The sequence below is a fragment of the Tachypleus tridentatus genome, chromosome 9 (genome assembly GCF_004210375.1).
Source record: "Tachypleus tridentatus isolate NWPU-2018 chromosome 9, ASM421037v1, whole genome shotgun sequence".
NCBI lineage: Eukaryota > Metazoa > Arthropoda > Merostomata > Xiphosura > Limulidae > Tachypleus > Tachypleus tridentatus.
The window spans coordinates 142502418-142557854 of NC_134833.1; the positions used below are offsets into that span (position 1 = coordinate 142502418).

Below are 55437 nucleotides of genomic sequence, written 5' to 3' on the forward strand. Positions count from 1 at the left end.
GATTCAGAAGAGAACGGAAACAAAATAAATAGATAAATTCCAAGCCTGACGTGGCCTAGTGGTTAGGGATCTTGATTCTCTTTAGACATGTCGCTGGTTCGAATCACTGTTACCGAAAATGCTCGGAATGTCATTGCAGCCAGCCATCAGAGTGTAAAATAATATTTGGCTGTACAAAATAACGACAAGTTAATATACAATCAAGTGATAGAGAAAGGCTGCGAAAAAACGTATGATTAAAATGTCATCTCATGGCACTTTTAATCAAATTTCTGATGTTTTCAAACAGTAATTAAAAGCATAAACAAAAACAGTGACGTAATAATTCAATTCCTTCCTGGAGTTAACTCTCGAATTACCCCATAAACTTGCTTTTCTATCGTTCGCTACCAATGGATTCAAGGTATATTTTATTTGCTTAAGTGCAAAGCTGTATGATGAACTATCTACCCTATGCCCACATCAGGGATCAATCCACTAATATTAGCGTTGTGATCCACTGGGAGGAGTCAACATATTACATCATTTTAGGTAATTCGATGTTTAGAGAACCGACAGACAAAATTGAGTGAAATCACTTATGTTTCTATTTTTCATAAGAGACCCCTAGCAGTGATTAATGGAATTGATTACATTAATGATTATGGTGAGGATTAAACGTGTTTAACATTATATGGTACTAGGAACCTTGTAATAAAGTCACGAACCACCAAGTAAGTTGTTGCATAAGTAGTTTAGAAACGGTATTTTTAATAAGTCGTTGAGGAGAAATGTTATCCATGAGTCTTGGGTTAAAACTCTCTCTCCTTTTAGCTCCGGCATGACCAAGATGATTAGGGCGCTCGAGTTTCCAATCTCCATCACTCCAAACATGCCCGTCCCTTTCAGCAGTGGGTACTTTATAATGTGATGGTCAATCCAACTATTTACTGGGAAAAGAGTTGGCGGTGGGTGGTGATGACTGTTTGCCTTTCACCTAGGCTTACACTATTAAATTAGGGATAATTAGCGTAGATAGCCCTCGTGCAGTTTTGCGCGAGAATCACAATAAATAAGCAAACTTTCTTCTTTTGTTTGAAGCTACTTTTCGATACGGTTCTGCATGGCCAGGTGAGTTAAGGCATTCGACTCGTAATCTGAGGTTCGCAGGTTCGAATTCTCGTCGCACCAAACATGCTCGCCCTTTCAGCCGTGGAGGCGTTATAATTTGACGGTCAGTCCCACTATTCGTTAGTAAAAGAGTAGCCCAACAGTTGGCGGTGGGTGGTGATGACCAGCTGCCTTCCCTCTAGTCTTACACTGCTAAATTAGGACGGCTGGCGCAGATAGCCCTCATGTAGCCTTGCGTGAAATTCCAAAACAAACAAACAATTTTTCGATACTAGTATTATACAACAAAGAAACATTGTCATTGAATGTAAGAATGAGCAATTAGTAAATATTTTAGAAAAACAAACGCATACAGGTGATTTTTGTTTTTTATTCAATATGGGGTATTTACTGTTCCATTGTTCCAGTTCTGCAAGTATATCCATCCTCCTTCCCCGTTACAAAAAAAGAGAGATCAAAGACACGTAAAAACTGCACTGAAATTTGAAGTTTAAAACACATATTTATTTCAAAGAAAATGTCTACACAATCCCAAAGGTACCTGTATAAAAGTTACAAATATTTGCAATGGTATATTTATTCGAGCGTTCTCGGCTCTTCAACGGAAGCCATTCAAAACAAACTTAGCATTTATGACTTAAAGTCATACTGGTGTCAGTCTCTAACGACTTGCCAATTTAATTTTAATTATAAGTTAAAATGATAACTAAAACAACAACAACTGAAACTATGTGAAACTGAGAATTGATACCGGTTTTTAATTATGAAGTTAGGCTTAACGAGTATTATACCTTTAGATGAAACAAAGACAATATTTTTAAAAAAAAAGAATATAAAATGCTATAACTGGCGCTTCTAACATTTCTAGGAATCCTGGAAGGTTGCTCTATAACACTAAACCTACATTTAGAAACACTCTTATCACATGTAAAGAAGAATGTTATGGAATGATCTATGCTATTACTACGAGGACTCTAGTTAAAATAATAATTTAGAACTTGAATTTGAAAGACGTGAAGTTTATCGATACGAAGCCCAATGAGTAACTGCAGGAAAACACGACTTGCTGTATGGTAGAAGTGACACCTGGCGGGCTTTATAGCGAGACTGCATAAGTGTCAGAGTTGATCAAAGCGAATTCTGAACTCAACATTAAAATGTTTAGTAAAATTAATATATAATAATCAATAATAAATATGTACTATGTACTAGATATCGAATAAGACTTTCCTTTTTAATGTTTTTATTTAGTATATCACTTCTTAGAATCATGGAAAACGTATTAGTGTGAAAGAATACAATCATCCCGTGATCTGGACGAACTGAGAGAGCATAGTGCGTTCTGACAATTACTTAGAAAGTATTTCTCTAGCTACCACAATTTTTTAGTAAAACTGGGACTGTACAGTAGGACGGACCGCTTAATTGTGTATGTGTGGTATATAACATGTACAAGTTCTAATCTTCTGTCTTAAATGCTCATTAGAGCATAACATCACCATTTTCATGTGAGATTTCGTGTCAAGCTAGAATGGCGACATTACGGTTGCTTGAAAGAGTTAAATATTTATAGGTTTGCTTGATCACGGTGACTTTGATACAAACGGTACGTACATCTAAGTTGAGGTTTCGAATAAACTAACTCAACTTAGTATTCATTAAATCCGTGTCGACAAGTAGAGCTAGAACCATGGAATGAATTTACACATGGCATTCCAAACAATCACATTGCACACTGATTATGAAACGTCTTTAAAATCAGAAAGTAGCTAAGCTAACAGGAGATAAATTCAAAGAAAATCAAACAATAAAGGTAGCATTACAGAAAATCAAACGATACAGACAGCATGACAAAAATATAAACATCATAGAGAGCACGACAGACAAACAAACACTACAGCTAGTGAGTTTAATATTTGTTCATTGCAAAGCTACACAATAAACAGTGTGTACATCTAGCAAGACAGAAGAACAAACAAACAAAAACATGAGATGACATAAGAGCAGACTACACAGATTAAATAATTAAAACTTGTAATAAACTTCAGTTACTTTTGATGAAGAAGCAAATTCCCAACACAAATAACACATTAAATCTCAGCAACCCAAGGTTTTTCACCCATGTTAGGAACAAATACAATATGAAAATAAGTATACTATTTAGAAAGTATAAGACTAAAAGTTATTCAGTTACTATGTTGTATAACAAAAGTTGTACCCCAACATTTTAGAGTAAATTATGTTTATACTAATATCTGTTGTTGACAAAAGTTGAGACACTGGTAGTTTTCTCTACACGCACGAGAGCATATTTCTTAAAATGTGTTGGAAGGCGGTTAAAAAGTGCTGTTTGCTCGCGTAATCACTGATTGGACGAATGATGATGGAATCTGTGATTGGCTTACCTGAACAACTTAATTGTCACATGACACGACTATATGAATAAGAATTAAATGAAACTCAGACACGGCTGGTGAATACGAATAATAACTTAATCGTTTGTCACGTGACTGGTTTATACGAATAATAACTTAATGTTTGTCACGTGACTGATTTATACGAATAATAACTTAATATGTTTGTCACGTGACTGATTTATACAAATAATAACTTAATATGTTAATAATATCACGAGACTGGCTTATGCTCGATAAAGCGTCATCTCTCTGTACGTTAAATACACTGAAAAATACTTAGTGAAATTTACGTTTATAACGAAATCCTTACGATTTTGCATTAGAAAGGAACGATTACTTTGAGAGACGAAGGCACATCATAAGTCACTCATGCACCATTTTACTGCTGAGATACAAAGATATGAGAAACATCACAAATTTGTACTTTTTAAGTTTTCCTTATCAGAGTTAGGGTAGTTTTTTTGAGCAATGACGTCACGTTCACAATTAGAAGTTTTAATATTTCCATTTGGAACCCCAAGAAAGCCTCCGACAAGAAACGGATTATGGTATTCTGAGAATCGTCCATGTTTGGCTAGATGACCGTTTACGTACGATGAAGAATGAAAACCAAGTTGACTTCTATTTATGACAGTCGGACTTTTTGTCTCATCTTGGATATGGATTGAAGAGAGAGCTACTGGCAGACTGTGCCGACGTGATGACATAAGGTCTGAAGACGATGCCAAATCCAAGGCTTCCAGTCGATCGAAGCACTTGCTGTGGCGCTGAGTGCTAGTCTCATGTCTTAGTGCTTCCACAAGCTTTATTAACCGTTGTAGGTGGAGCTCCGTATTCTTGTCCCGAGGACTATCCGTGCCATCACTACCTGTTGGGCTGTCCAAATGATCTGGTTTCCCAAAAGACAGCGAGCCAGTCCTCGAGGGCCGCTTCCTACGGGCCTTTTGCTGTTTTCAGATATTATGTAACATTAAACACGGACGTGAGAACAGCACAGTTCTTTATTTTAAGCACACTTCAAAAACAATAATTTATCATGTTACAAAGAGTACTGGATTATACTAATCGTACTGCTTTTTAAAATTAAAAGAACTCCACTTAACACTATTTTTAAGGGTTTAATATTCGCACAAGGTTATATTTTATGAGACGAACTTTTCTGAACCATACAAAATCAACAGTTGAATATATGGTTAAAGTTCTTGAATAATACAACAGAGTATAAAAGTGTAACGAGTAATTTTAAACCACTGTATAATACAGAAAAATACACACACACACACACACACACACAAATACCTAAGTGAAATTGTTCATACAGCAGTACGAAATAAAAAAAAACTTATATTCACATTGTAGTTTTGTTTTTCTAATACAAATACAATCTGGCGAGTCCTAATGGTTAATATTCTGGGCTGTGAATCGAAAGGTCTAAGGTTCAAGCCGTAATATGTCCACGAACATATTCCGCACTTTTATCTGTGGGAAAGTTATAATTGTGACAGCAGTCCTGCTATTCAGATAAGAATAGCCTAATTACCAGCAGATACTGCTGGCTGGTTAGCTCCCCCTCTTGTCAGCAACTTAAAACTAAAATAATAGCCTCGTCTAAACCTGAATGGTCTTTAACTTGACCATTTAGCTCTCGTGTCGTAGAAAGTACTGGTCATGCTGTAAATACTAAGTAAAATTCCTGTGCGCTATATTCAAGGTTGTAGAATCCAATCAAACATAAATATGGGGTGATTTGGAATCAGTAGTATATATAACCACAGCTTGTTTTTTAATTTCGCACAAATCAACAAGAGGGTTATCTGTGTTAGCCATCCATAATTTAGCAGTGTAAGACTAGAGGAAAAACAGCTAGTAATCACCACCCACCGCCAACTCTTGGGCTATTCTTTTACCAACAAAAAGTGAGATTAACCATCACATCAGAACGCCCGTATTGAACGATTTTAAACGTAAATTATCAAATTATTGATTAGTATCTATATAGGTTGAATTACAAACCTATCTGCGAGCTACTTATCTTACGGAAAAAAAAGAAAACTTTGTGAAATAAAAAGAATCTATTTAAATAACTGTATTGAAAACAGGATTGTGTAAACGATACTTTTATACACTTTGAGAACACTTTATTTTAAATACGTCGGTTAAAACATTATTACACTCTCTTCTAATTCTAAGGGCACGTTCCTTACTAGAGTTTGTAACGTGATGTCGTACTAAATATAGCGCTCGTTTTAGGCCCTCCATGGAAAAAATACAAATTCGGCTAACGAGACTTCGATGATGATAAGTTATATATTTATCCAAATATCTCTAAAATTTGAGCCCTCTTTCTCCTTTTTTTACTAAAACAATTTGCATATGCATTAATATGACGAGAAGTATTGTATATTTTAGTATATAAGTAAGTCCCCGCTAGTACAGCGGTAAGTCTATGCATTTACAACGCTAAAATCAGAGGTTCGGTTTCCTTCGGTAGACTCAGCAGATAGCCCGTTGCTATAAGAAAAATACACACACATATAGATAAAATCACTAGTGCAGCTTTGCGTGAAATTCAGAAAATAAATTTTATTTTTGTCATGAACTAATGCCCCAGTTATACAACTTTGATTTGATCGAAATTGCTTTTACCACCAGGCTCGAATATTTCAAACCCTTCAAACGAGATTTAAACCATTCATGTTTGTTTTGAGAGAGTTCATGCGCCAGATGGCGTGAAAGTCCTGGTTTGGCTGCACCCATGCCTTCAAAACTTACTTATTTATTCGGCACGGCATGGCCAGGTGGGTTAAGGCGTTCGACTCGTGATCTGAGGGTCGTAGTTTCGAATCCCCCTCGCACCAAATATGCTCGTCCTGTCAGCCGTGGGATAGTTATAATGTGACAGTCAATCCCACTATTCGTTGGTAAAATAGTAGCCCAAGAGTTGGCAGTTGGTGGTGATGACTATCTGCAAAATTAGGGATGGCTAGCGCAGATAGCCTTCGTGTAGCTTTTTGCAAAATTTAAAAAAACAAACAATATATTTACTTTTGTCTAAGTGAGACATAACTCCTGTTTCCATCATGGTCAAGTATCAGTTTATTATGTTAACAGCGCCTTTTAAAACCAGTCTAATGCCCAATGTTCTTTGACTAGCATGGAATCCTGAACGGGTTGGGGGAAGGAGTCGTTGTGTCAATTTACTATGAAATGTAGTAAACAACAGTTAATGACCGCATCAGGATAAGGGGGAAGGACCCTATTTTGTCTTAAATAATTAATTATAATAAATACTGCAGTAGGTTTTAAACACACATATTCTTCTTATGATCGATAGATTTATGTAAAGTGGAACTATTCTGATGACGAACGGCTGGTGTACAGTGTTTAATGATAAAGTTTCAGCAGTATTACTCTACCATTTTAAGCAAGAAGTTTAACTTGTCCCATTAACTGTAGGTGGCTCTCATGCAGACATGTTTCTCAGTTCAAGCGTACCTTGATGACGAATTCCTGAAGAAGGTGATGGATGTCCTCCACCCTCTTCTCCACCTTCTGTTGAGTATGGTGGATTCTGAGTGAGAGACCATGTTCCATTCGACGGATTTGTTTGCATCGCATGGCTCTGGAGATATAGTTAAGAATCATTGCTAGATACCCCAGACCAAAGATAATCCAGAATATTACGCCTGTCTTGTAGATCCATATGTAGTCTCCATAAAAGTTTCCTGCGATATCAAGAGGTGATTATTTTGGAGAAATTTACAAAATCGCGACTTGACAGAAAATTCTGGTAGGTTAACTTACAGCTTGCCTCCAGTTTACTGACAGTCACAACGAACTTTTAACATATTGTAATAAAAACACCAAACTACTGAATTATTATTACTTTTAGAAAAATCGTGATTCGTTAATTAATCTTGTGGATCACGTGCAGTACGGTCCAACAACTAGTGTACTAGACTGTGGATCTGAAGTTCCGTGGCTTGTGTCAGATCCACGGTCTAGCGGCTGACTACTAAGCTATGCGGAGGAGTTTCGTGTTGAATCTAAAGATAAGTTTTAAAATATTTTCGTCAAAACTACAATTTTCTTAGTGAATAATAATATAATCATTTCAAAATATTCACTGTTTAGGATTTGAAGGTGCTTGTATGTGTTCTACTTGTTTTAACAAAAACCAGAAAGTCTGAGTCCTAAAAATATAAAATAAAAATAATTCTCAGCGTGATTTGGTACATGTTATTTTGGACAAAGGAGGGTCAGTTTCGGCGTAGACCTCTTTTTTCTTTCTGAAATTATTCTGTTTGCACTCTTACAGAATCCTAGATAATAGCTACTTTTTAAAGATTTGTTACGTTACTTACCGTATCTCAAATTTTGTCCATTGTCCGCAGTTTTAATTAACATACCCTTTTCATGCCATGTCCAGTTCATGTACATTTTCACTAGCTTCACTTGTATATGATCGCACTGTTAGTCCATGTTTACAATACTGTTTCACTTAGCACTGGCATACGCACACACATAATTCTATTTTTACATACCGAACCCTTTTATAGTAAAACTACGTTTGTGTCCAGGATTTAATTAACCTAGCACTAGTTGTCTTGTAAAATTCTTTGTGATGATAAAGGAGAGGTTCTTTGGACTAGGTTTATTATTTATTATGTACCTTTGTAGTCTGCTCATCAATTCATATTTTATAAATATTTTTCTTATAATATTGAAGCGAATTATCCAGGAGTTTGTCTGTTAGTGTTGTCGTGTTTGAACAGTTGTGTAGAAATACTGAGTTTGCTGATTGTGGGGCTCTATACGTTTTCGCAAAAATATAGTTTTGGATTTCGTGTAGCTTGTTGATGTGTGTTTTTGATACATTGATCCATGTTATATAGACATATATTCAACGGCTGGTCTTATGTATATTTCACAATTTTTCAATATGTTTTCTGATGAAGCGCCTTGTTTGTTACCCAATTTTTCAATATGTTTTCTGACGAAGCGCGTTGTTTGTTACCCATCGGATAACTCGCTCTTTTCTAAATTCAGCTTTTTACGCTATTAACGTGTGGTGTCCATTTTAATTTTGAGTGAAATTAATCCCTAAAAACATTGCAAATATTGCTACCTGTAAGATAGTACAGTCTAAATATAACTGTGTTTTTAATTTCCTTCTCTTTTTATGATCCTGTAAATAATGACATGTCTTCTGTGCGCCTTAATTTTAATTTTCCATTATTACATTACAATTCTAGTTCGTTTAGTAGTGGTTTTATATTGTATGTTGGGTTTGGACCATTCTTCTAGAATGCTACATCATCTGCTAACTGTGAGCAAATCATCATCTTCTTCATTGGAATTCGGTCCACGTTTTCAACCAGAGAGGGCTGGCTGGATTCAGCGTAGCAAATTTTGAACAGGTAAAACGATTTGAATGTGATGATTCGTGATTACGAAAATGGTCGCATCTCACGCCTAGCGCTGTACTCATTCACTTTCCAGCAGACATGTTTGTCTTTTGCAAGTGCTTAGCTAATGTCTCCTTTGCGTTACGTTTATTGCACTAAGGAGTCAACAATGACACCTTAATAGTGATCACTAACCCTGGAATTATTATCTTTGCAAGCGAAGCATTTGAATGTAATTCTCTTTGGTAACTTATTTTGTTTTTCCATCAAGTGGTATCCTGTATTAATTCACGTTATGTATGAATTTCTTTGTTTATTTGTACGCGAACTTCTTCCATAATTTTGGAGTTATTAGGACAAAATTTGGTAGGTAGACTCAGGGTAGTTTGTGAGTGTCCTTAAATATATGGCATACCTTTTCTACTAAGAAGATGTGAAGGGGAATAAGCCACTCCCGAAAGGTCACACAAGAATTATGGGGGCCTAGGAGTAGCCTTTTGTAGTTGCTGAACTCAAAACTTCGCATCAAATTTTGTGTTTCTGGCACCTATTGTGATCCTCTCGCCTTTTCTTAAGACAGCTAGGTCAAACATGGCGTCGTCCTCAGGTATCACTTTTTTTTTTTTAAGAGCTGGACACCCTTTGGAACTGACAGACCAATTAGTTGACAACGCTCACCAGTATGTAGAGGATGTTTTGTAGCAATGAGAATTTCTTAGTTGCAGTTTGGTAAAGCTGACCAAAATGTCACATCCGACCCTTTTCTGAAGAAATTCACATAAAGGTGTAATTTAGGTAACCATGATCAATAGATCTGATAATTAAGGTTCATATAAGTCTGGTGGGATACACACCCACTTTCCTGTAGTAATGGACAAATAGTCTAACTAAATGGCTTTAACAGGTCCGAAAAGTTTCTGTGAACGAAACATTAACCAAAATAGAACAACAGATCTGATAAGTCATGCCTCATGTATCTATGCTACTTAGGGTGTACTTTCTCTGAGGGTTAAGTTGCTAGCACTACATAGCACAACATATTAGTTAGTGCAGTTTTATGAGTTATCGAACAAAATTCGTTCCACTAAACTAAGGTTGTTCGATGTGATTTAAAGGTACCAGCAGAGAGATTTAGAATAAATAATTTATTTAGGGCAGGTGGAAAGTTGCGTGACTTGCTCTTAAGTTCTAAAAATATGTCACATTTTCCCGGTATGACCAGGTGGTTAGGATGTTTGACTCACACTCTGAGGGTCACGGGTTGGGATACCTGTCCCACCACACATGCTCGCCGTGGGAGCATTATAAAGTGACAATCAATCCCACTATTCGTTGGTAAAAAAAGTAGTGCAAGAATTGGCGGTAGGTTATAATGGTTAGCTGCCTCCACCTAACCTAGGGGGGGGAGGGCTAGTGCAGATAGCCCTCGTGTAGCTTTGTGCGAAATTCAGAATAAACAAAATCACATTTAATTTTACTTTTCTGAATTAAATGTTTTGTTGTGTAAACTTACCTGCTACGTAATCACCAAAACCGATGGTGGCGAGCGAAATGAAACAATAATAGAGTCCTTCCAAGAACGTCCACTGTTCGATGACCATGAAGATACCTGCTGGAAGAATGATGAACACGACAAACCATGGAAGAAGAAAAGTCAATGCATTGATCGCTAGCGCCACCTTGGAGCTGTAGCTCTTTTTGGCTCTTTCGAGACTGCTGAGCAACTGTTTGCTAAAATGGTCACCGATTGCCGCTAGGAGTATCCCCGTCATAGGTATTCCTATCATAGCGTAGAAGACACAGAATATTCTTCCTGGAACGGTAGATGGCGCTAAATGGCCATAGCCTACAACAGAGGCGTTTCTTCAGTTTCTCGTTTAGGCCTAAATATATTCGTGCAGTTTAATCTTCAGTTTTTGTCTAATTACTTTTATTTTTTATTATATAAGTATTAAGCTTTCTGAAAATTATTATTATTGTTATGCTTCTTTTTTTAATATTTGAAATATATTTTTAAGGACGTCGAAAATACGATTTAAACCAAGGATTAAGATTTAACAAAAATTTAAAGTTTTTTTATTTTATTAAGTACAAAGTTTTACAGCTAGCTATCTATTCTCTGCCCATCGCTGTTATTGATGCTCCAGTTTAACGTTATACGCGCTCAAACACGCTTCTGAGTCATCGGGGAAGAGAGGGTATTTAGTAAAAACAAACTTTTAAGCCTAAAGCAATATCAATACATTTTATCGAACTGAATGTTCGGAAGATGAACTGACCATCTATTATTACACGCACATACGTATATCGTTCACTGGTAAGTCAACAATAAATTTAAAAATCATTAAATACTAAAATTTTGGGTTCGATTCCCTGTTTGGATAAAGCACAGATAGCTCACTAAGTAGTTTTTCACTAAAAACAAACAAACAAAACAATTATTCATAACAAATAGTTATTTACAACTTAAATTCAAATCGATACTAGCGAGCATGGAATTGTTCCTACAAATAAAAATCGAAACGAACTCCTGAGGTGCACACTGCGACATTAATAAGCACCAAACGAGTAACGGTTATTCGATAAACTAAAATTAAGCTTCACCTAATGACATGCTTATCTATTTCTTTCACGGTATCAAACTCAACAAACCAAAATAATAAAGAACTAAGTTACTGTGGAAAACAAACAATAATTGATACCGTAAACAATGCATGGACGCGACAATATTTTCTGATAATAGAAATATAGAAGTGTGAGTGTGTGTGTGTGTTTTTATAGCAAAGTCACATCGGGCTATCTGCTGAGTCCACCGAGGGAAATCGAACCCCTGATTTTATGGAAGTAACACAGAGAGAGGCTTTTTTATATTTTTTTTATTGCTATTATTTAATGAGTAGTCTTGTCATGTAAGTAAGGAGTTCGACATTGTAAAAGTTTACTCTAAACAACCTGTCTGAATTGATTGTTTGCTAGTTAAGCTTCGAGAAGGATTAATGAATGTAGGCTTAGCTACAAATAGAAACTTTACTCACTTCCCTTTTTATGTGTTTTCAGGTCTTCGGTTTGCTTTTGTTTATCCAACTGAAATATCTTTGCCCAGGAGAAGTTTTGATATACATTTGAAAAGAGTTTCTCTCAAATTCAGATCGCAGTTTGTGTTTATTTATATTCTTGAACACCGACAAGGCCTCGCTAGCACCGAAATATTCCTACCATAAAAAAAATCAAAAACCGATAAGACTATTTTATGGGTGCTTTGAGGTTGTACATCACGCGTTAAGGCCGTTTTATTGTTTGTAAGTCCTACAGTCTCTTCGATGATGCCTGAAATGTCTGTGGTTGCATTAGAAACTATTTATCCTTATTAAGCTAACACTTTTTTACGTAATTTATTAAAATTATGCGTCTTTTCTATTCTATATAATAAGGATTCTTACTTTGGTTTCCTTCTTCTTTTATGTCTCTAACAGGAAGGACATTTTGTGTATCTGAATAAAGGCACAGTCATTTTTTTATTGTGATGTCACAAAACTTGTTGTCTACATTTATTAATTAATTCATATTCTAGCTGGATTATCCGTCCCCTGGATGGAACTTGTATAAATTCCTGATTAATGAAAAGTTATCTTAAGACATTAAAAGTTACTTCCCTTATATGTAGTTGTAGAAAAAAAAACGCCCATAAAAACTGCAATAAGAAAAATTAAAAACTGAGCATTCATATGTGACCTAATGGATCTAATGAACCTCCATAAGAATTTTGGCGAGTTCCACCCACATCCTACGAAGTAGTTACATGGACATACAACAGATAGTTATAACTAGTATTATTATAAATATAATAGTATATTATATAATAATGTTGACTGTGGACTATCTTGATCTCTGCAGATCCCAGACTTCAATATTGTTGACTGTGGACTTACTTGGCCTCTGCAGAACCCATACCTCAATATCGTTTACTATGGGCTATCTTGGCCTATGCAGATACCATACCTCAATATTATTGATTGTGGACAATCGTGACCTCTGGAACCTCAGACCTTAATATTGTTGACTGTAGACTCTCTTGGCCTCTGCATATCCTAGCTCTCAATATTGTTGACTATGGACAAACTTATCGAAAAAAATAGTAAAGGAGAAACTCTCACAACTAAGTACTTCACGATGTCTGTAATTCAACTCCCACATACTTTTACATACTCTAAAATCGACTTGCGACAACGCTCAGCCGACTTGTGACAACGTTCAGCCGAATTGTGACAACGCTCAGCCGACTGATAGAAATATTCTCGATCGTTTATTCAATTTAAATCTTAATAAACGAATCGTTATTTACTAGATATTACAAAATACTGTTGCGTAGTCTTTTTTCTGCACAATGCCTGACACTATGAAATAGGTTTTTCAACTCGTTACGTGTGTTCCAATATAGACTAATGAAAGTAGTACAGACATTCAAACGAGTAAGTAGAGTAACCTTACTTAGAAGTTGATAAGGAACAAATTAAGAAGTTTCTCCACTCTAATGACTAGTATTCCTCTGAAGCAACACGATAAAACACTAGCTACGTTTGTCTGCTAATGTCGACCAGGTTAGATCCAGTTCTTAATTATTTATATCTATATTATTTATAAATTTGTTGATGTAATCTTTTGTTACTTGGACTAGTGTTACGAGTTTAGCTGGATTTGTCTGAAGCATTATAGATGACTTTGGTTAGGTCTGTCTGACTCAACATGTATAATTGTGGTTAATTCTACATGATTTTGGCTAGGTCTGTCTGACTCAACATGTATAATTGTGGTTAATTCTACATGATTTTGGCTAGGCCTGTCTGACCCAACAATTATGGTCTTTAGGTAGGTCTATTCGACCCAGAACGAGTGATTATGGCCAGTTCTATCTAACGAAACTATTTATATATATTTTTAATTTAACATATCTACAACCCACACATTCTGTTAAATCTATTGCGGCCTTCGATGTGCCACTTTTGTAAGTTATATTTTATCTCCAAAATAGATATTACTTCAATGTAACGAGTAATATATCTTACACACACACTTATAAATGCTGATATACAATATGGATTATCTTATAAAATTCTCGTAAGTTACTAGACAAACAATGTTTTATACCTACCGATTGTTGTAACAACAGTTATTGCAAAGAAAAAGGAATTGTAAAAACTCCAGTTGAGATGAGTATTGTTTCCGTAATCATCCATTAAGTTTTTACTCCTCGCCTCCGCTAGGTGGTGCACCAGTCTTTGGATGTCTCCTTCAGTAAAGTTTGGATGATTCATTCGTAATAGTTTATCTGTCTCAAAGAGCAAATTAATTACTTAGTTTCATTGGCTAATTGATGTTTACACAAGAAAGCATGATAAGACTTCTCATTACAACTAATAAATTAATAACCTTTTCCCAATTATTGATGTTAGCAGTGCAATGCATCTTGTTTCTCAAAATGATGGAGAAGGCGAGCTAACATTAGTAAACAGAAAAAAAAATAACAGTGTTTGCTAGAGCTGTAACTAGGATATTCAGTAGCAAAAGAAAAAAATCGAAACAAATGTAAGAGTGTAGTTAAAAATAATTTAATGATTGGTAATTAGGGGCAAGGTTCTGAAACCCTTTAAGTTCCAAATACTTGTCATATGTATGTGACAAGTGGGTATCACGGTTACTAACCTACACAATCACATAATTCTAATTTTAAATTAGTAACTATTTTATTATCAAATAATACATAAACAATAGAATACCTACTGATTAATAATAAGAATTTGATGATTGTTTATATTGCTAACCATGGCAACGCCACCAACTTACCTTGACTACTTAAAGTACTGTTATAGCCACTGATTTTGTAAGGAATTTAGATATTTAAGAAATTAATCAGTATAATTATTGCTAGTTAATAATCAGAATTAGGTGCTAACCTAATCACGACAACGATCCATTTAAGCCTTATTTTAACATTTTTGCGCGAGCTAGCAGCACAATTCTTCAGGATATTTTCTCCCAACAGCACAGTGTCGAAATAATTAATTAGTACGAACTGCATAACACGGTGTTAAGCACACCTCACAAACAATATTAATAATCTAGGAGCATGCTTATTCTATTGAGTATTTCTCTAGATGTATATCGTGCACTTCGTGGCTATTTTGATGATGAAAGCCACTTAGCTAAATGTCATTTAGGTTTAACAAGGGGAAAAAAAACGAGATTACACTGGAACCAACCAAATTATTTTTAATCGAACTTTAGATTAAGTATTTTGTTATTACTGTTTTCATGACATAATAATATGGAGACACAAATCAGAGGACATACATATATTTTACAGTAATCTCAATGGTTTCCAAAAATACACCACTGCATGAGTTTAAACATAATTTAAAATGGAAGGATAGAATAATACCAAACAGTTAGTCTGACCCAAATTTAAGTTGTTCCATAACTGTCAGAGCCAAGTAAGACATTTGCTACATGGTTCTATTACCACCCGCTGTACCGAGGCTTTACAGTAGCTGTGTTGGGGTTTGGAAAATATACCGTAACAGGCGAGAAACGCTTGCCAGAAAACACAGTCCTGCCGCGATCATATAGCTAACACTTAGACAAGAAAAAAAAGCTGAAAAATTGGAAACATGACGGTAAAAATGATGCCCTGTTTGAGATTGCAACTCCTTTCAGTTGAGATCAAACGAACCGACAGTAATGAGTGATGCTCTAGATGGACTTGATAACTGTTTTGCTGTTGAAGTAGAATACGTCAATGTGTTCGTCTTGTTGTTGCAGACTTTAAAATTTTAGCATGATAAAATAAAATGGTACAAAGATACAATTAGAGCGAATTCAGACTTTTAATGCTTTACTAGGTATTACTCTGTCTGTACTTTGAGAGTTAGAACTCTCATGTAGAAATGGCGCGTATTCTCTATTATCCAGTGCACCGCTGATCTATGACTGAAAAATATTCCAAACAAAGCTAAAGATTCATCATGGTTGAAACGAACGTTACACAACGAGTGATTTGTTTGTTTTGGAATTTCGCACAAAGCTACTCGAGAGCTATCTGTGCTAGCCGCCCCTAATTTAGCAGTGTAAGACTAGAGGGAAGGCAGCTAGTCATCACCACCCACCGCCAACTCTTGGGTTACTCTTTTACCAACGAATAGTGGGATTGCCCATCACAATATAACGCCCCCATGGTTGAAAGAGCGAGCATGTTTAGCGCGACGCGGGCACGAACCCGCGACCCTCGGATTACGAGTCGCACGCCTTACGCGCTAGGCCATGCCAGGCCTACACAACGAGTGAATGACATTGAAATGCTACTGTTAAAACATATTACATTGTTACTAAAGAAACATGTTTATAAACAAATTTTGTGTTGTAAATTATTACGAAACATTATACTAGAGTTCCTTATAAAGTGGACAGTTCTTCTGTGTCAAAGTCTAAAGATATACGACTTTAGCTAGGCCTTCCTGACACATTTTGTATGATTTCATCTAGGCCTTCCCGGTCTAACGAGTGTGGTTTTAGCTAGGCTTACCTGACCTACCAAGTATGATTTCAGTTAGGCCTGCCCGATCTAACAAGTGTGGTTTTAGCTAGGCTTACCTGACCTACCAAGTATGATTTCAGCTAAGCCTACTCGATCTACCAAATGCGGTTTTAACTAAGGTTACCTAACCCACCGAGTATGATTTTAGTTAGGCCTACTTGACTCACAATGCATACTTTAAGCTAGACCTATTTGATCTACCATGTATGATTTTAGTTAGATTTACCTGATTTACGATGTATAATTTAATTAAGTTTATGTGACCCACGATGTATCATATTTCGTTACTCCTACATGATCTATTTTGTATAGATCAATTTATTCTTCATACAAAGAAACTTTTTCTTACCTTCCCATGTTTTCCTGGTCTCTTTCAACTGTACTCTCATTTTCTCCTCTAAAGGTGCTTCAAGAGCCATAAAAACAGCGCCACCTATTAACACGTAGACGATGAAAAGAACCAAGAGGCCAAGGACCTCCTTTTTGGTCATGGTAATTGTCTAAAGGGAAATTAAAAAGTACACTTAGTCAGATGGAAAATAACTTAAAACATGACGACTGTATAAATTTATATAGATTGAATGTTCCTAAAACAATTCTGTTTATGTGGTTTTGATATCTTTGCAGTTCTGTTATCTCTGACTACCATCACGTATGTATCACAGATAACTCCTTCAAACTGCCAGTTCGGTCATGATTAAAAAAAAAAACTTTTGTCGTTTCATTCCGAAGCGAAAAAGTGAAGATGATTTGCAATCAGCACTTCATTACAATAATACATTAAACTTGACAATTTATCTGTGTAACACAAACAAGGACACCCAGTGATCTGTACTATGTACATCTGTAATTACATCATAAGCAATACAACATTTAAAACCTATAAAGGTCACAAAAATTATATAATTCAACTACAAGAACCATCAGTTAATTAGTGATGGCTAATTATATCTAAAGGCCTGGCATGGCCAAGCGCGTAAGGCGTGCGAATCGTAATCCGAGGGTCGCGGGTTCGCGCCCGCGTCGCGCTAAACATGCTCGCCCTCCCAACCGTGGGGCGTTATAATGTGACGGTCAATCCCACTATTCATTGGTAAAAGAGTAGCCCAAGAGTGGCGGTGGGTGGTGATGACTAGCAGCCTTCCCTCTAGTCTTACACTGCTAAATTAGGGACGGCTCGGTGCAGCGGGCTAGCAAACAACCTACTCACTTAAATACCAATTGAAGAATCCGCAAGCGATTGCGGTCCTATGTTTCTTGACGGAATCTAATGGTGAAAACTAACTAACTAACTAATTATATCTAAACTACATTCGTGAGGGGATTCCAGTGGTCACTATTATATCTACGTCATTAAAATAAGGGGAACCCAGTGATCACAGTCGTATATAAGACTATAAACGTAGTGAATGTTTAGCATCACTTCTATGTCATACATGTAGGGGGAGCCCACAATCACTATTATATTTGCGTCATAAATGATCGCTATAATCTTACCGTCATACAAGTATGGAAACATGTAGTGACTGTCTCTGGTTTCAAACCGCTGAAAACCATTAGTTCGTTTGACTTACGTTTCCTAAAGCGAATTGTAATACTTCCTCCTATAATGTTATTTATTTGTGTGTTTGCGTAACTTCACGATTTGTCATGTTGCTGTTGTAAATCGGAAGTAGCTTCTACTGATATTTTAATCTGATTTGTTTGATATTAATCACAAAGCTGTATAATGGGTTATCTGTACTCTATGCACCACGGATATCGAAACCCGCATTTGTCTGTTGTAAGCCTACAGACATACTGTGGTACCACTGGGGGGAAATAGTATTTGAATATATATATATAATCATGTGTGTGTGTGTGTGTGTTTTCTTTTAGCAAAGCCACATTGAGCTATCTGCTGAGCCCCCGAGGGGAAGCGAACCCCTGATTTTAGCGTTGTAAATCCGTATATATACCACTGTACTAGCGGGGGGGCACATAACATCATACCTCAGGAAAGTAGCAACTTAAATAAAACACAACAACAAAGTAACTTATTAACTGATGTGCTGCTGGAAGTACAGTGAGGAAGAAACAACGGTTCTTACAGGCTTTTAAGATTTTCTATGTTAATTAGTGAAGTGGAGATATAATCATGCTTTCTATATGGTAAGTTTAATTTATTTTCTTTATTTGTTAACTTACTGATGGAGGGTGGAATAACCGTGTCAGTAACTTAACTTACTGATGGAGGGTGGATGGACAGTGTCAGTAACTTAACTTACTGATGGAGGGTAGATGGACAGTGTCAATAACGAACATTTGGTCCGTGTGTGTATGCAGTAACAAATATTTATTTCTTGAACGTTTCAAAATATAAATCAAGCAGAACTGGTAAAACGAATGCCACAATCCAGACTCCGCAAGTTGCACTTGGAGTGAAAACAATCACCACCCATCATGATTACAAGTTTCGAAATCATCTTATCTGAATTATTCAGTGTTAAACTTTTGCAGCTTATCTAATATAAATGAACTCCAAACTTCAAATTATAACACAACTCACTATAGTTTGTTCTTTATACTTGTATAACATTGTTTCACTATCCTATCCTTTGTTTATTTGGTTTTCTGTAAATTAATTAATTAGTTTTAATTCCGTATTTTAATTAATCTTCGTAAAGTGTTTATACTTTATAAATATTTGTACCTAATAATCTACCTTGTTCACTGTAGCTTGGTGAAGATGGGACATGTGTATTCTGAAACGTTCGAGAATCAGATCTTTTTTGTACAAACACGTGTCGAATGTTCAATCTTACTGCCGTTGCTTTGTTCATCATTAAACTTTAACCCCGTCGAATAAATTTGTTGCTAGTTGTTAGGCTGTTTAGCGTAAGTTCAGTGCGGTGTTACCTTCAGGTGCGAATCTTTTTTTTTTTGCTTTTTTTGGAATAGGTTTCCCAACATCTTGGTAGGATATAACTTTTATATGCTAACGTTGTTCCAACCCTTCAACGGTAATGTACTATATTATGCAATGTGATTAACATAGAAATAAATGTTTTGCAGCTTGATAACATCTGTAAATAATTAAAATAATTCGGGGTCAACGACCTTCATTGATCGAAACGGTAAATATATAATTATTTTCCCTTATAGTGATTTTTTTTTTATTTAGTTTCCTTATTCAACGTGATTAGTTTTGTCGCACTTCCGTTACTATACGTCAGTTGCCTAGCAGAAGTTGCTACCCAGTGGTTCTACAACAGCATTTGCTACGTTTCTTCCACTATCTTCAAATCATTTTTCCCTAACAGTTTCTAACAGTGTTATCGACACTTATTGTTTACTACACAGAAAAACAACAAATATTTTTTCCTAAAATAATTGATACTAAACTAAATCTCACACCAACTATTTTTACTTTGTAGAATTACTTCTACAACTTTCTAAAGTAACTCTTACCTTTGATGAACAGTCAAACGGCGTAAATTGCACTGAAAAATAAACATTATTTTCAGCAGTAATCAGGGCAAGCTGTTGTTTTAGGTCCGCATGCTCATTTATGCTGGGAGAGACGAAATCAGTACACAGTAAAATGCCAATAAAAATCACAGAAGCGAGTTTTAAAATAGTTTACATAACAGAAACGTGATACTTTCAGTTTCTTTCATTAGTTTTGCTGTTTATTAATTAGCACAAAGCTACTTTGCTCAGCTAAGATGGGCTATCTGCGCTGTGCTCAAAGCATGGATCGAACCCCGATTTTTAGCGCTATAATCCATTTCGAAAAGTAAATAGCAACCAAACCAAAAGAAAGTTAAAAATGTACCGCTTACATAGCTTACTCTTAACTATGCATTGTCTAATGAGGATAAGAACACATGTAAGTATGATTAGTATTGTTAATTTCTGTGTCGGTAACGTCGTGTCAAAAACTCCAGCAAGAGATGTACTTTAACACATATAAAAGTAATTCCAAACGTAAAGAGTCTTAATATGAGCACTTACCATCTGTGTATCTCGTAGTTTTAGGGATCAACGCACTTTGAACAATAACGATAACAGCTCCCGTTTCGGTCATACCACATGTTAATCTATCCTTCAACACTTCAGTCTCCGGGTGTAACTTGCTTCCTTGTACATAAACTGTGCCCCCCTCGAATTAAATAAAGGAGTTTCAACAGTAAGAGTCATTACCACGTGATATACCCCCATCCCCTCTTGATCAGCAGGGTCTGTTAATTTTGTTGTATTTTTAGGAGCAGAGAGCGAGAAAATTTAACTGTAAGCAGATGATTTCTGCTTGGCACTTTTCCCGGGGAAAAATATTAAGATGAGTAAGGTCTACAGGTGCTTGGAGACTTCAGTTAACCTCGTTAACGCCCTCACGTGGAACAAATGGAAAACAGACTTTAACTTTTGGGTTAATTATCGTCATTATAGGATTTGGGGAGCTATGATTCCCTCAAGAAATCCGTTAATAAATTAATCGGAAGAATATATTTAAAAAAAACTTAAAATGATTGTAGTATGGAATCTATAGGATTGCTGTTTATTGTCCGTTCCAATACTATTGCGTAATGAGCTTAGTACACGATGACACTATTTGGTCAACAAGAACAAACGAAGAGATACTATTGACTAGCTGTCTTTTCTCTTGTCTATAAACTTAGAGTTATAGACGACAGATGGCTGCTGTGTAGCTTCGAGAGAAAATTCTGAATACAGCACGTGTCAATTATATAAATAAAATATAAAGTAAATGTCTTTAAAATCACTTAAAATTAAGTATAAGTACTAAATAATTACTAATTATACAAACGAAAAACTAAAATTATACGGATAAATTTGTGATAGTAAACACAAATGTTTTGAACCTATTGTTTATGCTGTTTGATAAAACTCGTTTGAAAAGTAATATTTCTAACTGTCACCAGATGCCGAAGTTTTGTTTTAGACATCTTTTACTCGAATTTCTTACGTCACATTAAATATGCTCGCCCTTTCAGTCGTGATTAATCTCACTAGTGGTTAGTAAAATAGTAGCTCAAGAGTTGGCGGTGGGCGGTGATGACTAGCTGCCTTTTCTCTAATTTTACACTTCTAAAGTAGGGACGGTAGAATGGTACTGAACCAACTCGTAAGATAGAATAATAATGAACCAACATGTCAGGATAGAATGGTACTGAACAAAAACATAAGAATAGAATGGTAATGAACCAACAGGTCAGGGTAGAATGGTAGTGAGCCAACAGGTCAGGGTAGAATGGTAGTGAACCAACAGGTCAGTGTAGAATGGTAGTGAACCAACAGGTCAGGGTAGAATGGTAGTGAGCCAACAGGTCAGGGTAGAATGGTAGTGAAGCCAACAGGTCAGGGTAGAATGGTAATGAACCAACAGGTCAGGGTAGAATGGTAGTGAGCCAACAGGTCAGGGTAGAATGGTAGTGAACCAACAGGTCAGGGTAGAATGGTAATGAAACAACAGGTCAGGGTAGAATGGTAGTGAACCAACAGGTCAGGAGTAGAATGGTAGTGAACCAACAGGTCAGGTAGAATGGTGAGCCAACAGGTCAGGAGTAGAATGGTAGTGAACCAACAGGTCAGGGTAGAATGGTAATGAAGCCAACAGGTCAGGTAGAATGGTAGTGAACCAACAGGTCAGGGTAGAATGGTAGTGAAACAACAGGTCAGGGTAGAATAGTAATGAGCCAACAGGTCAGGGTAGAATGGTAAACAACAGGTCAGGGTAGAATGGTAGTGAACCAACAGGTCAGATAGAATGGTAGTGAACCAACAGGTCAGTGTAGAAGTAGAATCAGGGTAGAATGGTAGTGAAACCAACAGGTCAGGTAGAATAGTAGTGAAACCAACAGGTCAGGGTAGAATAATGAACAACAGGTCAGGAGTAGAATAGTAGTGAAACCAACAGGTCAGGAGTAGAATAGTAGTGAACCAACAGGTCAGAGTAGAATAGTAGTGAACCAACAGGTCAGGAGGAATAGTAGAATAGTAGAATAGTAGTGAACCAACAGGTCAGGTAGAATAGTAGTGAAGCCAACAGGTCAGGAGTAGAATAGTAATAGAACAACAGGTCAGGGTAGAATAGTAAGAAGCAACAGTAGAAGTAGTGAACCAACAGGTCAGTAGAATGGTAGTGAACCAACAGGTCAGGGTAGAATGGTAATGAAGCAACAGGTCAGGGTAGAATGGTAATGAACCAACAGGTCAGGATAGAATGGTAGTGAAACCAACAGGTCAGTAGAATGGTAATCAACAGGTCAGGTAAAATGGTAATGAACCAACAGGTCAGTAGAATGGTAGTGAAGCCAACAGGTCAGTAGAACGGTAAGTGAAACCAACAGGTCAGGGTAGAATAGTAGTGAAACCAACAGGTCAGTGTAGAATAGTAGTGAACCAACAGGTCAGTAGAATAGTAGTCAACAGGTCAGGGTAGAATAGTAGTGAACCAACAGGTCAGGGTACCAACAGGTCAGGTCAGGGTAGAATGGTAATGAAGCAACAGGTCAGGTAGAATAGTAATGAAGCAACAGGTCAGGAACCAACAGGTCAACAGGTCAGGATAGAATGGTAGTGAGCCAACAGGTCAGGGTAGAATGGTAGTGAGCCAACAGGTCAGGGTAGAATGGTAGTGAGCCAACAGGTCAACAGGTCATGAAGCAACAGGTCAGGGTGGTGGTAGTGAGCCAACAGGTCAGGGTAGAATGGTAATGAAGCAACAGGTCAGGATAGAATGGTAATGAAGCAACAGGTCAGGGTAGAATGGTAGTCAACCAACAGGTCAGGGTAGAATGGTAGTGAGCCAACAAGTCAGGATAGAATGGTAGTGAGCCAACGCGTCAGGTTAGAAAGTAAACCACTACGTAACCACCTCTGCCCCTACGAAGTACAGCGGTTATGTTTTCATCCCTGTGTGTGTGTTTGTCAACAAGGTTTGTCGAAATTGGCCGAATGAATTTGGAAGAAAGTTGATATATATATATATATAATCCATCTTAAAAGTTATTGGTTTTTGGAAAACTTAAGTCAGAAATCGAGGTCATGAAAACCCTAAACTTTACCTACTTTTTACCATGGGAATCGATTTTTCGCATTATTTTTGATCTATAACTCAGTCGTGAACGATTGGATGTTGATGAAACTTGGCGAACTTATGTAGAATATCATTCCTCATTGTTCTGCCAAGGAAAACGTAGTCCATGTCCACTGATAACATGTATTTTCTGAGAACATAACGTGATCAACAGCGCATGGTGTAGATATGTGTTCCACCAAGTGCCCTTATAGTTTACTCTTGTTTTATTTGTCTTGTCTACAACTGCGTCATCTTTTCATGTCAATATTTTACAGTCATCACCTAGAATTTATTATGTATGTACATTAATTCTCTACTGATATAAATTATGTTGGTTTATGATTACATTTATCTTATTCTCTGATATTTAAGTTTAGGTTGTAGCTTGGATTTGGTTATACTTTCCGTCACGGTATATGATTTCATGTTGAGAAAACGAAATATTTTCTAACTTACGTCATCTGCTCAAACTTTTTGCTTTTTTCTTTCTCTTATTTAGATCAAATATTTCAAACTGTGAGAATTGTACACAGAGAAGATAAAGTTTAAAGTGGTGTATGAATACCCGACAACCATCGGTATGGTGTCAACTTTAGTCAGTACTTTTCCGCCTGCGCATGCTCATCTCTGAAATCTTCTCAAATGTTTGGGTGTGCGTGTTTGTGCCAGCTTGCAATGTATCCTTTTATTTCTGGTTTATCACTTCAAAATTACAAGCAGCTATAGAGATATAGCCCTTCTGTGACTTTGCGTGAACATCTCACCCCCCCAAAAAAAAAAAAAGACATCAAGAAACGTATTCTACTTCAACACCTACGATACGAGTAGTAATAAATACAGGAAGAGAAACGACTCGTTTCATTTAATTTATCTAAAATCTTTAAATTTTATTATAATGGAGCTTGCGGTGTATACATCCAAAACTCGGATCTCGGAAACTACAGCACCGACCGTTGTCAGTCATAACTGGTAGTATTTTTATAACTAGGTAGTATATTTATAGATTTATAGCAGAGAAATAAATAAAACAATATAAATTTTTCACAAAAATGTTTCCGATTTAACCAATAAAAAGAACAAGAATTGCGTAAGTTTCAAATATAAAACAATGAGAAAACAAATTTTGAAAAAAAATATTTGTTTTTCTTTTGTGAAAATCTCATGAGTGTTGTACCAAGAAAGCAAGACACTTTCATAGATAACTACATCTAGAACTAAATACTTCAATAAAACCTACTCTGTGGTGCAAAATTGTGATGATAGCTTATTTTTAAATTAAAATGTTAATAAAATCGTACACAAATAAAGATTTAATGTAAGTAATACACCTTATTAACCACAAGGATTTATTACCATGGTCGAAATACGTGGGAAAATGTCTGTTTTACAATAATAGTTAATTGTGGGTTACATGTATTACTTAAACTAGTGTGTGCTTTTTATAGCAAAACCATATCTGGCTATCTGCTGTGTTCGCCGAGGGGAGTCAAACCCCTGATTTTAGAGTTGTAAGTCCGGAGACTGACTGTTGTCCCAGCTGGGGGCTGCTCTATGTAAGAGTAAACCAATTAAATAGAGTCTTGTTCTGATTAATATTATACAGATTTAAATCATGTTTGAAACACTTTACTTGAGAATGAAATCAAATATGCATTTTATATGTTCCTTCATTCAGAACGTCTTTTTTGTAGGGACCCGGTATGGCCAAGCGCGTTAAGGCATGCGACTCGCAATCTGAAGGTCGCGGATTCGCATCCCCGTCGCGCCAAACATGCTCGCTCTTTCAGCCGTGGGGGCGTTATAATGTGACGGTCAATCCCACTATTCGGTGGTAAAAGAGTAGCCCAAGAGTTGGCGGTGGGTGGTGATGACTAGTTGCCTTCCCTCTAGTCTTACACTGCTAAATTAGGAACGGCTAGCACAGATAGCCCTCGAGTAGCTTTGTGCGAAATTCAAAAACAAACAAATCTTTTTCGTAGTGTGTTTTTAGGTTTAGAATTAAAATACAAATTTACCAATAATGCTCAGAAATAGCTACTTTTTCTCCGTCCTGCTCACGGTTGTGTGAAGATTTGGAGATACTACTTGGAAGGAAAACAAAACATTCCGCGGTCTTGAATCTTTGATCGTGAGTGTGGTATGTTGTTCCGCCGCAAGGGGACAGAAAGACCAGGATTTGTTTGAAGTTAAGCACAAAGTTACACAATGGGTTATGTGTGTTCTGCCCGCCAAGGGTATCGAAACCCGGTTTCTAGCGTTGTAAGTCCGCAGATATACCATTGTGCCAGCATTTGAAATTTCATTACTTCTCTGTCAGATATTAGGATAATCAGTTGATAGATTAATTACTCACCAGGGAATTCGAGGATCTGCAACCCTTCTTCGTCACACTCGCGATAAAAGTTGAATTATTTAAATATACGGATGTTTTAAAAAATATATTATAACACCTGACGACACATATTATACGTAAACATTTTGATCTCATATTTTTCATGTTTTGAATTGTTTTTTACTCATACAGGATATGAAAAAGGCGTAGCATTGATGCCAACAATTTATTTCTCTGCATAATTCAGTAGACAAGCTGTTTTTATGATACCAAAATACATACGAAACTCAATGTATTATTCAGTTCACGACTCGTCAATGAGTTTTATCGGTTTCAAGGAATTCATTTTCTCGATAGCAACCCTTGACAGGGGTAAATCGGAAGAACAAAACAGTCTTTTTCTTCTTTAATTATTTTTAGGGTTAATCTGGTTAATGAAATGTAAATATGCTTCGGGATTTTTTGAGACGAATACAAATTTATCCTCACATTTTTCTGTTTGAAAGATATGTATTATTTTTAGATTAATTGGCATTCGTCAGTCACCACCAGGGAACCTATGTGGCCGGGTGAATTGTATGCTTAAAAAGCACCGTCATAAGGTATAGGATGAAGACAGCGATCCGAGTCAGAAGTAAAAGAGAAAATAAAATAACACATAACTGTTGCGAAATTTGACAGACTCAGTTAACAAACGTAGACATATAATAGTATTTAACATTTTCGCTTTTAGAGGTATATCTAAACAGCATAACTTAGTAAACCTCAATATGTGATTCAATGTGACAGATTATTTTCAAAATTTTGTTCTTTATAGAACAAAAAAGGATCATTAATTTTAAAAAAATAAACAGAAACAGTATTCAAAGCTAGTGTGATGGAACCAATCAGAAAATACAATCGTTGTTTGCAAGCTTTTTTGTAAGTAATCGATAAAAAATATTTGTAATTCGGATTTTGCAACAAATCAGAAAGTACTTTGTTTTTTCGCAAGGCATTATTAGCCAATAAAAAAGAGATTTATTATTTCAACAGCGTTTTAAATCAATCACAAAATACTTGTTTTCTACAATCTGATAAACGCGATGTGGGACAGAACGACAAGCCGTAGTGAATAAGTGAATGACAATTGTTTATTGTTTTTCCACTTCATTTTCTGAAAGGCCTAGAAAACGTTCTATAAATCTATTTCTTGAAGTCGCGGCTCTTTCTTTTTAACCTGTCATTGAGTGACAGCTACTGCAGTTCTGTCTTTCGAAGTTCGCCGGTCATTTTGAGACGTCTCGTAAGTTCACGTCGTAAATATAACACTATTCTGTATATCGCCTTTAAAAGAACTCTCACATACTAAAAATTTTCAGGACTCAGTTACCGCTAAGTTGCGAAAACCCGCGAAATAAGTGCCAGCAGTCATTTTTTAAAGTTGTATACCTGCGATCTTACATTTATTTGAAAAAATATAGTTCATCAGTTTACCACTAGAGGACATTTAACCAAGGTACAGAGAGCCAAACTGAGGTTTAAAACTTTAAGAATTTAATACTGTACAAATTTAGCTTAATAAATAAACTAGAACAGCCCGATGAAGAGGATCTGTGTCTAAAGGATCTCCAAGTTTTATACATTTAATCTGGCAAATCGGTTAAATAATCTTAATATGTAAATATATATGTATGTATTTCTATACAAGGAATAATGTGTTTTTGTGAGTTATTTTTTGTTTTGTTTGCACATATCTTACCCGTAATCCAGAAAATTAATTCTTTGTTTCATAGCTGCTGACTCGGTTTCTTACTGTATAGACACACATAACAGTTAGCACGAGTTTAGGGATCTTCCCTGTTGCCTAATCCTTTCCGCGGGTTCGAATCGCCGTCACACCAAACATGCTCACCCTTTCAGCCGTAGGGACGTTATAATGCTACGAACAATCCAATTATTCGTTGGTAAAAGAGTAGCTCAAGAGTTTGCGGTGGTTTGTGATGACTAGCTGCCTTCCTTTTAATCTTACACTGCTAAATTAAGGAAGGCTGGCACAGATAGCCCTCGTGTAGATTTGCGCGAAATTCAAAACAAACCTAATCCTTTACTGTTACTCTTACTGGTGCTTTTAAGGTTTGTCTTTATGACCAGGCAGCACGTGATACACAAACTAAACGTCATAGGCCTACGTAGTTAAAATGTATATTCGAAAAAAAAAAAATCAGTCAAAGGGTTTTATCATGTGGCTTGTGATTCACTCAAAACATGAGTAAACTCATTATATGACTCAGTCAAAGCATAAAACACACAGAAAACCAGTACACATAACTCGTGCGATAACCGCACTTATTCAATAAATTTAGATCAAAATAACCATACAGTAAGAAAACTACTTCCACCTTATAACAGTGTACGTGTACTTTGTAAGTTTATTTTGTTCTTTATGTATGGCGTTTCTATTCACTTTACAATCGATGAATTATCTACTCTCGCATTCTGAAATTAACTGCATGTACAAGAGGTATATAAAATGTAGCTATTGAACTGCCTGGTTGAAAATACGTAAAGCTTAATAGATGCCAACAAAGTGCTCAGATAACAATGTATTTCCCAAACACAATGCTTGAATGAACATGGATCAATTGTATCTAAATATTGCAGACACTTGTGTCCAAAAATAACTTTATTATTCTCAAGTCTATATAGAAAGCGACGATGAAACGTTTATAATAAATATTCATGTAAATACATAAGAATAAAGAGAAATTATGAAAACGAAAGGTATATTTAAATAAATCTTCGACGTTTCTGATGGTTATTCGAATAATTTTATAATTCAAGTTGTTTACTACTAGACTACTGTCACAGCGAGCAACGATCTGTCAGCCTCGAAAAAAGTCTAAGTATAGTAACCAAATTACATTCAGAGACATAAAAAGAATGGAGTACGATACACTTGTAAGTTTAACTTAACTATATTCATAACGGGACTAAGTATATTTGTAGTTGTAAACCAAGGTTAACTATAGTGGTGGACTATGTTCACAGAGAAAGCTAAGCTATGTTCACAACGAAGTTAGATACACTTGCAAATTAACTTTAACTTTAGTAGAGTACTATATTCCTAGAGAATAATACACTATGTTCACAACATAGTTAATTTTACTTGTAAATAAACTTTAACTGTAGTAGTGGACTATATTCATAGAGAGTGCTACACTAAGTTCACAACGGTGTTAATTAGACTTGTAAATTAAGTTTAACTGTAGTAGTGGACTATATTCGCAGAGAGTGTTACTCTATGCTCACAACGGAGTTATGTACAGTTCTAAATTAACTTTAACCTTAGTAATGGATTATATTCACATAAAATGTTACACTATATTAGGGACGGACTTAAATACATTTGTAAATAATCTTTAACTTTAGTAGAGGACTTTATTCACAGAGAATGCTACACTATGTTCACATTGGAGTTAGATACACTTGTTAACTAACTTTAACTTTAGTAATGCAATATATTCACAGAGGATGCTACACTATGTTCACATTGGAGTTAGATACACTTGTAAATAAAGTAGTGGACTATATTCATTGCTGAGCTAAATGCATTTGAAAACCAAGGTTGAGTTTAATGCAGGTCTATAATTGAGAATGGAGGTAGATGCACTCTTAAATTAGGTTCAATTTTAGTATAGGGCTACATTCAGAATGGAGCTAGATGCAGTTTCAGTATTGGGCGACTTTCAGAATGGAGCTAGATGCACTTTAAATTAGGTTCTGCTTTAGTATTGGAGTTCATAGATTGATTTGTGTTTTCAACTGTACTTATATCGACAGTCATGTATAAATGTTGCAAAATACTGGTTTGGTATACTAAATCAAGCTATTTACAGTATATTAAAAACCAGATCAGAATAACGTTAATAGAAAGTACGAGATAAATATGTCAATAAAGCATTATTATGTTTTTCATGTTCGAACTTTAGTAAACAACACTCTAGCAAAAGTATGCTGAAACCAAAAGGAACAGTTTCACTCCAATCATTTTGCAAAACTGCACTTTTCCTCAAAATAAACTTGTCTGCTGAGATTTTAAAATAATTTAATCGTAATAACCATGCAACATCATAACAAAATAACATACTTTAATAATCATACAGCGTTTGAGTAAAACTTCGTATTCAGAATAAACGTGCAACGTCAAAATGTTTAGGTTAATAAGTAATCCACTAAAGGAGGCTTGAAATTTAAAAGCACGTGTTACTAGATCACGTGGACGAGAAGCATTGTCTCAACCATCACCAAGGTTCTCCTCTCTGTTGGAAGTTGGGTTAGGCCTACATATGCATTTTCTCAGCTGTGAATTCATTTCTTTATTTTTTGTTTTGATTCTTTTAGATCAACACTAAAATTCTAAAGACTCTGTGGCGAAATAAAGAAAACACGTAAAGATATATTTAACTAACGTTTTAACAAGGCCAATGAAAGCCCAAGTCAACTCAATTTTACTTCCTGGTACTTACTTTATTTAGACGATTTCCGAAACACAAGAACGCGCCTTGAACTTTTAAAATTTGTATCAGCGCGAAAGGTATCATAAAATGTGTTGTTTCGTACTTAACAAACTCGGAAGCGAGTCGTATAACCGCCTATTTTTATTAAGGTGTTAAAACATCGAAATAAACAAAACTTCAATGGGTAAGGGTTAATTTAAATCAAATCATATTCTTCATCAGGAGAATCTTCTATTAAGGTGTAATTTTTATAAGTTAGAAATAGAAAGTACCAGATGTTAGATCATTACATATACGCTGTCTTACTTTACAGACCTTCACTTCTCTTTGTAAAATTTTGTCTGATTACATTAAAACGCTGCCTTCTTCCGAGTGGCACAGCTGTATGTCTGCGAACTTACAACACTCGGAATCGGGTTTCGATACCAGTGGTAGGCAGAGCACAGATAGTCCTTTGTGCTTAATTACAAACAAACAATTATATTAAAGTTGGTATTAAATCATCAGACACACATCCCATTATTTGAAATCCATACTTTGTTGAAAAGAATGAGATTTGTACTTATTATCATTGTTAATAAATAACACCAGACCCGATATGACACAGGAGAAAGAAACAGTAGATGTACTTACAATTCGCTTCAGGAAATAGAAAATAAGTTAGTCATATTGTAAAATAAAATAATTGTTATCAAATATTAAAAAATACTGACGTGGTCAATAACAAAAAAGTACAAATATTTGTAGGTCTTTAGAGTAAGGGCCCGGCATGACCAGGTGGGTTAAGGCGTTCGACTCGTAATTTGAGGGTCGCAAGTTCGAATCCCCATCGCACCATATATGCTCGTCTTTTCAGCCGTGAGGGCGTTATAATGTCACGGTCATTCCCACTATTCGTTGGTAAAAGAGTAGCCCAAGAGTTGGCGGTAGGTGATGATGACTATTTGCCTTCCCTCTAGTCTTAAACTGCTAAATTAGGGTCGGCTAGCGCAGATAGCCCTGTAGTAGCTTTGCGCGAATTTCAAAATAAACAAACAAACTTCAGGGTAAGTGTGTTTCTGAATATTGCGCAAAGCTACACGAGGGCTATCTGCGCTAGCTGTTTCTAATTTAACAGTGTAAAGACAGAGGAAAGGCAGCTACTCATCACCACCCTTCGTCAGCTCTTGGGATAATCTTTTACCAACGTACAGTGGGATTACCCATCACATTATAACGCCGCAGCAGCTGAAAGGGCGAGCATGTTTGATGGGAGAGGATTCGAACTCGCGACCCTCTGATTACGAGACGGGCCCAAGAGTATGTGTGAAACGTTATTATTTGTTATAATTTTAAAATCTTAAACCAAAAATTTGATGTGGAAAAAGTTATTTCAAAGGAAACTCTTGAATTTGGTGGAACCATTAATTAAGTTATAGGGCAAGCAGGTGTTAGTTATACTCTATTTAAGTATCTCTACCTCATTTTGTCTATGTTGTATTGGATGTGGTAGAGGATAACTACACATTGTCTACAAGTAACATATCTAATTCTACCAGTCTGTACTAAAGGGGGCCTGGCATGGCCTAACGCGTTAAGGCGTGCGCTTCGTAATCTGAGAGTCGCGGGTTCGAATCTCGATTGCACCAAACATGCTCGCCCTCCCAGCCGTGGGGGCGTTATAATGTGACGGTCAATCCCACTATTCGTTGGTAAAAGAGTAGCCCAAGAGTTGGCGGTGGGTGGTGATGACTAGCTGCCTTCCCTCTAGTCTTACACTGATAAATTAGGGACGGCTAGCACAGATAGCTCTCGAGTTGCTTTGTGCGAAATTCCAAAACAAACAAACAAACAAACTGTACTAAAGGATGTACTGTAGAACAAACAACACACGTTGTCTGTTTACATACATGTAGCAAGCAGAGTGTTACACCTGTCTTTCTGGTTTCTTGATGTGTCCTGAGAAACTGGCTGAATCAATTTCGATGAAATTCGGCAAGTGAGCTCTCATGGATCCCCATAGAATATGGTTAAATGGATAAGTAATTCGAGTTTGTAGTTATTTCTGTCTTTTGGTCTCAATGTCGCGAATGAGAACAAAACTGATCGACATCATGAAGTTGACGCCATACGAAAAACAGATGTGTAATGGTGCGAGTAGCACAAGTAGTGCCTTTGGATAAACAACAACAGTGCATGTGCTTTTACCACAATTTATACTTCACTAAGCCCAGCATTTGCATGTACGTCTACTTGATTGTATCACGCTGCTTTATAGGGTGTGATAAATGACCACCACACGTGATATACACGTGTCCTTTTCATCTTTACGTTCAGTAAGTACCATATCTTCAATGTGTTCACATCGTGACTGTGGACGTACCCTGGTTCATATCTGGTTTAATTTAACTCTTTCTGCAACAGTTGGATTCAGGCGCTGTTGAGCACAAAGTTACACAATAGGTTATTCATGTTCTACCCAACGCTGGTATCGAAACTAGATTTTTAGAGCTGTAAGCCTGCATACTTAAGGCTGAACTTTGGAGAGAGAACTGCTGGCATAAATAAAGTGGAATTTAATGTACGTTAACATAAAATGCATTAATATTTTATACTGATCGCGTAGAATTAACCCAGCCCATTATTAATTTCTATAATAATGGTCATAACATAACTGTAGGTGCAGTGCATTAACGATTAAACAGAAATGTTTTCAGAAGCACTTATAATTATACGTTTTACATGCTTTTCAAGAAAATAATGCTTGTCTGTAACAGTTCCTCGATAAACAATGTGAAAATATAAAAAACATTACAATAAATTATGCAGACGTTTCTAATCGTGTCTCTCCATCTCTGTATTCAGTGCTAGAATTAAGTAGTGTCGAAAACATTTCTGTTTTCTATGTAAAAATAGAAAAAAACTGATGAACTCGAAGTGTTACAGTTAATTAAGCAATTTCCGTCAAGTTTTTCTAGTACATGCCACCAGGTGCCAGCTGCATCGCTCTGATCTTGTTTGAGCGTGATTGTTTGTTTGTTTTGGCATTTCGCACAAAGCTACTCGAGGGCTATCTGTGCCAGCCGTCCCTAATTTAGCAGTGTAAAACTAGAGGGAAGGCAGCTAGTAACCACCACTTACCGCCAACTCTTGGGCTACTCTTTTACCAACGAATAGTGGGATTGACTGTAACATTACAACGCCCCACGGCTGGGAGGGCGAGCATGTTTGGCGCGACTTAGGCGCGAACCCGCAACCCTCGGATTACGAAGCGCACGCCTTAACGCGCTAGGCCATGCCAGGCCTTATTTGAACGTGATAATCCATATTAATTATTATAAAATTCTTATCATAATATATATATGTTGAGTGACTTGTGTAATAAAAAAACATATGGCTGAGATAAACGCTACACAGATATAACTTATTTAGATTTATTTTGTCAACCATGTGCAGAAGAAATAAATGATTGTTTTATAATCTTCGGATCTATAAATGTCTAACAGGTCCTGTCCAATAATTCCAAAGAATGTGACAAAATTCCTCTAAATAAATGTAAACAGTGTTTTCAGCCATTAGTCGGCTTGGAATACAAAGAGACAATGTTGAGAACACGACCATTTATCTCTCATGTATAATTATTAAGAAATAATCCGTCTGAGAATACGCATGATGCTCTGGATTGTTGTATTGATTTTCGTAAGAAAAACTTGGGTCACCTTACCATTGACATTTTATTACAGCTATCGTGAGCCTAATCCTTAACCCACGCCATGAGAATAAACATTGGACGTCTGAACAAGAATACCTGTGTGACTAAACACGGTGCTGTTGACCGCTAATCCTTCTGAGAAAAAAACTGGTGCTTCTGACTACTAATCCCTACGAGACTTAACATGATGCTCCTAATCACTAATTTCTTTGAGAATAAACGCGGTGGTCATGAAACTTGCTTCTCTGAAAACGAACATGATAATCCTAACAACTAATCCCTCTGAAAATTAACATGATACTCTTGCTACTAATCCCTCTGAGAACAAATATGATGCTCCTGGCCATTAATCAGTCTGTGAACAAACACCATGCTTCTGGTCACTAATCCCTCTGAGAATAAACAATATGCTCTTGACCAATAATCCCTCTAAGAAGAAACATGATATTAATACACTACTTATGTCCATCGCTTGTACAGCGGTAAGTCTACGGATTTATAATGCTAAAATCAAGAGTTCGATACCCCTCGGTAAACTCAGCAAATAGCCTGATGTGGCTTTGCGATAAGAAAAAACACACACACACTACTTACGAGAATCTTCAGAGTGTACGATCAGCTCTCGTGATGCTCAATAGAAGTTCTAGATCAGCTTCCTACGATAACTTTACTTTATAGAAGATTTCTAAATATATTTATCAGATTGCATGACTTTTATTTCTTCCCAAGAAAGATCTTCCAAGATTGTGTGTTTTTCTACCTTTCACATTAAGAAAAGTTTATTTCTCTTTGTGTCAAGTTAAGTTTTGCAATGAAACCAAAAACGTTCTAGAAAATTCCTCTTACTTCTCAAGCAAAGAAACATAACTACCATGGAAGTAATGAGTCTTATTATATACCTTTCGTATTCAAATAATTGAACAAGGATGTAGGTGGGCTGGGCGGTAACCGAAGTGCCAATTTACAGTTTCTCTCTGTTTACAATCCTCAATAATGACGTCTTTTGTACCAAAATACTGCAGAGAAAGATCAGCTTTGACCAGGAATGGTTAATATGTGGTATTTATATCTTGTTTTCAGATTACTTGAAGTTTTCCATGAAACCTCTCGATGTGGACTTATCCAGAAAAATGTTGTTGAAAGTGATGAAGTGAATCGTAATGTACAGAATACCTGCATGGTGTGTCACATCTTACAAAACTCAGAGCTTCGACCTCTTCCTAAACAGAAAGCATATGTTCGTTGGAAAAAAAGGACCCCATGTGGCTTCTGACTTTATATCGTTTATTATAGCATCCGATGAAGGGAAATAGTGAAACAGATTTTAGCAGTAGCTACGTAACATGTAAAAAGTTCTTGTAAACCACTTAACTATATTTCTTTTTTTTTTACTTCGATGTCGTATTAAACAGAAATGTAAATCTTTTTTAAAAGTTGTGACCTTTAAAAAAAGATAAAACAAAATAATTATCTGCTTTTTATTTCAGAAAAGGCAAGTAATGATAAAGAAAGACACGTTAAGTATTAAGATAATTTTTAATTTTTTGAAACAAAAAGCTACGCAATGGGTTAACTGCGCTGTGATCATCGCGGGTACTGAACCCCGAATGTCAGGGTAGTAAGGTCTCAGATAACTTACCGCCAACTTATTGGAAAGGATTGACATTAATACGATGAGAAGTCTCCCGAAATAACGAAAACAATACTTTGTTCGTATAAAATGTGAGACCGCACGATGCATAATTATTTTAACCCGGGTCACATGCGGTCCAGTGGTTATCGTGCTGACTGTGGATCTAAAGTTTCTTTGTTTGCTATTCACTACTGCCACCACAATTTTGGAGCCATGGTTGGGCTATGAGTGTAAAAGCTAAATTACACTTTTCTATTTGACAAAAATAACCAAAAGAATTGGTGGTAGGTGGCACTGACTAGCTATCTGCCCTCCAATCTATCATTTATAGTTAGGGATGGCTATGCAGATAGTCCTTCGAAATTGAAGAAACAAACAAACAAAAAATAACCTCAAACCTTCATCAACTACCGAGTCATTTCTAATAACTAGTCTGTCTTTTCTAAAGCCACTAGCGTGACCAAGTACTTAAAGTTACCGGCTTAATACCCGAATTTCGAGACCCGACGCTGCGGAACGTGTTTCACACGTTAAGCTTTGGGCCCATTGAAATAGGATAAGAAACCAGACGAATGCTGCTGGTTGGACATTTTCACTATGGTTAGTAAGTCTTAATGAAGAGTACCTATACTTAAGCCCTAGAGGTCTATGACCTGGCCGTTTAGTAACCATGAATAAAAGGTGCTGTTCGCAAAGATTCGCATTCGAAATCTACGAATTCGAAAGTTTTATAACGAAAATTTTGAATGATTAAAAAGCACTAATAGTAAAAAAATTTGCTAAAAACCAAAACAATAATTTTTTTTGGGTGATCATATGTGCTATATTTCATACGACTGGAGCAATTTTGTAACGAAATCACTGTTAAATGAAAAGCAAAGAAAAACGTCTGAAGATAAAAGTACAGTGATGACAAGGGAACAACAACAATTCTCTGTTTTATCGAGAATCTATAAAGGCATTATTGATCTTACATAACGTAATTAGTGGTAACTTTACGTTTTTTTGAAGCTACTCTTCTTAACATGACACTCGCGTCGTGCTAACGAATCACTTTCCAGTCTACACTTTTAATTTGTGACCTTAATAACACTTTTGAATTCACGTAATTAAGTAGAATAAATTATTTCGAACGATAAGAGTACAATATTTGAAGTTCACATGCAAACATATACTTTGGAATACAGAATTTTTCATAACACAGATGTCTTCATCTATACGATTAAAACTCATCTTATACACATACTGCTAATCGCAGTGTCTGTTCCCCGTTTGAAAAGCTGAGCACGCAGACGAAACTCAACATTTAGTTTTGAAGTGATGAGATTACAGTAAAACCAAAAGTACAAGACAATTAAATTCTTTTTTTATAGTCCATGTAATAATTTAAGTTCCAAGATTAACTTAAGCTTTTCCATCACTGGGGATGGGTGCTCTTTATTGTTAAAATATTTTAAAAAATATCAATGAAGCGATGATAGCGTGATAACTTATAGAAAGAGCATATGTAATCAGGGAAGGATAAGTTTGTAGTTCGGTCGCCACACCCACTTTGACGTCACGTTGTCATCGACCATTTGTCACGAAACAAAGAAATTAAAACAAAACTGTAAAACTGGTATCGTTATTCGTTCTTTTAGACGTAATCTAGATTGTGACATAATGTGACATTACAAGTAAGCGCTGTAAAGAACAGCGCTACCTGGTGTTAATTGATGAAAAGTGGAAGTATAAAAACATTAAGGTAGTAATGATGTGTGACACTCAATAATGCCACATTTTATTTCAATGACTACAGTTCCTCAATCTAAATTTACACAATAAGTCATCGCTAAAAAAAGAACAGCGCCACCTGGTGAGGATGAGTTAAAAGTATAGATATAAAAACACTATGACAGTAATGATATGTGACACTCAATAATGCTACATTTTATTTCAATGACTAAAGTCCATATTTGCACATTAAAATGTTACGATACGACGTAGACTACAGTTCAAGAGCGAACACTTCTATAATACGGTTATTTTAGACATTAACAAACACCTTCAAGCAACTTCTTACTTTATCATAATATTTTGTAAAACAACAAAAACCAAAACAATAAACCAAAAACTGTAGTGCTGTGATTATGTGTCTTTTTTTTATTATCTCTTATCTCTGGAAATAAAATTGAGATGACCCCTTCGACTGTACGTTTCCTAGTCTCCCACACAGTATTTTACTTAAAAACACAGGAATATATTTATGAGTTATTTACATTCCTGGAAATTTGTATCTGTGTTATAATATATAATCATGATTTCAAATACGTTACTATTCAAGAAGGTATCGACTTCCCAACTCTCGCCCACTATGTTATTTCAGAAATTAACACGTTCTTGTCTATGAGTCATTAATAGCATGCATGTTCACACAGGACTCATAACGCTCGTATTTTCCAGTTATTAACACTCAGTGCACACAGTTCTCTGGTGAAACAGCAGTAAATCAATGGATTTTCTACCTTTAAATCCGGATTTCCATTCTTCGCAGTGGAATAACAGATTACCCGATGTGACTTTGCTCTAAAGTTCAAACAAACAAACAAACAAACAAACAAACAGTGTTCACAGTTTTCCAACATCTAAGTTATTAACAGTGTACACAGTGTTTACAACTTCCCTATCTGTGAGTTATTAACACCGTGTGTACAGAGTGCTCCCAGCTTTCCTACATCTAACTTATTAACACCATGTGTACACAGTACTCCCAGCTTTCCTACCGCTGAATTATTAATACCGTGTGTACAGAGTGTTCCCAGATTTCCTACATCTGACTTATTAACACCATGTGTACACAGTACTCCCAGCTTTCCTACCGCTGAATTATTAACACGGTGTGTACATAGTGCTCCCAGCTTTCTTACCTCTGAGTTATTAACACGGTGTGTACACAGTGATCCCAGCTTTCCTACCTCTGAGTTATTAACACCATGTGTACACAGTACTTCCAGCTTTCTTATTTCTGAGTTATTAACACCAAGCGTTTAAAGAGGAATAAAAATATACTTCTTCTTCTCTGTCGTGCCAAAAAAACGACAACAAAACATTTAGTTTAGGATTCAGGCCCGGCATGGTCAGGTTAAGGCGTTCGACTCGTAATCTGAGGGTCGCGGGTTCGAATTCCCGTCGCACCAAACATGCTCGCCCTTTCATTCGTGGGGGCGTTATGAGGTGACGGTTAATCCCACTATTCGTTGGTAAAAGAGTAGCTCAAGAGTTGGCGGTGGGTGGTGATGACTAGCTGCCTTCCCTCTAGTTTTACACTGCTAAATTAGGGACGGCTAGCGCAGATAACCCTCGTGCAGCTTTGCGCGAAAATTCAAATCAAAAACATTTAGTTTGGGATTCCCCTACATGCATACTTCACGGTCTGACAGTAAGTTACTCTGTTGTGTGGTCCTTGTTTGGGACAGGAGAAGAAATAAAGTTCTAACTAAAGGACGTTATTTTGGTCCGTCTCATATAAAATTCGCGATACTGGTTGACAAACAACACACTTACTGTAAATTAGTTTACCTTCTCACTACCCATATGTGCTAGGAAACTAAAACAAAGTACTAAGATTTTTCCATATTTATTGCACAAAACCATAGTTAATGGTTAACGATGTACAATTGTTGACTCGAATATTCCTCATTCACGTCCCGTTGCTGAAAAAAAACAACCGTACTCCGCAATTTAGTGTCACGTGCCCAATAAAATAGCGGTAATCAAATGTCACTTTAAGATTACAGTATCTTTAACTGTTGGCTGTTTGTGCTATAGATCCAAGTTAGGGGGGACTATTGCAGACACTCCTTGTGTAAGTTTCGCAGTTACCTGAAACAAATAGCTCAAAGTAGTTTCATCACGCCGTAATAACTTAAAGTATTCTTCAAGGTTTAATGCTATCAAAATTTGAAGTAATTAGCATGACAAAGTTTTTCTTTGGGTGGTTATGTGTAGTTCATGTAACTAAAACTTGTCTCTCATTTTCAAATGTTTTCTGTAAATTTACATAAACAAATATTAAACAAAACACTAAACAATGCAGTTTTGAGAATGTTAACAATAGAAACAAATGTTCAACAGGACACTAAAGGGTTTAATATTGTCATTCATCTCTGAGGGAGGATTGGGCTACTATGTTTACTTTCTGATGCAATGCTTTGGAATATTATTACGTATGCAATATAAAATTCTAAAACATTGAATATATGTGACAATATTTCGAAATATAAAGAACGTTAACAATATAAAGAAATCTTCAACAAACACTAAGCGATAATATAGAGAATGTAAATAATATAATCAAACTTTCAAAAAGCGCTAACAGATATAATATCAAGAATGTTAACAATAAATTAAACTTTCAACAAGTACTAAAATATAAAATATAAAGAATATTACCAATACAATCAATCTTTGAACAAGCACTAACATATACAATATCTAGAATATTAGCGGTACAGTCAAACTTTCAACAAGCACTAAAATATACAATGTCAAGAGTGTTAACAATACAATTAAACTTTCATCAAGCACTAAAAGATATAATATAAAAAATGTTAACAATGCAGTCAAACTTTAAACAAGCACTAAAATATACAATGTCAAGAATGTTAACAATACAGTCAAACTTTCAACAAGCACTAAAATATACAATGTCAAGAATGTTAACAATACAATTAAACTTTCAACATACACTAAAAGATACAATATCAATAATGTTTACAGTAAAATTAAACTTTCAACAAGCACTAAAATATACAATGTCAAGAATGTTAACAATACAATTAAACTTTCAACAAACACTAAAAATACAATATTAAGATTATTAACAATACAATCAACCTTTCAACAAGCACTAAAAGATACAATATCAATAATGTTTACAGTACAATTAAACTTTCAACAAGCACTAAAATATACAATATCAAGAATGTTTACAGTAAAATTAAACTTGCAACAAGCACTAAAATATACAATGTCAAGAATGTTAACAATACAATCACTAAAATATACATTATCAAGAATGTTAACAATACAATCAAACTTACAAGCACTAAAATATACATTATCAAGGTTATTAACAATACAATCAACTTTTCAACAAGCACTAAAAATACAATATCAATAATGTTTACAGTACAATTAAACTTACATCAAGCACTAAATAATACAATATCAAGAATGTTAACAATTTAATCAAATTTTCAACAAACACTAAATCATGTAGTAGAAATTATATTAACAATACATGATATTAGTGTGAACAATTAACATTAGCGATTTCTTGCGATTTTTATTTGACAGTTGAGAAAATCACGGCTGACTGAGATTTGATGTTGCTCCTTGCATTCGATGCCCCTCGTGACATTACAACGAAACACCTAAAAATTTCCTGCTGGGTCGATTTCTAATTTTGAAATTTAATGACGTCAAATGGTGACGATGAGCACCACGTTCCCTGACACGTCATTTTAAAATATCTTATACAAACCAGAATATCTACCGCGAGGCAATGTCTCCCGATGTCGAACCGTTTTAAGAATACACACTTACAGTCATGGGTTTCCGTGCGTCTAACTGAAGAAGTTATAAAAAACACATTTATCATTTCAAAGATATTCATATTTGTTTTAAATTATGTGATAGTTTATTTCGAGCCACATTATATACATATGTGTGTTTACAAGTTTGAATAACTTAATCCACAAATTGGAACTTGGTTAAGAATTAATTGTTTTTAGCAACACAGTGAAAATAACTTTATTATACCACAAAATACAACTTTACCTCAGTTTTATTGTGACAAGAAGTACAAAGAAATATTTATTATAACAAACGTTAGCACGAGACCATATTAAACATTGAAACAGCTTGCTTTTATTTCAACCAGCGCGAATGCTTCCAGGCTATTTCTTACATAACATTATAAAAATTTAGATTTTGTTTTTCTGAATAGTGCTAACCCTTCTTAAACTTCACCGTATTAACAACGAATCTCTTTTTCTAGGAAAACCAATACAAGAGAAGATGAAATATCATAAAGAAGATCGCCTTTCAATATTTCTTTTTATTCTAATAAATTTAATTTTGTAATGTAGGTGAAATATGACACCAATATTTAAGTATAATTATTGTTATATACGACTTCTATGATTTCATGTTCGACTAGCGTATATCTAGTTGATTTAATATTATTGTTATATACAACTGATATTCTCTGATTTCATATTCGACTATATAGGTTATCACATGTTTAACGCTAGAGTTTCAAGGATGCTGGCATATATCCAGTTGGCTTAATAGTGTAGTTTATTTTTGCGACAAATTACATGAGTGATGTTTTATAAAGTAAACCTCTGTCGGTTTTCCTTATCAACATTCTCTGTGTATCTAAATTACAAACAAACAACTCAATAAATTTTCGCCTACCATTCGCGGGATCATTTTGTCCTATAAATACGGATCTTTCTTCTTCTCGCTATGTAAGCTAGTGACCAGAGTCCGAAACGTTGGCACATGCGGACACCAATGCACAGAGAGCTACTGAAAACGTCCAGATAAACGACGATACTGAGAATCATTGACAGTCTCAGTAAAGGAAGTGGAGATACCAGGTGACACAAGAGAGGTTTAAAACGGATTATTTTTAGTCTGCTATCAGAAGGGATTGGATCAGATAATGGCTATTGGATGCTTGCCAGAACTATTAAAAAGAAAAGAAAGAAATGCGGGAGCGAGACACAGGACAAATTTAACCTTAAACAGGTGCCCCCCCCCAAAGTAAATTTTCTCCGTTTGGTTTTATGGAGATATATACTGCATGAACATTCTCTTCTTTCTGGGGTGAGATGTATTTTATGTCTGTAACAACATTCACAACACTTGTGCAACATAACACCAGAAAGTTACTGTTGCAAAAGCTGTGACATGTTAGCACGTGCACACAGACTGATATTTGAAACAGAACTAACGCGTAACTTAACGTGAGATAGATGAATCAAACTAGGAAAGTATACAGCAAAGGCAAGACAACAAATAACCATAATAAAGATAAAGACAAAACCTGGTTTCTGAATTATGGTATATATATATATATATAAGTGGCTAATGTAAATAGAACGTAATGATAGAAACAATTGTAGTTAGAGAGAGAGCGAAAAAAACAAAATATTTTCTGAAAGTAAAAAGACTAAGATGTGTGGCGTGACGCTGACTAAACGCGTTAAACGTAGCCCGATAGAGTTGATGACACGCAGACAAACACTTAAAAAACTCCGATAAAAAGGAGACATAACACCGATTCAGCACATAATACACAACTATTATCCTGAAGGCAAAGAGAATGGAGTTAATAAAATACATTAAACATTTTATTTATCTAGAAAGGTCGTAATACATTGAAGAAGTAATTTTAAAAACTGCTATCATGTCACTAGATAAAACGTTCTCAAACTTTCAGTTGTCGAGAAAACGATGAAACGAACCTGTTTTTCGTATTATTATTGTAAGTGCTTTTTTTTTTCAAAGAAACTTCGACGCATAGTTAACGTGTTTACTGTATGGTAATGTTAAATAAGTACAGCATTCTATTACGTTTTTTACTGTTCTGCAGGTTTTGTGATTGAGTGTTATATTTAAAGTTAGTTGCAGTTATTAGAGCTGTATTATTGTACTTGTTGTTGTTGTAATGTTAAATAAACATGAGATTCTATTATGTTTTTTACTGTTCTGCAGGTTTTGTGATTGAGTGTTATATTTAAAGTTAGTTGCACTTATTAGAGCTGTATTATTGTACTTGTTGTTGTTGTAATGTTAAATAAACATGACATTCTATTATGTTTTTTACTGTTCTGTCGGTTTTGTGATTGAGAAAAAAAAGATAATTAATGATAATTTCTCATCACTGATTTATCAAACGTTAAAGAGAAAGATAATTAATGATAATTTCTTATCACTGATTTATCAAACCTTAAAGAGAAAGATAATTAGTGATAATTTCTCATCACTCATTTATCAAACGTTAAAGAGAAAGATAATTAATGATAACTCCTCATCCCTGATTTATCAAACGTTAAAGAGAAAGATAATTAATGATAATTTCTCATCACACATTTATCAAATGTTAAAGAGAAAGATAATTAATGATAATTTCTCATCACTTATTTATTAAACATTAAAAAGAAAGATAATGAATGATAATTTCTCATCACTGATTTATCAAACGTTAAAAAAGATAATTAATGATAATTTCTCATCACTGATTTATCAAACGTTAAAAAAGATAATGAATGATAATTTCTCATCCTTGATTTATCAAACGTTAAAAAGAAAGATAATTAATGATAATTTCTCATCACTGATTCTCAGTGAACGTATAGTAAATAAAAACAGCGATTTGAGAAGAAGTAATCGAACGTCACAACTAGAAAAGTAGTGGATTACAAACACTGGAATGAGTAAGTTTTGTACGTGTATTTTTTTATAAATTAATCCACATTCGAATTGATCGGTAGCAAATAATGGTTATTATAATTAATGTGCAACATCTTCAAGAGTGATGGCACCTTGAACTGCTGACAGTACAGGTAGGCTTCGATCTATCAAGCTATTTTGTCAGTATCACGACTTAATGAGAAGGTATTTATATTCAAGCAAAACAATTATCTTAAGTTTTCAGCAAATGTAATTAAATGTCATCGTGAAAGCAAAGAGGCCTATAGAATATTCACATCTAAGATTTGTCGTGTACAAAGTGTTATGTAAAAAGACGACTATACAAATTATCTAAATTATGGGGAGTAATACAGGGCATTTGAACAATATTCTCAGTTGTATATTGATAAATATTACGACAGCATGAAAACAATGCGTACTCTGCATAAAGCGAAAGACCTTACATATAACATGGGCCAGCACAGCATCTATTAGCACTTGGTTTACGATGGTCAACAGAAGAGTAATTCCTGGGTCCGGTGGTGTGTGTTGGGTTGTTTCGGCATACCTCGATAAATGAATTCAGTAGAACTTCTAAAAAAAACGCTAAACGTTAATGAAAATATGACATCATAAAATCTATATAGCTTATATTACAGTGGTACCTTACCAGGCATTTCACTATCCTCCTTATATTTACCCTTCATTGCAGAAATGGTATTTTTAATTTGAGAATCGTTAGGGAAATCATTTTGTTATTCATCGCGCATCTGTTTCAACTTCAACACAACATCTTTGGGCTTACTATACCATTAGTTTCACAGCACACTGAAACAAATGAATTTGTACACGATTCTAATTTTCCCTTTTAGAATATAACAGTATTATTGTGCCCGTTTTTCTATGTTTCTTTGTCAGTACAGTAATTACTTGACGAATCTCTGATTGGGATATCTTCCAATAAGTTATTCCTTCACCCTACCTGGACCCACGGCTTAGATTAATTGCTACACTTAAAGCATCACATTCACACCCACATCTAGAACATTCCAAACATGTTTCATTATTACATCATTTTACTTTACATTTAACAAATAATTTCTAGATGTTGGCTCTCATAGTTCTCGGGTCAGATCAGGGGCCTGGTTCAGCGATCTGGATTTTTTTTTTCCTAATCAAAACAACCTAAACATTTCCAGAATGACGTTTTTTTTTAAACAAAAATCCATACCAAGTAGCCAGGCTGACACGTATGGTTGGTGTTCAAATACTAATGTATCGTACAAGTTATTCGCTTTTTTTACTATTTTCTGTAATTAATTTTTTTACCATCAATAAATTACCATCTAGTTGCCATTACTTACTTACATCTACTATAAGTGTTATATTTTTCACATTTTTCTTTTACCTTTGCTCCATATTTAAGAATATTATATTTTGACCGCCCGCACTTTTAATATCAAATGTCAGATAAGTGGCAGCACTGCCTATGTAAGGATTTCTCGGATTGTTAATCGAATTGGTATTTTAAATATCTCTTCAATAGGTCACTAGAACTTAACAATACTATACAGTGTTTCCTTTTATAACAATATTTATGTATTGACTGAGTTACAAGTTCTCATAATGTCTGTAAATATGATAGTAAAAAGTTTCAATTTGTTGTTCATTTTTCTTTTGTAAATTTTTGAGTTATCATGTAATAATTATAGTTAGGAAGAAAGAGAAAAAAAATATTTTCTGAAAGTAAAAAGACTAAGATGTGTGGCGTGACGCTGACTAAACGTGTTAAACGTAGCCCATAAGAGTTGATGACACGCAGACAGATAAACACTTAATAAACTCCGATAAAAAGGAGACATAACACCGATTCAGCACATAATACACAACTATTATCCTGAAGGCAAAGAGAATGGAATAAATAAAAAACATTAAACATTTTATTTATCCAGAAAGGTCGTAATACATTTAAGAAGTAATTTTAAAAACTGCTATCATGTCACTAGATAAAATGTTCTCAAACATTCAGTTGTTGAGAAAACGATGAAACGAACCTGTTTTTGGTATTATTATTGTAAGTGCTTTTTTTTTTCAAAGAAACTTCGACGCATAGTTAACGTGTTTACTGTATGGTAATGTTAAATAAGTACAGCATTCTATTATGTTTTTACTGTTCTGCAGGTTTTGTGATTGAGTGTTATATTTAAAGTTAGTTGCAGTTATTAGAGCTGTATTATTGTACTTGTTGTTGTTGTAATGTTAAATAAACATGACATTCTATTACGTTTTTTACTGTTCTGCAGGTTTTGTGATTGAGTGTTATATTTAAAGTTAGTTGCAGTTATTAGAGCTGTATTATTGTACTTGTTGTTGTTGTAATGTTAAATAAACATGACGTTCTATTACGTTTTTTACTGTTCTGCAGGTTTTGTGATTGGGTGTTATATTTAAAGTTAGTTGCAGTTATTAGAGCTGTATTATTGTACTTGTTGTTATTGTAATGTTAAATAAACATGACATTCTATTAAGTTTTTTACTGTTCTGCAGGTTTTGTGATTGAGTGTTATATTTAAAGTTAGTTGCAGTTATTAGAGCTGTATTATTGTACTTGTTGTTGTTGTAATGTTAAATAAACATGACATTCGTTTATGTTTTTTACTGTTCTGCAGGTTTTGTGATTGAGTGTTATATATTTAAAGTTAGTTGCAGTTATTAGAGCTGTATTATTGTACTTGTTGTTGTTGTAATGTTAAATAAACATGACATTCTATTACGTTTTTTACTGTTCTGCAGGTTTTGTGATTGGGTGTTATATTTAAAGTTAGTTGCAGTTATTAGAGCTGTATTATTGTACTTGTTGTTGTAATGTTAAATAAACATGACATTCTATTACGTTTTTTACTGTTCTGAAGGTTATGTGATTGAGAAAAAGAAAGATAATTAATGATAATTTCTCATCATTGATTTATCAAACGTTAAAGAGAAAGATAATTAATGACAATTTCTCATCACTGATTTATCAAACGTTAAAAAGAAAGATAATTAATGATAATTTCTCATCACTGATTTATCAGACGTTAAAAAGAAAGATAATTAATGATAATTTATCACTGATTTATCAAACGTTAAAAAGAAAGATAATTAATGATAATTTCTCATCACTGATTCATCAAACGTTAAAAAGAAAGATAATTAATGATAATTTCTCATCATTGATTTATCAAACGTTAAAAAGAAAGATAATTAATGACAATTTCTCATCACTGATTTATCAAACGTTAAAAAGAAAGATAATTAATGATCATTTGTCATCACTGATTTATCGAACGTTAAAGTGAAAGATAATTAATGATGATTTCTCATCACTGATTTATCGAACGTTAAAGTGAAAGATAATTAATGATAATTTCTCATCACTGATTTATCAAACGTTAAAAAGAAAGATAATTAATGATAATTTCTCATCACTCATTTATCAAACGTTAAAGAGAAAGATAATTAATGATAATTTCTCATTACTGATTTATCAAACGTTAAAGAGAAAGATAATTAATGATAACATCTCATCACTGATTCATCAAACGTTAAAAAGAAAGATAATTAATGATAATTTCTCATCACTGATTCTCAGTGAACGTATAGTAAATAAAAACAGCGATTTGAGAAGAAGTAATCGAACGTCACAACTAGAAAAGTAGTGGATTACAAACACTGGAATGAGTAAGTTTTGTACGTGTATTTTTTAATAAATTAATCCACATTCGAATTAATCGGTAGCAATTAATGGTTATTAGAATTAATGTGCGACATCTTCAAGAGTGATGGCACCTTGAACTGCTGACAGTACAGGTAGACTTCGATCTATCAAGCTATTTCGTCAGTATCACGACTTAATGAGAAGGTATTTGTATTCAAGCAAAACAATTATCTTAAGTTTTCAGCAAATGTAATTAAATGTCATCGTGAAAGCAAAGAGGCCTATAGAATATTCACATCTAAGACTTGTCGTGTACAAAGTGAGTTATGTAAAAAGACGACTATACAACTTATCAAAATTATGGGGAGTAATACAGGAATTTTGAAGAATTTCTATTTTCTGTAATTATTTTTTACCATCAATAAATTATCTATCTAGTTACCATTACTTATTTACATCTACTATAAGTGTTATATTTTTCACATTTTTTCTTCACTTTTACTCCATATTTAAGAATATTATATTTTGAGCGCCCGTACCATTTAATGTCAAATATTAGATAAGTGGCAGCACTGCCTATGTAAGGATTTCTCGGATTGTTTATCAAATTGGTATTTTAAATATCTCTTCAATAGGTCACTAGAACTTTACAATAGTATTCAGTGTTTCCTTTTATAACAATATTTATATAATGACTGAGTTACAAGTTCTCATAATGTCTGTAAATATGATAGTAAAAAGTTTGAATTTTTGTTCATTTTTCTTCTGTAAATTTTTGAGTTATCATGTATTAAAAAGAAACTGTGTAATATCTACTATTATAAGTATTATTATTAATTAGTAGTATTTTTTAAAAATCATAATTCTAATGAAATCGATGTTATCATTGCCCCTTGAAGTTAGCTATTTTACAGAAGTTTGATGTTCGTTTAAAAAGCGTAAGTACAGGGTGCAACAGGAATTACCAACGAGTAATAAATAAACAATAACTATTACAGTTCAAACTTCATTGTATTTAGGAATTGGTTATGAATACAATTTTCATATGTCTATTGAAAGACTGCAATTGAAAAAAACTGAAATATAAGTAAAGACATTTTTTTTTTTCCAAAAAGGAAAGAAATGTATGGATGGCTAATATCAACCCTTCAAAAATAATGTTAACAACATAGGAGGGATGGCACAGATTAGTTGGATAAGGTTAATTAAATAAAAAGTCCCCTGGTGGTTCTGCGGCAAGTCTGTGGACTTATACACTGAAAATCCAGATCTATGTCTACGGTGAGCAGAACACAAATAGTTCGTTGACGTAGCTTTGTACTTGACAATAAAATCACAAACAATTTTAACAAAATAAATATTAGGGAAGAAATTAGGAAAATGAAACTTGTTGGAAAATAAACTAAATGAAAATGAATATTACGATGAAAGACTATTAAAAGCTACTCGTAGTGTTGTTGTCTACACAGCTTTCAAATTGCCTCGAAGTATTAAATAATATACAAAACTAAACTTACGGTAAAGTTTTCGTTTATTTTGGTTGCGGCCGTTTTTTTCTGTCTTCTGTAAATTGTTTCATATGACGAATGAAGGGAAATGCTTACATATATGCATACGACTACCGGTACCCTGAACATCTGGAGTTGCAGGTGACATAAAACTGCAGTTTAATAGGTCGATTGTCTTCACTTGTCTTTAAACACCAACAGTCTCTCTAGAGATTCGAGCCTTTGTTACCAAATGATTTTGAATGGTTATTTAAGAACTGATTGTTTTAGCCCGTGGCGTTTTTAGGTAGGGGCTAGAGGAAGGCTGAATTCCAGAGTCCAAGCTCTTAATGGGGGTTCATTGATTATTTTATTCTGTGTAAAATTACATGGGATGTAGGTCTCACAAAAAAAATAGTGCCCACACAACGTTAAATCCGCCACTGTTTCTGGGGCACAGCAACAAAACTGGTCATCTGGGTTCTATTCAACTGGCGTTTTGTTTTCTGAGTTACAAGTCCTCAAACTTACCGTTGTCTAGTATTTTTATTATTATAATTTTTATAATATTTCACTATAATTTTTATAAAATTATAATTATTTTTTTATTATTAGTACAATATTACAGCAGGCGGTTATCTGTATTGAGCTGAAATAGAAGTCCGACTTTTAGCATCATAAGCCCTCAGACTTACTACTGAGCCACGTGGGGAGAAGAGTATGACACATAATATATTATGTTGTACTTTTTTATGTGAGGGGCCTCCCACTGGCACAGCTGTATGACTGTGGGCTCATACCACTAAAAACGGGGTTTCCATACCCGTTATGGGCAGAGCACAGATAGTCCATTGTGTAGTTTTGTGCTTAATTCTAAACAAAGAAACTAATTAAGGGCATTGATTTTTATGATCGCGTAATTTTGAACTAGATGTCTAAAGTTATGTAAGCTGTGCGCAATAGGTCGGGCGTGGCTTATTGGTTTGCGTACACTGACTGAATCCCAGTGAGTACTGTACGAGTCTGACGATCATATCTCACTGACAGGTCAGACAAAAGTAGCCCAAAAGTTGGCGGGGAGTGCTATTCATTAAGTACCCTTACTCTACTTGTGGATTGTGTAGCTTCATGTAGGAAGTTGTGAACAGAAACAATCCACAAGGTCACGTTCATTTATAGCGTCACATCTACAGCTGTACCTTACCATATGTGATGAGACGAAGCTGTTGTTATCATCACGGTTAGAAGCTGCTTACCTTTCTGTGTATATGCCTATTTGATAAAACGAGTGAATGAAACAAACACCAATGGCTCGGATATCGATTGTTTTTGCCCTTTGAAACAGTCATAAGTTTAATAGCTGTAGGTAAGTACCCGAGGAAGTTGTTGCAACAGTCTTTTCATATAATAATATTTTTTAAGCTTACAAATGTAAGTAAGATACGAATTACAAAGCAGTGGTGAGATTCTATCGAGTAAAGGACAGAAGTGGTTACGGCTGTACTTTACACACCGCACGCTTATTAGGTGTCTCAGGTGACTGTTTGTTTGTTTTTTAATTTCGCGCAAAGCTACTCGAGGGCTATCTGCGTTAGCCGTACCTAATTTAGCAGTGTAAGACTAGAGGGAAGGCAGCTAGTCGTCACTATTCACCACCAACTCTTGGGCTACTCTTTTACCAACAAACAGTGGGATTAACCGTAACATTATAACGATCTCACAGCTGAAAGGGCGAGGATGTTTGGTGTGACAGGGATTCGAACTTGCGATCCTCGGATTAGAAGTCGAGTGCCTTTAACGACCTGGCCATGGCGGCTCACCTTGGAAAAGGGCTAAAATGATGAGGTAGTAATTCTGCGATATTGAGTTAGAGGGCGCGTTATTAGGATCATAGTTCCACGAAATGGCACTAGATGATGTGTCTGTAGAGGAGAGAATGATGACTGCACAGATAATTCGCGAGCGAACTACCAGAAGGTGATGTAGATCAATATGTTATTAACCTTAGAGCAGTAAAGTCTTATAACTAATAATTCAATCTAACTTACATTAACCTTCTAGTCACAACTGTCAGTACTGAAAAGTTTTTATCACGATTACAGTTCTTTTTAAGCAGAATATTAAATCTGCTATTTTTATTTCTACTTCTTAATAGCTTTATAATGTTCGCTTATATATTTAATTACATCCGTTTAATAAAGGCAGATGGTATTTCCATAGGCGGATAGTGTTCCTAAGGATTTTGTTTGTATAGGTGGATAGTTTAATAAAATCATGAGCTCATTGTAATGGTGTCTTAAGATGTCATCAATCTCGAAAATTAATCAGTAAAACTTATTCTTATTAATTGTATTTCTATGTATTATATATAACAATCTCGGTAGACTCAACACAGATAGCCTGATGTGGCTTTGCTATAAGAAAACACACACACGCATGTATAATAATAAACAAGTTCTTGACAGAATACCAATAGAATAGTGCTATAGATGATGTGCTACTAAGAACAATGTTACTACAGTTCGTATAATGATCAATTATTCAATAATATTTTACCTTATTTGCATAGCATACGTTTTACAAATATCTGTCCTGAAAATAATACATTTTTCGTGATCATTTATATGTCTAAATAATTACACTTTTAAGAAAATAGACTATGTATAGATCTTGTTAAGGTTTATTTGCAAACTACATATATATGCAAGTTCCAGATCAAAAGCAAGAAAATAACTTTCTAATGTACTCAAACTTCTTGAGAATCTCACGAATTTATATTAAGATTTACTTGTCATTATATAAAGTGGAAGAATAGTTGAATTTGTTTTTGCTGACTGTCAAATTCAGTGACATACAAAATCCATTCTTCATTATTAGACTTAAATACAACTTATTTTGGATGTAAAGTATATTTTACAATGATAAACAGTAACCGTGATATATTTATAAAATTTGATTTATTTATCTTTTCTTATAGACCATATTTTTTATCGTAAGAAGCAACAAAAGTGAAATATCTTTTATTGATTGTGCTCTTAAAAACCTCCAAAAGTGTAAAGTATGAACATCGTTTTTTATAAATCGTAAATGAAGGAATCTTTTTATAAATTAAAGTTTTATTAATAAATGTTTCAGTGTATGTGATGTTTGTTATGTGTATGATTTTATATTACATATATTAACTATAGCATATTGGGCTGTGATGAAACACGAGTTTTATATAAAAAATATATATAAATGGGGACTTGTAATAGATGTTCAAACATACTTGTTACACGAAGAGTAACTTGTCAGAAAAAACCAAGCTAAATATGTAATTATTTGATAAGTTGTAGTTTGAACACAGAATTGTATAATGTTTAAATGAAAATATAAGACATGTTACCAAGATATTTTTTAAAAAACCTACTTGAGAAAAAAATATGTTTTAAAATACTTGATACAATAGTTTCGCTAAGCCTAAAACAGAACAAATTAACGTATAAAACGAAACATGAAACTGTTACGTTATTTATAGATTTCAATAGGTCTTCTTTTCAGAGTAAATAGATGTAACACAAGATATTAATTATAGAAATCTATTAGCAATAACAGTTTTATAAAATGTCATGCAATATAACTCAGAACGGCTGATATGGGTATTAAAGTTATTAGAAATAAAAAGTGTTAGCATGCATACCAGCCGTCAGGAGATACATTTTTACGCGAAGTGGGTTTTTCGTCATCACGTGTGTCATGTAAGTTAAATATGAAAGTGAAAACTATAGAACTAATGGATTAGCAAAGTGTTTTATACATAAAGCAAAGAATAAGTGTGAAGCATGTAACGAAAATTATTGACTATAATAATTTTAATAGCACAATACATCTTATAATACCATTTATCTATAGAACTTTGTTAATACCATCCATCTTTGTAAAATACACATAATAAGCCCAGTAAGACTATCTGCCTATAGAACCTTAGAAACATTGTTCACCTAGCATGCCCTGGTGGTTGAGGCACTCGACTCGTAATTCGAGGGTCGCGGATTCGAATCCCGGTCACACCAAACACGCTTGCCCTGTCAGTCGTGGGAAAGATGTGACAGTCAGTCCCACTATTCGTTGGTCAAAGATTAGCCCAAGAGTTAGTGGTGGGTAGTGGTGACTAGCTGCCTTCCCTTTACTCTTACACTGCTATATCAAGGACGACTAGCGCAATAACACACGTAGTTTCTAGAGGGTATGGTCACACATCCAAATTTACTTCAACTTAAACCAGAAGTAAGATTTTTACCGAACGACAGCCGTAGTTCTATATTATGTACTCACCCGCTGTGAATTACATCTACTGATGGTTAAAAGTGAGGGTTTTACCCAACGACAACTGTAGTTCTGTAATGGTGTGACCACGAGCTCTGGATTGCATCAATTGACCAGAAGTGATGGTTTACGAAGATTTCCTTTCAGAAAGTGACGTCGTTCAAACGTAAAATTGAATTTTCATCTTTTAGTTTAACAACAAAGAAACTCCACTAAGTTTGATAACAAACTAGCAGGAAAGATAAATGATTTTATTCTACTTTTGACAAAGAATACTGATTGAACAAATGTGTTTATCTATAACAATAACACATCTCGATAAATAAATAACTAATAACTTCTTCAGTTAAAGGTAAAACCAGCAGATGTATATAAGTCTAGAATAATTATATAACATTCTCATCTAAGGTATGCATCTATACTGATATTCATAGGTTGTGTTTCTCTAACAAAGATCCGCAATAAGCCAATACTTTCTATAGATTCCTATAGTCCAGTTGCTCATTACCTGTGTATTTCTTTCTGTGTAATTACATAGAACTACAATAAACAACGACTGTCCCCACGTACCTGTAATTCAGTTGCATATCGCTATCTTTCAGAATTACAGCCACACTAGATTAAATACTCATTTCTATTATCACCTATTTATAGATAATTACTAATTAAAGTGTAAATAGCATTGCTCCTTACTATGTTTCAAACAACACAAACTGAAATGTTTCATTTTCTTATCACTTACAACACGTAGTTGGTAACAACGGACAACTCGCTAATGCATGTGCTGTGAACGTAATCGCATCAGGTTCTGCATACTTACAGCAGGGCTGTAGAGCGACGTTGGTGGTGCAGTAGTCGACTTTAATGTTTACAAGGATTTACAGTACAAACAGATAAACAGTCGTCAGGTAATAATAAGCAAACCCCGCTCTTACCTTCAATAAGTCCGGCGTAGACGTACTGCTAAGCTCACCATTAAAATGCATATTTTACCAAACTCTTGCTGGACATGGACAGGCAAAGAAAATTACGGTAAAACATCTGCATTCCTCAGGCTCGGTCGTTTGTGCTTTGTCTGGACGTTATAATATCGATACAATCTACACGTACCTGGGCTAAGGAAGAGTCCCGATAGGCACTGCTGGTGTTGTGACTTCAAACCAGGAATGTGTAGTACTTTAGTTCTCATTCAATCTTTATTTTACCTTTCTTGACTACCCGTTATAAGCTACTTATTCTGAAATAAAATACAGTGTTAGGTTTCCACGGGCACTACTGTCGGGCGTTTCCCAACTTTATCGACCTCAGGGTGATTCATATCAAGTGTCTGGCGTTCATGAGTTTGAATCATGAACTACGAAACTCCTCACTTAGTTTGTGTCTCAGATTGTTTTAGATAATCTACCCTATCTGTTTTGTATTTTTCAGATGGTTTCAGATAGCCTACCCTATCCGTTTATAATTTTTAGATTGTTCTAGATAACCTACCCTATCCGTTTATAATTTTTAGATTGTTTCAGATAACCCACCCTATCCGTTTATAATTTTTAGATTGTTTAAGATAACCTACCCTATCCGTTTATAATTTTTAGATTGTTTCAGATAACCTACCATATCTGTTTATAATTTTTAGATTGTTTTAGATAACCTACCCTATCTGTTTTCTGTTTTTTAAGTTGTTTTACATAACCTACCCTATCTATTTTTTATTTTTTAGATT

At 34.9% G+C, this 55437-nt stretch overlaps 1 protein-coding gene across 5 annotated transcripts; it reads right to left on the reverse strand.

Annotated features, from left to right (window-relative positions):
- Nucleotides 1-1592: 1592 nt before the first annotated feature.
- Nucleotides 1593-55234, reverse strand: LOC143226551 (potassium channel, subfamily K, member 16-like). Of its 5 annotated transcripts, none has more exons than XM_076457665.1 (6): nucleotides 54828-55234; nucleotides 16873-17023; nucleotides 14085-14261; nucleotides 10449-10781; nucleotides 7023-7252; nucleotides 1593-4474 (listed from the first exon to the last, which is right to left on the reverse strand). In XM_076457665.1, the coding sequence occupies exons 2-6, from the start codon at nucleotides 17012-17014 to the stop codon at nucleotides 3938-3940; spliced, it is 1419 nt and encodes a 472-aa protein (XP_076313780.1). In that variant the 5' UTR covers nucleotides 17015-17023; nucleotides 54828-55234; the 3' UTR covers nucleotides 1593-3937. The 5 variants fall into 5 exon arrangements, with proteins under 5 accessions (XP_076313780.1, XP_076313777.1, XP_076313779.1 ...); XM_076457662.1 differs by lacking the exon at nucleotides 54828-55234 and adding an exon at nucleotides 42225-42783; XM_076457664.1 differs by lacking the exon at nucleotides 54828-55234 and adding an exon at nucleotides 34724-34861.
- Nucleotides 55235-55437: the final 203 nt, after the last annotated feature.

What these genes read in the sequence shown, in the direction of transcription:
- LOC143226551 (XM_076457662.1), bottom strand. An exon ending in TTTTGGTGATTACGTAGCAG is followed by an intron (nt 7,253 to 10,448) that starts GTAAGTTTACAC and finishes TTGATATCGCAG; the next exon opens with GAAACTTTTATGGAGACTAC. An exon ending in TTCAGGAATTCGTCATCAAG is followed by an intron (nt 4,475 to 7,022) that starts GTACGCTTGAAC and finishes ATCTGAAAACAG; the next exon opens with CAAAAGGCCCGTAGGAAGCG.